At 47.4% G+C, this 70,344-nt stretch overlaps 4 protein-coding genes and 1 long non-coding RNA gene across 5 annotated transcripts; 1 reads left to right on the top strand and 4 right to left on the bottom strand.

Annotated features, from left to right (window-relative positions):
- Positions 1-1,382: 1,382 nt before the first annotated feature.
- LOC135817769 (uncharacterized) lies at positions 1,383-18,264 on the top strand. Its single transcript, XM_065331010.1, has 21 exons — positions 1,383-2,352; positions 3,735-3,928; positions 4,311-4,383; positions 5,341-5,468; positions 5,852-5,955; positions 6,217-6,379; positions 7,211-7,369; positions 7,576-7,643; positions 8,138-8,255; positions 8,693-8,763; positions 9,118-9,229; positions 9,596-9,670; positions 10,581-10,833; positions 11,368-11,509; positions 11,884-11,941; positions 12,309-12,807; positions 13,227-13,600; positions 14,629-14,712; positions 15,970-16,001; positions 16,667-16,707; positions 16,994-18,264. The coding sequence occupies exons 1-21, from the start codon at positions 1,818-1,820 to the stop codon at positions 17,137-17,139; spliced, it is 3,429 nt and encodes a 1,142-aa protein (XP_065187082.1). The 5' UTR covers positions 1,383-1,817; the 3' UTR covers positions 17,140-18,264.
- Positions 18,265-18,959: 695 nt separating this feature from the next.
- Positions 18,960-26,516, bottom strand: LOC135817770 (acidic mammalian chitinase-like). Its single transcript, XM_065331011.1, has 6 exons — positions 25,932-26,516; positions 22,989-23,526; positions 22,502-22,574; positions 21,476-21,537; positions 20,804-21,043; positions 18,960-19,670 (listed from the first exon to the last, which is right to left on the bottom strand). Exons 1-6 carry the CDS (start codon positions 26,199-26,201, stop codon positions 19,309-19,311), a joined length of 1,545 nt encoding a protein of 514 aa, XP_065187083.1. The 5' UTR covers positions 26,202-26,516; the 3' UTR covers positions 18,960-19,308.
- An 11,289-nt stretch (positions 26,517-37,805) lies between these two features.
- LOC135817768 (acidic mammalian chitinase-like) lies at positions 37,806-45,357 on the bottom strand. The gene is made up of 6 exons (XM_065331009.1): positions 44,777-45,357; positions 41,932-42,469; positions 41,445-41,517; positions 40,419-40,480; positions 39,649-39,888; positions 37,806-38,517 (listed from the first exon to the last, which is right to left on the bottom strand). The coding sequence occupies exons 1-6, from the start codon at positions 45,044-45,046 to the stop codon at positions 38,156-38,158; spliced, it is 1,545 nt and encodes a 514-aa protein (XP_065187081.1). The 5' UTR covers positions 45,047-45,357; the 3' UTR covers positions 37,806-38,155.
- Positions 45,358-52,622: 7,265 nt separating this feature from the next.
- On the bottom strand, positions 52,623-54,820 carry LOC135817767 (uncharacterized). The gene is made up of 2 exons (XR_010553581.1): positions 54,673-54,820; positions 52,623-53,542 (listed from the first exon to the last, which is right to left on the bottom strand). It is a non-coding gene; the product is annotated as an uncharacterized LOC135817767 (long non-coding RNA).
- A 1,599-nt stretch (positions 54,821-56,419) lies between these two features.
- LOC135817766 (acidic mammalian chitinase-like) lies at positions 56,420-63,955 on the bottom strand. Its single transcript, XM_065331007.1, has 6 exons — positions 63,375-63,955; positions 60,530-61,067; positions 60,043-60,115; positions 59,017-59,078; positions 58,242-58,481; positions 56,420-57,110 (listed from the first exon to the last, which is right to left on the bottom strand). Exons 1-6 carry the CDS (start codon positions 63,642-63,644, stop codon positions 56,749-56,751), a joined length of 1,545 nt encoding a protein of 514 aa, XP_065187079.1. The 5' UTR covers positions 63,645-63,955; the 3' UTR covers positions 56,420-56,748.
- Between the last annotated feature and the right edge of the window lie 6,389 nt (positions 63,956-70,344).

Here is a 70,344-nt window from a genome sequence, read left to right as displayed (position 1 = left end):
GTTCCTTCCAGGAGTACATTGAATACAAAGACTACTTTTCGTTCGACAACTGCAGTTCGTTTTGCAGACGGAATTGCCACTGCATTGACAACACCGGCCAGTGCCGGAGCCTGCGCTACCTCCGCTCGTTGCCATGAAAAACTAGCTCGAAATCAACGCATACCACGTCAAGAAATTCAAAAAACACAGGAGCTAGCAAAACTCTAACCACTCTCCAGTGTGTACGTCACCAAACAGTACTCGTACCCAAACGTTCCAAAAAATAAAAAAATCCACCAACTGCTGATCATGTGTGTCTGTGTGCTTCCAAATTCGGGGATGGGTATCAAAAGGTCAAAGGTCGAAGGTGTGTGTATTTGAAAGTACTGTTTTCACATGTCAAACTTGGTGATATACATGTACTCTCCAGACGGCCAAAATTCAATCCTGATGGGCCCAAAATTCAAAAAAATTCAAAGTGCGAAAATCCAACCAAAATTCAAAAAAAATTGAAAACATTTTGTGGACAAGCCTATGAGTCACTGACTCACTGAGCATGAGCATGATCATAATGACGTCAGCATCAGTTACGTCACTTCATACATAAATAATTTAATTATGTACTCTTGCTACATGATGGTGCTTTCGTGCACGTGTGCGATCGCGACCAAAACGGCCCTTCGCGACTGTAGTTCTTCACGTGTCTCTTCCTGGTTTGAAATGCAGCTCCCCGCTGATAAGAAGGCCGTGAGCCTTCAACTATCTTGTGTAACTATTACTTCAAGGCTTCAAGGAATAGTTCGGGAAATTTTATGTCCCATTTCACCAAATGTAAAGACTCGAAGATCAATTAAGAGCGGGTTTCAAACTTTGTGCTGGTGCCTGAGCTGAGAAAGTAGTTCGCATTCTGATTCACGAACGCTCTTGTTTTGGAAACAGCTCAATATCCTCACGACCTCAGTGCTGGGAGCTGAAGTCATCGGACCATGCCTTCGGTATGGTGGTGGTGGTGGATTCAGTGTTTCGGACGTCTTCACACTCACAGTGAACATTTGCAGCAACGGAAGACTGAAAGTGTCTTCCCTGGCTAGGTCAAAGTACTCAAAGCGTAGTTGACAGAAACCTGCCCAGGCTTGCCCCTATCGTCTGTATGTTACTATTATTTTTTTATGATCGTAGAGTCCTTTTGACAGCCGTGTGCATGTGTCGATCGAAGTCGACCGCGTCCTTCGACTGACTTATGAAGTTATGCATGAAGGTATCTTTGTGAGTATGATGACGCTTGCCTTCTGTTCGAAATGAATCATTTTTGTCAAGCGCGTTGATTTCCTGTACTACTACTAGGTCCTGTACTGCGTTGTACTGCGCCTTTTACGGCTTTGTCTTGTCACATCAATCTTGAAGGTTTGGCGGCTAGGCTTGGTAAATCACGTACTGGTAGTCATCGAAGCTAGCCAAGTATTTTTGGTTGAAGGTCATCCCGTGAGCAGACAGATACGATCTCGGATAAGCACAACTCCTGACCTTGTTGCGTCTGACCTCCTCCTGCATGTCGGAACATAGGTGCGTGCTGCGTCCAAGCGCTCGCGGAGTGACGAGAACAAGGACATCGCTCGCTCCAGCCTGTCCAGGTCAGATTCCCGCAGCAGACGTGACCCGATCGACCCCTTTCATAGCTGGAGCGCCGGTGGAGTACGGAGCGGTGAACAGAATGACTGGGTGAAGCCATGGCTTCTCGCTCGTGATCGCAAAACCCGGTAGATCCGTGTTCATTTCTCGCTAGTTGTATTTGCTATTCAGCGCAAGACCATCGCAGCCACCTACTAGTATTCCTCTGCATGTCTACCGCCTCAATGCGAAGGCAATCTCGCCACGGTCACACAGGCCTTCACTCCCCAACACCGGCTCACAATATGGACAGCTCTTCTACGTTGGACGGCCAGTCGATGGCGGGTTCTCCAAGCACACCGACGTCGTCGATGCCTGTGCATGGTGGCAGTCGAAGCAGCGACGCTCTGGAGGCTCTCTCCGTTGCCTTCTGGGGCAGCAAGCTTCGCATGAGCGGCTACACAGACGGGGACCAGCTGGTCGATTACGATTCGCTTTGGCCCAGTGGCTGTGACCTGCGTAACGCTGTGGAGGATTTCAGACAGTCCGAACTGGAATACGCCGTGCTGGACTGTTGCCGTTTGACGGTGCTGTGCGGCCCAGTTCGTGTGCTGAAAGCGCTGCTCACCGCTAAGATCGTCAGCGTGGATCAGATGTTCCAGCCACATGGGGTGACGCTGATGCACATGGCGTGTGTTGCTCAGCTGCCTGACGTGGTCACCATGCTCAAGGAGTTCAAGCCCGCAAACAAGCCAGATTTGCTCAGTAAGCGAAGAAGATGTTTGTTGCCACACACACACACACACACACACACACACACACACACACACACACACACACACACACACACACACACACACACACACACACACACACCACACACACACACCCCACACACACACACGCACTTAGTGACTACAACCACACAGCCATTATATTCATAGGGACTGCTGAGGTTCAGCAGGATCAATGTATCCCAGTTTTGAATGAAGTGAACAGCAAGCATACGTGACCAGTTGGCTGATTGAGTTTGCTACAATCAGTAGTGAAAACTGCATGCAGAAAGTTTGTAAAATGCTGTGCAGTCACCACATGCCCTGCCTCATCAAGTCGTTTAGGTGTTTTATTGAGCCAAGGGGAGGTGTGTGTGCGTTTTTGCTTGCCGCTGAGGGTATGTCACAGTCCTGCCTAATTGCTGCGCAAATAGCGTTGGTATGATTGGATTGGGCAGGCATAGGGGGATGTGGGGTTATGGCAAAGTTGTGCCGGGAGATGTGTGCCAGGCATGCATAGCAACACTGGACCCCAGCATACATAATATGGCATACCCTGCTTTAGAGAGCATGTCCTGAAAGTCCGATACACGAACATGACATGTATACCACGGTCCTGGATTGCTGCCTGTTGTGCAATGACTTCTAGGTTCAGGGACATCATCATGTACACAAGTCCAACCACAGAGCATGCTTCTGACACACGCAACCGCTTTGTGTAACACGTCATTCATCACAACCACTGAGGCAGTGAATGGGATGTTGACCACTACAATGGGATCTAGGTATGCTTCAAGGGGATTTCCCTTCAGAAGCAGGTAGTCCCAATGCTGTGCAGAGTGTGGAAACTGAAAGTTAGTTTCCCCGAGTACATGCACATGAAGAACACTTGATCCTGGGTAGCCACTGAATGGCACTGTTTCCTGAATGTACTGTGGCCCATACTATTATGCTGTGCGTTGATGTGTCTGTCTCTGTGTGTCTGTCTCTGTGTGTATGTCTCTGCGTGTCTGTGTCTGTCTCTGTGTGTCTGTGTCTGTCTCTTTGTCTGACTGTCTGTGTTCCTGACTGTCTGTCTACTGAAGTAAGAGGTAGTTGGTGACTATAACGATGACAAACCGGCAGGCACTTGATCCCGTCAAAAAGTAGCACTAAAGAGACAGTGACTAGACCGTTGCACAGAGGGGCAGAACTGATCAAGACTGTCAGTTGACGTTTCGACCATACTGGTCTTCTTCAGAAAGAAATGTCTGTCTGTTTGTGGCTGTGTGGGTGTTCGCTCCTTTTATTCTCGGCTTAGAAGGAGGAATTTTCTGTGTGTGTGTGTGTGCGTGTGTACGTGTCTGTTTGTGTTCACATGATCCTGCACAACAGATCGCACTGCGCAGGAGCTGTGTCTGGACAGAGCCACGCGAGAGCGCCTGTCTGCAGTACGGCGTGTGGGAGGAGCGCTACGCAGAGCTGGATCCCGCGCCAGCAGTGCTGTGGCCAAGAACCTGGCCAAGGGGGAAATCTTTCAAATGGCAGCAGAGCCCATGAAGTGTGTGGAGTTGCTTATTCAGATGCAGGTTAGTCTAGCCGAGGCTGATTGCTACAAGCGCATGCATGCACATACGCGCGTGAGCACATACACACACACATACATGTACATACGCACATGCGGACACGCACATATACCGGTACACATATACACGTATGAACACACATATACACACATACACAAGGACACACACACGCGCGCGCGCGCACACACAGTGCACCAGGCACTGTGCACGAGAATGATCCCTCGTTGGCAACTTTTGTGGAACACTTGCATACAGTGCTAGACAGTTTGTGGGATACCATGTCAAAGCAAAACATTAGGTCATTCCACTTGTGATAAACCGGTACATGTACACGGGTGGGTTGTGCTTCATGTTGACGCTGGCTGTTCTGTTGATGCTGCTGCAGAGACTTGACTTTGAGGTGGATGCAGAGAAGGACGACGATGGCAACTGTGTGGTGCACCTTGTCACGTCCTGTGGTAGGTACTGTACTGTACTGCACAGTGTACTGTTCTACCAGTGTGTGGTGAAAACCCCGCGGAGACGGTGCATGCCCTTTGGTGCTGGTAGCCGTGAAGAGCCTGGAGACTGACCCACATGATGATGGACCTGGGTCTCTCTGTTGTATGCGGTGTGTGTATGTATGTGTACGTGCCAGTTGCCGAGGCTGGTTGGTAGAATAACTCCAATTTCACTTCAAGGTACCAGTGCATCTAGTGTCTGCTTTTATCAAAGCAGCGTGCTGTCTATACTGGTTACCCCAGCAAGTGTAGGGTGTGCATAGGTAACTGTCTTGGCCGTCCTATTCCGATGTACTCCGTGTGGTGTACACCAGGTGTGCATTGGGGGGTCGATTCACATGGCTTCGCCAGTTGTGTGGATTAGACAGTTATCTGGCGCTTGTCTTGATCTGTTTCAATCAGAATCAGATCCGCTATCGTTGCTACAAGAGAAAATCTGTGGGTGCACATCCAGTGCATTTGCAGATTTGTGTGCTTCTCTTGCGACGGGCGTATACATGGTACATGGTACGTGTGTGTATCTACGTACATGTATGTGTACGTGTGTATGTATGTGTGTACAGGATCGGAAATAGAATAGAAGTCGTTTTTCAAGCACCCACGCTATAACAGACCCTCACTGTACGTGTGTATGTACGTGTGTATGTACGTGTGTATGTACGTGTGTATGTACGTGTGTATGTACGTGTGTATGTACGTGTGTATGTACGTGTGTATGTACGTGTGTATGTACGTACTGGTATACATGTGTGTATTGTACAAGGAGGAAAACTTCCTTCTGCCAGCGGAGAGGGCTCGACACGATAATGTGGAGCACTATTGATTGCATTGAGCAAGAAACTCCGAGTTGCGACAACTCTGTAAAACTCCATTGTGCCTTTCGTGTGTGTGTATTGTATGTGTGTACATGTGTAGGGATATCGCAGGTGGGGACACTGCTGTGCCTGCAGCGCTTGTTCAAGGCTGACTTTGATCTATACAACGAGGATGGAATGACACCACTGTGCATCGCGGCACATGATGGATGTCTACCGCTGTGTGAGGTAACATTATGTGCAGTCCTATATTCTCAAGTTTGGGAATCTGCTATGGTTGTTTGGTATGGTGAAGAGACTGGAGAGTACATACCGATAACCAACCAGTGTGTCCAACTCTCGCGTACATATCAAGTTGAGTCATTCAATATTATGCTCCTTGCATGAGTTATTTATGACGTGTTGTAACTGATGTCGTACTAACGAGGGCGAGGGTAGACCTGTAGTGAGTACTCTTGGCATGGTGTATGTATGTCCCAGCTCTTCTAGTCTGCCATGACGTGCTGCTCGCACTTTTAAAAGTTGACATTTAAACTGTTCTTTAGAAACATGGGGGAAGTCTTTGACAGTTTGAAGTGTCTCTCTTCCCGATTTCCCATTGTTCGTTGCAGCTTCTGATGTGTGTACTGGGTGCATCGCCTAACAAGCCTAACAACTTGACAGGCTGGACTCCGCTGCACTTTGCCGCCTCGCAGTGTCACATAGACGTCGTTCTGTAAGTGGCTAAATCCTCCGTCCCGGCATGTACGCTGGCATGGTGTGATATCCTCCTAACAGTGTGTGTGTGTGCATGTGTGTGTGTGTGTGCATGTGTGTGTGTGTGTGTGTGCATGTGTGTGTGTGTGTGTGTGTGTGTGTGTGTGTGTGCGTGCGCGCGCATGTGTGTGTGTGCATGTGTGTGTGTGTGTGTATGACTGTATGACGGTAAGACTGTGTCCATGTCTGTATTTACGTGCTGCCTCTGCTCACTCCACAGGTCTTTCATCCGCCGTGGTGCCTTAGTCAACCTTGAGTGCAAGATGGGCAGTCTACCTGATGACGTCATACCCAGGGGAAACCCCACATTTCAGGAAGCTCAGCAGCTGTTGGTCAATGAGCGCATGGATCGAATGAACAGGCTGACATCGAAGGCCAAAAGTGTACGAAGCACCCATTCTATGTATCGTATTGCCATCGCCCTAGAACAAAGGGGTACAAGTGTGCATGTGTGTACATGTATGTGTGGGTGTGGATGTGTGTACCCAGTGCATGTATGGATGTGTGGGTGGTTGGATGCATGGATGTGTGTACATGTATGGATGTGTGGGTGGGTGGATGCATGGATTTATGTACATGTATGGATGTGTGGGTGGGTGGATGTATGGATTTATGTACATGTATGGATGTGTGGGTGGGTGGATGTATGGATTTATGTACATGTATGGATGTGTGGGTGGGTGGATGTATGGATTTATGTACATGCACATGACATGTGTGGTTGGATGTGTGTATTACTTTAGAAAATGCTAATTGCAAGGGGCTTGAAACTTGTTCTTTTCTTTTAAAAAGTGTGATTGCATTTTGCCCACAATAAAACTACCAAATCTCCTCTCGCCTTTTTTAACCCCAAAAGGCTCTCTCTCTCTCTCTCTCTCTCTCTCACACACACACACACACACACACACACACACACACACACACACCATGTACCACCATGTATACGCCCGTCGCAAAAGAAGCACGCAAATCTGCAAATGCACTGGATGTGCACCCACAGATTTTCTCTTATAGCAACGATAGCGAACAAGATCTGAATGAGACAGATCAAGACTTGCGCCAGATAACTGCACACACACACACACACACACACACACACACACACACACACACACACACACACACACACACACACACACACACACACACACACACAGCCTCCCCGCCCCTTCTTTCATTTGCCTTTCTGTTTCGCTTGTGTTGTATCATGGCAGGGCTCACTGCATTGGAATGACGTTCACCCGTCAGATCAGTTTGTTATCAACTCCTCCGGCAACACTCTGCTCATGGAGGCAGCGGAGAACAATCGCAGTGGTGTCGTCAACGAGCTATGCAACTTGGAGAACGCACCCATCAATGCACAGCACTTCAAGGTCAGTCAGTATTAATTTTGTGTGTGTGCGGGGGGGGGGTCTATGGGTGTGTACATGTGGCAATGTGCAGATGAAGAACAATCATTTAAAAAAATTGAGGTCAGGACACGATTATGGTTTTCCCGAGCTAGACAAAACCCTTGTCTGCCGGTGATGGCCTCCTTCTAACTCTCCTTTCCCTCCTTCTCTGGCCGCCGTGTTCACAGACTGGCTTGACTGCAGTAGCAATGTGTGCCACCGGAGGCTGTGTTGGAAGTCTGCAGCAACTTCTCAAGTGAGTACTGTAGTTAGAACGTACAACCCTAGTCCTATTTATTTCATCATGAACCATGACGTTATAACAGCTATGGTCGCTACGTGCATGTGTGTGTGTGTGGGGGGGGAGGGGGGGGGGGGTGTACGTGTGGGTGTGGACTGTGGGTGGGTGTGGGGGGGGGGGGGGGGGGTGTACGTGTGGGTGTGGACTGTGGGTGTGTGTGGGGGGGGGGGGGGTACGTGTGGCTGTGGACTGTGGGTGTGGGGGGGGGGGTACGTGTGGGTGTGGGGGGGGTGTACGTGTGGGTGTGTGTGGGTGGGGGGGGGGGGTGTACGTGTGGGTGTGGACTGTGGGTGTGGACTGTGGGTGTGTGTGGGGGGGGGGGGGGTGTACGTGTGGGTGTAGTAGTAGTGTGTCACTTCACTTCATGAAATGTGTGTGTATTTGTGTGTGTGTATTTGTGTACACACACATTGTTCTTGCCCTGTGTGTGTTTTCTGACATGCATGCAGGCATGGTGCAGACCCGCGCATTGTGGACATGGATGGGATGTTGGCACTGCATCATGCGTGTCGCTGGAGAAACATCGACTGTGTCGTGGAACTGGTCAAGCCTGCAAAGGGCCTACACGTACGTACAGTTGCTGATGCTGCTGTTATTGCTGCTACTGCTGCTGCTGCTGCTCTGACAACTCTCAACTACCTGCATTGTACATGTATGTATTGCATTTTTCACGCTTCTAGAATAGTTTGTTGAGCACTTTGTCCATGTCAACGTTTTTTTCTTCACTTCAGTGCAATTCTATACTAGTATCTTACTGCTGGTACAAGAGTTTGGCCTGCGCCCATCAGCACCCACCCTCGAGATCACGTCATCAGATACACTCTCACAAATGCCCCTCGGTGACTCTTTTTAGAAAGTTTTAGTCACTCCATATGTTTGTTTATCGTTTCCCTGGAAGAGGACCACGGGGCATGACGTGGTGGAATATTCCATGAATGCATGTACGCTCGCACACACTGGGGTGTTTCTAAATAACGGTTCTTGGCATTGTTGCTCCACTGCAGGGCCTGGCAGCAGCCAGAAAGTACACGAATGACAGTCAAATACTGGCCATCCTCGACGACGCACGCAAGCGGTAAGCATAGCTGACACCGTATGCACTCTCACATACTGTTCATATCGTGTTGTGATCATGTCTATCGACTGGAATGACACGCATGCAGAGCTGTAGTACAGTACTACTAGTTGCGACACACTCAGTCTCTGTTCTTGCGTCTGGCCTTTAGGTAGAGATGTGTTCTAATGTTATTTTGATACTTCACTTCACAACTCACTCATCACAATTCTGACTTTGTAGTGTTTGCAGGGGATGGATTCGATTTGCTCAGTGCTGCACCCTACCAGTTCTTTCTCGGTCCTACCTATTCCAGCTCACCCGTGTTGATTGGTTTTGTTTGTTCACCTGTCACTTGTTCAATGGACATTGCAGACGCCAAGAAGAAGTGATCAAGCCATTGTTGTTCGACTCTGTGGCAAAGGGAGACCTGGAGGCCATCGGTGCTTTCCCCTGGGAAGAAGGAGAGGATGACGTGAATGTCCGGGTATGGTTTTTTCTTAGGTTATGTTCCTATATCACCATGCTACTGCTGCGTTGGCTCATTTTCCTTTCCCAAGGAGGTGGGGGGCTTATCGTCTAACACCGTACATTGCATAATACATAGATCTATTGTGGGGGGGGGGGGGGGGCTGCAAGTGCTAATAATTGAGAGATATTGCTTATTTGGAGCAGTGGCCACTAATAAGGACAGACTCAAGTTTGGTACGTTGGTTTTTTTATTGTAACGGTGAGAGTGCTACGTACTTTGCTACAAGGCAGATGTGTTTGTTTGTGCGTGTGTGCGCGTGTGTGTGTGTGCGTGTGAATTCCTGCCCGTCTTGTCTTTCGTCTTGTGTTCTACACGGTACAGAACAGCTACAATGAATGGCCATTGCTACTGGCCGCGCAGAACGGTCATGCGGACATTGTCAGAATGCTGCACAAGGTAACGATCAATCGCGGCATGGAGTGTATATGTAGAGTATTGAATGCTGCACAAGGTAACGATCAATCGCGGCATGGAGTGTACATGTAGAGTATTGAATGCTGCACAAGGTAACGATCAATCGCGGCATGGAGTGTATATGTAGAGTATTGAATGCTGCACAAGGTAACGATCAATCGCGGCATGGAGTGTATATGTAGAGTATTGAATGCTGCACAAGGTAACGATCAATCGCGGCATGGAGTGTATATGTAGAGTATTGAATGCTGCACAAGGTAACGATCAATCGCGGCATGGAGTGTATATGTAGAGTATTGAATGCTGCACACGCACATAAACATCTAGTATTCAGTATGCACTATGCATATACTCGCACGCCAACATTTAGATAGAGAGTGGCTTCACGTATATTATTTGATGTGACTATTGATGTAGAAACGTCACTACAGTGTGTTTCAAAAATATAGGCGCATGATTTCAAAAAACCGTTAGGCCGGCATCTATACAACATAAAATCTGTGATCACTTTATGCATAAAAATTCCGAAATTGGGCGTTTGCTATCCGATCGCTTAAAAATCTATATGACAGTAATTGCGTGAAGGACCTGAGCAATATTCCGAAACAAATTCTCAAAAAGCTCCAGCCAAATTTGAAATATGTATTTCGAAAATACCATGCGTCTGTATTTTTGAAATGGACTGTAGAAAGTGATCATGGCATGTGGACAGTGGAACCAACATGGCCGACGTCATGTGACCCATAGATGCAGGGATTGAGACCAACATGGGTGCCCTGTATGGTCATGTGATAGTAGATATGTAACAACTCTTTCTGGCTGTGATACCAACGTGTAAATGTGACATTAACGGTGTGTTGTGCTATTGTCCTTTTTTGTGTGATTTGTCTAGCTGGGAGGACGGGTAAACCAGTATCAAGAGGATTCCGGCAACACACCCCTGCATGCCGCGTGTCGCGGTGGACACTTTGCCGTCGTCGAATTCCTGCTTAACTTCACGGCCAGCCGATCGCAGCTGTCACCGACCTCGTCCACGGGCTCAGTGCCAGTATCGCCGCTAGCGCTGACCAAGCCTGAACCACTGCTGGACATTAACCAGCGTAACACGTCGGGTCACACGTCACTGGAACTAGCCGTCTCGCAAGGTTAGCATCATGCCTGCCCGGAGTCCTGACAATCACCTCGGAAATTGTCTTTGCTGTAGAAGGACAACAGTTGCTTTTTTTGCATGTAACCGAGGCAAATGTTCCTTTGTTTCATTCTAGTCCGTTCAGCTGTAATTGCTGCAAGATAATGACATTAGAGAGTTTCTGCCACACGGTAGAACGTACCAAAGTACGTATGAAAACCTCGTCGCGGTACTGGATCAAGTTTCACACAGATTTTCATACCGTTTTCCGTGTGAAGCGCGTATGAAGCACGCTTCACACAGACTGGTCTCTGTGTGAAAACTGACCGCACAGGGTGCTTCTTCTCTTGCAACGGTTATTCAGTGCATGTTCAGGTCGGTTCATAGTGGGTGGGTGTGTATGTGTGCGTGTGGGGTGGGTGTGTGTGTGCGTGCGCGCACATTTGCGTGTGTGCATGCACGTGTGCGTGGGGGGGGGGGGTGCTGATCATGCCTGGCACACAGCACCACATCATGATGGATTGTGTTTTGCCTTCCTGCTGTGGTTCAGGTCATGCTAGAATCATCGAGAGCCTGTGTGAGAGAGGTGCCAGCTGTACTTTACCAGACAGCAGTGGTCACCTGCTGGAGAGTCGGCAGTTTATGGGCGTACAGGTCATGCTCAAGAAGTTTCGCCAGCAACACATGGACCAGTAAGACACCATCACTCCTTTATTGCATTCTCTGTGTGTGTGTGTGGGTGGGTGGGTGTATGTGTGTGTGTGTGTGTGTGTGTGTGTGTGTGTGTGTGTGTGTGTGTGTGTGTGTGTGTGTGTGTGTGTGTGTGTGCCTCTCTCTCTCTCTCTCTCTCTCTCTCTCTCTCTCTCTCTCTCTCTCTCTCTCTCTCTCTCTCTCTCTATCCACTCGGTTACACAGATGGCTGCATCAGTCTCTGCAGCTTTTCACCACAGCCGTGCCTCGTCCAAGTTTTCTACTGACGTGCACTTGTCATCACTATAATCATTGCCCATGAATCATTGTGAAGTATGCCATTGGCTCTTTCTGGTTGTGTTGGTGCTCTGTGCAGGATTGTGGCTACGTTCATGAGGAAGAAAGACCTGGCTGTTCTAAAGGGCCTGTGGGTGGTAAGGAGATCATGATAATTATTATGGCAAAGTCACTTCTGTTAGGACAGCACATAGCCACGTACTGTGATCTATATCAACACTTGGGTCATTCTAAGTATAAGACTGAACTTCGTATGGGACGGGGGACGAAATCATCCATTTGATTATTCTCTGGATTAGTGCCGGAAGTGTATCGGGGTGGAATTTGGTGGAGATTTTAGTCTGGCGGTGGCTGTCTGGATTCTCACTCATGCTGGTATTTGAAGTCACTGCAGATCCAAAGACTACCAGCACTTAAGCGCATTGCTCTTTGTCCTACACGTGTGTGTCTGTGTGTGTGTGTGTGTGTGTGTGTGTGTGTGTACACGTGCCCGCATATGTCCAGAGCCCACACGACCATTCACTACGCAACGAGATTGAAGAATCCCCTCTGATGGTTGCCTGTAGCAATATGGCGCGCATGGAGATTCTCCACTTCCTTCTCAGCGACATTCGGCCAGCGACAACACCAGAGACGCAGGAAGCCGAACGCCCATTCTCACCCCAGCGTCGCCCGGCATCAACAACATCGGGTATGGAAACGCCAGATCAGGGTAACGGCCGAGGGCGAAAGATGTCCACGCCGATTCCCCGCTCCTTCGCCATCGGCGACACTGCGGACATGAGTGCAACGCCGAATAGCAAGCATTACAGACGGGGAACCACCTCGGCAGATTCGGTCTTCATGTTGCCACGGCAAAGCCATAGCATGGCTACCATTCCAGACACCAATGACGACGAGGTCGACGGACCAAACGTTCGCAAGCAGCTGGCCTTCCACAGCTCAAGTAATTCCCAAGACTCCAGTACCGGATCGCGCAGGGACTTGTCCGGATTTGGTCGAGGTGAGCACAAATCATGGCTCACTGCTCGGCGCTATGTCCGGATATAATGAGGCTATCCCCCCCCCCCCCCCTCTCTCTCTCTCTCTTTGTCCCTCTCTCTTTCTCTCTCTCTCTCTCTCCCCTGGTCTCTCTCCCTCTCTCTGTACCTCTCTGTCTTTCTCTCTCTCTGTCTCTCTCTGCCTCTCTCTCTCTCCCTCTCTCTCTTTCGTTCTCTTTCTTTCCCTTGCTCTCTTTCGCTCGACAACCTGCGAAAAATAGACGAGAAACTAAACTGCGTGTACCAAGCACTTGAGCATGTTGAAGGAGTGAGAACTGAGAATACTTTGTGGACCTCATTTGCCACCATAACACAGCGCAACGTGACCTGCTATCGTATGCATGGTGTTGCTTAGCTGTTCTTTCCGATGTCTCTGATGCAGATGACATGCTGAACGGGGGATTTGACCCATTTGCGGCGGAACGGCCTCCGTCGCCGATGGACTCCAGCCTGCCAGGACTGGATGAGACACACCAGCTGGTGGCGCAGATGTCGCTGAGCGAGTCCGACATCTCGCTGAGCGGCGGCAGCATGCACACGTTGCCGTGGAGAGAGCCGCAGAACGACATGCTGCTGGCGCAGGCACGCGACGGCGGCACGGCGCTGCACCGGGCCGTCAAGGCGGCGTTTGTCAAGGCCGTTCCGGCACTCATCGCTGCCGACGCGCGTATCGTCAACGTCGCCGATCACAACGGCAACACACCGTTGCACTTAGCGTGTCTCTTGAAGCAGAACAAGATTGTCAAGATTCTCCTGGTGAGTGCAGCCAAGTTACCGATGGGAGTGGTACGAATGCCACTGCATGTACAATGCTGGCAAGTGAAATCCAACCCCAGCACGGTGCACTCACGTTGCAAAAACCCAGCACACGCTTGTAACACTACCGTATAGAGACCACTAGATTTGGTGCTGCACTCTAGCATGAATATCCGGGGTTGGATTTCAGTTGCCACCGGCTGTAGTTGGAAGTACATTACGTCCATGTGTACAAATACTGTGATGCAATCAGAACTCCAAGGCTGATGCCGGCTTCATACTTTGGGTTGGATTTCATCTAACGCAGCTATACTATGACCTGTAGGCTGTAGCTACGTGTTTCTGGATACAAAATGGCTGTAGCTAGAGGTTTGACCATGGAGTATTTCATGTGTGTTTGAATGGGATGTGTTTGTGTGTTGCGCTCCGGCAGAAATGTCCTGAAACACACGCGCACACACACACACACGTGCGCGCACACACACACACACACACACACATACATTGACCTTTGACCTTGACCTTTGACGCCCATCGCCGGAGGCGATGATGGCAATGCTACGGCAGAAGCCATAGCAACTTGTGCTGGGATTGCACCATTCAACAGCTTGCAAGGCTGAAGAATTGACCGTCACTATTCAGCCTGGTCTACACCATACAGCTATTTGAAGTGACTTTTCTGGCCAGTGAATCCCTATTTTTGGTCTTTTTCATTTTTTTCCCCGCACACACATCACACCACATACTCCGGCATGCACTGGCTGTTGGTAACCACCCAGGAGAATGAAAGAAAAGTCAGGAAGAGTCTGAGAAAGAGAAGAAAGACGTACACACACCATACACACACACACACACACACACACACACACACACACACACACACACACACACACACACACATACATACATACATACATACACACATGCGCGCGCGCGCGCGCGCACACACACACACACACACACACCAGAGGTAAAGATCTGTTGACCGTGGAACGTTTCATGTGTCTTTGTGTGCTGTGCTCTGGCAGAAATGTCCTGAGAGCAAACTGAACATGCAAAACTGTGACCTGCAGTTACCGGAAGACATTGCACCGCGTAGTATGTCCAAGGAGGTAAGCAGTACCCTATGGCTATGGCTATGGCTATGGCTATGAGTGGCGTGTTAAGCCTCTTGTACGGGCAAACACAGTGTCACCAGTGAATACTCTAAACCCAACACAATTAACGAGAACCGTGAAAAAAATGAATTTATGTATTAGAGTCAAATACCGAACACGCCTCAATACGGTAATATTTAGTATTTACCCTATCTACCGTATTGGCAATATATGTTGCCGCGTAACGCGTAACGCAGGGGGGTGCGGCGTAACGCGCGACTAGGCTAGTGCGACAAATTTTCGTTGAGTTCGTAACGCGCGTCCGGCGGGGTGCGGCGATCTTTTCATTGCAGTTTGCACTGCAAAAAAAGGCTGAAAACTGTGAAAGCACGTGTACCGCGTGGTGAAAAGTAGTTTTTGGAGGAAGCGCTCTTCCCCTATGTCACTTTCCTTTTGATGATCTTTTTGTGAACAGATCACTCTGATAATTAAAATATACATGTACAGTCTTCTATTGATATCGTTGTCGCCCTTTGCCGTCGGGTTTGTAACAGTTGGATAGCAACTGAATTTCTGTGCCTTCAATGTGGATGAAAAGAAAAAAATGATGCGGCAAAAGCAAAAAAATGATGCGGCAATAGCAAAAAAGTGATGCGGCAATAGCAAAAAAAGGACTGCGGCAATATAGAAACCTGTGTAACGGCTCCTGTGCGACTTTGCATGTAACGCCCTGCGTGCGGCAAACATGTGCCAATGTAACGCTTCATGGCCTCACTGCGGCAACATATATTGCCAGTACGGTATTCATAATGTCAGAACCCTGTGAGCGCACTACGACGGACTGGCTGTGCTATTGGAGGCGGCACGCCATCTCAGTCATTCTCCTTTCACTTGGCCTTTTTTTCCTTTCTTTGAGTGAGTCCTGGTCGGCGGCATGTTTAGTAGAATATGTATGTGTGGAATGGAAGTACATGTGCATGTGCCGTACTTTCCGGAGTAGAAGCCGCACTGGAGTATATGCCGCGCCCAGATTTTTTTGTAACAAAATACAGACATCTACCCTATTTATTACTGATAATTCAGCCATCGTAGTAAAAGCGGCACCGAATTTTCGTGGGTGAATCACGGGTGTTTAAAGTGCGGCTTATACTCCGGAAAATACGGTGCTCACTATAATGCAGTCACTTGACCTTTTGTACATGTGTGTGTGTGTGTCTGTGTGCGTGTGTGTGTGTGTCTGTCTGTGTGTGTCTGTCTGTCTGTGTTTTGCAGATGGCAAACCGGCGCCTGAAGATGGCTGATGGGTAAGTGTGTAGGATTGAGTTAGACCATCGTTATCAGTCCAACGGACATCCACACATCACCACTACATAATAGATGATATGCCCAGTATCGTGCAACTAGCCTTGGGAGAGCATTGCATACCAGTTGCATACAATTTACACTACGATGTGTACACGATAGGCCCTGAGCTCTGCAGGAGCACAAGTCACAGGTAACCGTACAACTTTGAACTTTGTATGCAACTACTAGTACTCTGCAATGCCCTCCCACGTCTAGTTGGACGTTATTTGCCATATCATCTATTGTATTCTCAATGCACCATGCTGCTGTCTATCCTGTTGCTGGGCAGGGGTATGTCATCATGGTCATTTGTTCAGCTCAACGCCGCGCGCACAGTATATACTAGATAGACAACTGCAGTCCACCACAACGTTGTGCACTGTACACCGCCCCCGTAGAGTAGCATGGGCATTCTAAGAACCCTTGTAAAAAGTCGTCACACCACCTGACCGTATAGGATCTGGTTACAACTTACGATAGTGGACCGCTCGTCGTAACTCATACCAAACTGTCCTTCCTCGTACCTACGAAGAGAAAAGTATGCTTGAGCATACCTTCTAGTGAAGATTGCTCTAGTGCGTTATGATCAAGACTGTTTGTTGATCTGCGTTATATTCTGCTTTAGTGCAACTAAAGTTCCACCGCCTCGCCGTCGACCTCCCTCAGGTAAGCTACAGTCGCATGCTAGAAGCAATGTTCCTTGCAGCCTTTTTTAAAAGGTTTTGCACTGCCAATAACTAGGTGCCGTAAGAAATTAAGTCACCGGTATTTAGCCGGTGTTGTTAGCCATGGTGAATGGACCTTGGAGGCTGGGCTGCGCTCCAATAGCTCTGAACTGTTTTTCCCTCTGTGTGTGTGTTTTTGTCTGTCTGTCTGTGCCTGTGCACATGCATGTGCATTTCTGTCCGTGTGTCTGTCTGTGCACGTGCATGCGTGTTTCTGGTGTATGCAGCACTGGACCTGCCCGCTCCACCAGAGCATCAGCCAATCATCCGTCACAACGAGTTGTCGCCGATACTGGATGGCACCGGCGGAGCGTCACTGGACTTTGATGAAGTAGAGGAACAGTTGCTGAGGCTCAAGGCTGGCAGAACGTGAGCACCGCCGACACACCACACACACACAGCATCACAACTCCCGAATACGGCGCCAAGAAAGCTCATCCTGGACTCGGTAGAGGACAGTTTCACCTATGGTACGGTCCGAAATCCTCCACGGAACAGCCGCGTTGCGCAATGAATGCAAATAACTGTCCTGATGCATTGCATATGTCCGATACCAACTGTGGATCTTCTCAGAGAATGAAAAGGTCAGTGCTTTACCAGGTCAGTTATACTAGCCTAACTCTTTTAGTGTTATTTTCCTACCCACCGTACTGGACTATTACCACCAAATGCATACACTGGAAACAGTCACTTGTACCAGTGACTCTTTCACTGGGATTGTTCTCCCGTCCACGACGGGACTTTCCCCACCAAACACGCACATCACCGTAGTATACTGCACAGTAGAGCTAAGTGCATTTCAAAACTTAGTTTTTTTGTCTCTGTCTATTTGCACCGACTTGCATGCTATCCATGACCCCTTGTCTTGAGCCACCGTGAGAGCGTAAAGAGAAATGGCACATGTTTTAACTGCCAGTACTTGAAGTCGTGTTATTTTTGAAGTAGTATTTTGTTTTATTCATAATATGGTGCTAAATACACCTGGCAATATGGCGGTGACTACACGCCTGCCCACACACGCTCTATTTTTTAAACTAATATTGTTACGGCTAGCCTTTAGTCAGCTAGAAACTTTTCCTGTGTGAAAATTGCAGCTTACAGCGGGCTTCACTATCTGCCACCTTATTATTATAATCATAATAAATTTATTTTTAACGTATAATATTTTTAACCGTCTCAAACATTCTGATGAAATATTATGCTAGGACACTGTTGCATCCCCTTGATGTTTTTCTCATAAAGCGGAGAATTTCGTTTCTCTATTTTTTTTGGAGAGCCCTGCCGAACTAACTTTAATAGGCTGTGTTATTTTTTATATACATCTACTAGTAGTAGACAGCCCCCCCCCCCCCCCCCCCCCCCGCTAGGACCCGCACATGCACTTGCATTGCTGGGTCCCTCACATGCACTTGTATCTTAGGCATTCTGCTGTGGCTGGCCCTTTTGCAGTTGCTGCTGATGTTGTCTACAGTATAGATAATAATCATAGTGTACTGGAGCTATGAAGACAATTCCCTCAGACGAATGTATATTATTCGTTCTACTGAACTGCGACCTGGTGCTTAGTGTATGCTCACTATCACACTGCGTCACACAATCTACATTTCTGCAAGCAGAGGAAGCGAAAATAACGGGCAACAAACAGCCATGGGTTGTGTGCGGCATTCTGTCCAGCAAACAGATACGGTCAGATTTTTCCACGGACCTTTAATAAAACGTTTTCAATTTTTGTCCCAAAGTAAAAATAAAACTACATGTATAGGAAGCTAGAGAAGGCTATTCTCCAGAGATTCACCGAAAAACATTTTCAAATTTCATCTCCACCCTGCCAATAAACTCAAGAATGAAGTCAAAATTCTCCCGAAAAAATGTACCGCCCCAGCCACCTTGACCGCACACATCCGTTTTCCACCAGAATATCCGGATAGGCAAGGGAACCGGATAACCGAACACCGGTTATGTTGGATGCACCACGTATGCTGTGAATCTGTAACCAGCTATTTTCTTCCGCATTGCGAGGGATCCGGATAAAAGAGGACAGGAAAAGCAAGGTCTGACTGTAGTCTGATTGTGTGCCGACTTGCTGAGAAGCTGACACCACTGGCATTCAGCTCTCATACTCTACAGACTAAGAATGCATGCCTTCCCCTGGCCTCTCAGAATAACAGCTACTGAACAGTTAACCTACACATCTACAACTGCTGCACGCTGCACTTCGAATGAGGCACCACACACTTCAAATATGCTCGAAGTGCCGAAAGACTGACCGATGCAGAAAGATGCAGAGCTACCTATCAATTGAATGCAGTGAGATAATCAGACGTGAAAAAAGCGTGTGAACTGATAGCGTAGAGATCAGGGGCAGCCATTGCAAAGAGAAGTTCTACGCGTGCTCTGCCCCCACCCCCCCCCCCCCCTCACACACACACAGAGCGTAGTTCTAATATGGCAAGAATGTATATGGGTGCCTGGAGCGCAGTGACACCTGGCTGCAAGCACTGTGTACGAGTACTATAGTTTTACAGCGCGGGATGCTGCAAGGCTAGGTGCACTCAGACTTGACGCAGGCGTCGCAATCGTTCTGCGTTTTCAAGTAGCTCTTGCAGCAGGCGGCGCACACGGTACACGAGCCGCTCGGCTGGCACACGTTCGTCTTGGGGCACGCCTGCGCCACGCACGCATCGCAGTCGCTCTGCGTCTTCAGGTAGGTCTTGCAGCAGGCGGCGCAGACGTTGCACTGCGCTGCTGGCGTGCAGACATGGCTACCGGGCGACGGGCCGGGACCACCGCCGTTCAGGACGCTGCGAACCGTCTTGCTGACCTTGTAGGTGAACGTGCCCGAGCCGAAGTCCATGGTGTCCATTGACGTGTCGAACACGAACACTCCGGCCAGTTTATTGTCCACTGTGTGCGACACAGAAGCAGAGAAGTGGCTAAGCAATTAGTTGTTGCCGTACTGTTCAGTGATCGCTTCGGGATGCCATGCGACAGAACCGGCGGAACCAGTCAGCTTTGATTGGTCCCGCCATACCCTAGCCATTCATACAGTTTGTGTATGATACGGAGGGTATACAGGAACCCCTCAGCAGTAAACACATGTTGGTGACCAAAACGTTGGTCCGGTCATGGCCTGACCGACCGGACTGTTTCTGCCGGTCCCGTGCGATTATCGCAGACAGCTACAAGGGCATTTTATAGCGGGATGTACCGCATTTTCCGCCTGCATGAAGCCATGACGTTATAAGGGAACAAACAGACCATTGGAAAAGGTGATGTACATGTGCGATGCGACTGGCTGCACAACAGTAGTTCATAATCGACTGATAGGTTTGCAGTAGCGCGTTTCTGTCTCACCGCCATCGCTTAAAAAACACTGAGGCTATTTTCTCCAAATTTGTTTGGTCGCCTCACCTACACCTCCATAGTTTGTATACGCATGCAATTTCGGTGTGAATGATCACATGTCATGATGATCTTATGACAGTGCATATACATGTGCATTTAGTGCATCACCTGGTGTGCATGCTATGTCAGCATTGCCGCAGCCATACAGTACACAGTGCACCCTGGCCGTCCGCTGAGCACCACCCAGAACGGCACAGTCATGCACAATTCAGGTTAAAAGCCGGGCAAGACGGAGCTCTTCCGGCACACGGCGCAACAGTCTTTCGTCCATTCGTTTGTCTGTTTAAAACTGTCGTTTGTAGCAATACTCTGCCTCTCGGGCCTTGATGTTGTGCCTCGTGCTAGCTATTGGTCTGGTTTTTTTCTTGACCCTTGTCGTGTTGTCTATTGTTGGCTGTCCCCTTCCCGTATCCATCCAGCATATGCGAATCTGTGGGCATTTATCATGTAGAAATTGCTGACATTGACGCGGAAATGCGATTAATAATAATACTATGACTGAGCTGCATACAACCATGCAGTACACCCTGGTCACACCCCCCCCCCCCCCCCTCCCCAGAACTACCCAGAACTACCCAGAACCTCCCTGAGAACCACATGCACAATTCACTGAGCTATAAGTCATGACCAACCTGCATATTTCGTTATGGCGGCCGCCGATGTCTCTTCATTGTAAGTGATCCACGTCCCTGCCTTGGTCCAGCCGTCAGAGCTGTCCTCTGGTAGGTAAGCGATCATTGTCTCGGTTTTCTTGTCGTAGAAGGTCTGCGGTCCCGATGCATCAATCTCGCTGACCATCATTGTGCCGCACAGCTGACAACCTTTACCGTACTTTGCACCGTATGTCTGCTTGAACGGACCACAGCACAGACCTGCAATGTGGCAGAGGAGAGGGAGAGAGAGAGAGAGAGAGAGAGAGAGAGAGAGAGAGAGTGAATGAGTGTGTGTGTGTGTGTGTGTGTGTGTGTGTGTGTGTGTGTGTGTGTGTGTGTGTGTGTGTGTGCGTGTGTGTGTGCGCGCGTGTGTGTATATGTGTGTGAGAGAGAGAGAGAGAGAGAGAGAGAGAGAGAGAGAGAGAGAGAGAGAGAGAGAGAGAGAGAGAGAGAGAGAGAGAGAGAGAGAGAGAGAGAGAGAGAGAGAGGAGAGAGGGAGAGAGAGAGGGAGAGAGAGTAAACTGATTCACCATGTGACCATACACACACACACACACACACACACACACACACACACACACAAGGCTCGCATGGGTAGCAGGGCAGCTGCAACGGCTTCAACCACTGCTTGGAGATGGCTTTTGATCTTACCCTGAATTTCGCCCTTCAGACCATACGTTTTCCAGGCATCACCCGTTAGACCTGGCGCAAACCTGTGTGTACAGCATTACAGGAGAGGCAGCACAAACGGCACACAGCACGATCAAGCAGCAGCAGCATGCAGGAATCGGGACTAACGCTATACTGTAGTGCGATGCCTACGGAGAGCTGGTACTGGTACCATAAGCTTACAAGTCCTCTTCTTTCCTCAATGTTCACCCTGCAGGCGGCTGCTACTTGCACCGAGAGGCGCACTAGAGGGCAATCATTCTCTTCACTTTCTTTGCCCGCTGCCACCACTAGATATGGCATGTTCTCTATTTCCTTCCTTGGCGCTGATAGGTGGAATTCTCTCAGCCTGTCTCGTGTCGTCAGGTTGAGCATCTATCCGTTTTTGTTTCACTCTGTAAAGAGCACTTGGGAAGTTAGGGTTCCCTCTAACAAGACGTCTGTAGGGCCTTCCCTATCAAAATAATAAATTCTACTGCTATTCTACTACTACTACTGGGCCATGGGAGTCACATGCGCGGTCAGACTGGTCAGACTGGTCACATACAGCAGGAGTGCACAATACAAATTACATAAACTGTAACATCAAAAGTGGCTTAGATCTTGATTTGATCTTGATCGGATCTTGGTTTGATCTTGATTTGATCCTGATTTGATCCTGATTTGATCTTGATTTGATCTTGATTTCAAAATTACTCCAGGTCGGCGAAATGGCGGTCAACACGTGAAGAACATCACACGCTCCACGGCTAGCTGTGCACAATGGTTCGTCACACCCTGTGATGTTGGGCGTGTGCTGACCGCCATTTTACAGACTACATGTATCTAGTAAAATTTATCAAAACTAGAATTTTGACTGGTCGGACGGATAAGGGTTAAATTTGAGCCATAAAGGGTTTGAGAAAGATTTGCCCAGCCATAAGTGGCATAGCTACTCAGAGCATATTGTGCAAAGTTCAGATGCAGTAGTAACATACAGTAGTAAACGCACACTGATCACCAGTTTACCATGTGTGTCCATATAGGGGTATTCCAATGATGATCTTGCTGGCTGGAACTCCTGCGGCTAGGTACCCTTGCACTGGATGGATGCACGCGAGAAAACATACACACACATACACACACACACACACACATTCAAACACATACGCACACACACACTCAAACACACACATAAACACACACACACACACACACACACATCAGGGGCATTCACAACGGCGGGCGTCTGCAAGACCACGACGCGATCATGTTCAGTCCTGAATACAAAAAGCACCGTGGCTGCAAGGTACAGTGCTGCTCGATGAAATCCGATCGCATGTGTCAAGTTTGTACTCTGCACCTGTTCACACGTCTAGGGCTGCACAGCACCCAGTGTTTACAGGACTCACACGATCAGATTACATTGCCCGATAGACCGAAGTGCCCGTAAGTTCAGGATCCGGATAACCGAGGTATGAGTGTACTTGCAAAAGCTAGAAACTTGCCGTCTTACCAGTGTAGTTAAGGCTCCACTGGACTACGCTGGACTCGGGCGGTGAGTACAGCGGGCAGTTGGGCGACGTTACCGACGAGTTAGCAATGTCCGACACCGTGTAGTCGTAGGTCATGACGTGCCAGTAGTCGATGTAGTTGTCCATGGTCTTGAAGTCAAACTTGTCCCAGTTCTTGTGCGCCGACTGGCTGGCCACGGTGATCATGTAGGTACTGCCGAACGCGGCGCGCATCTCCTGCAGCAGCGCTGAGAAGTTCGGAGTGTCCTGGGGGCAGGTACCGCCAGCGTCCGTGCTGCTCTTGAACTGCGCACAGCTGTACTTGATGTGGTCGGTGCGCTGTGGACTGCACGGGTACTCCCAGTCAATGTCAATGCCGTCAAAGCCCGTCGTCTTAATGGCCGTCACGCAGCTGCTGATGAACGCAGCGCGGTTGGTCTTGGTGCTGACCATCTTGCTGAAAATCGACGAGGGCATGTTCCAGCCGCCCACCGACAGCAGCACCTTCATGTTCGGATTGGTCTTCTTGTAGGCCATGACCTGCACGGGTTGTGTTGCGCCATGCCGCACAACAGCACACCAGCAGTGAACATTAGGATGAAAAACGCAAGCGGATTGGTCTTCTTGTAGGCCATGACCTGCACGGGTTGTGTTGCGCCATGCCGCACAACAGCACACCAGCAGTGAACATTAGGATGAAAAACGCAAGTACAGTAAAACCTGTCAAGGCGACCACTCGGATAAGGCGACCACCTGTCCCAGAAGACCACTGCAATCAGGACCAAGGGATGCAATTTCCAGTCAAATGACCCTGGATAAGGAGACCACCTGGTTACAGAGACCACGTTTTGAAGGTCCCATGGGCGGTCGTCTTACACAGGGTTCACTGTACAGTGTACACACAATCATCCAGGCCATGCAGCATGCACGGTCGGCGGGAGCAGTTCTCGATTGGTCCGGCCGTACCATAGACTTTCATACAGTTTGCGCATGATACGGAGCAGGAGTCGTAAAATACCGACTCCCTGAGGGTATACAGCAACCCCTCTAAAGCAGTAAACACACGTTGGTGGGCAAAACGTTAGTCCGGCCATGGCCTGGCCAACCGCACCGGGCTGGCCATGCCAACAACAGCTCATGTGGACATGCTGTTCAGGCACATAATCTTTTTTCTCTTTGTTTTCTACGTTCAGATCGTTGGAACTCTCTACCTGCTGACATTCGCCTTTGCACTTGTGACATCTGTTTCTCGCTTCCGTTACCTTGTATTGGCACATTTAGGGTACCCTGTAAGAAGGCCTTAGGCCTGTGGGGATTGCCCAATCAAAAATTTAATAATAATACAGTGGAATGAAGTGACCACTCCAATGCCAGCATCACATAATATAGTATAGAAATGGTGGTAGAATCTACTACTTCAAGAAGTACTTTTTAAACTGCGACACACCTGAGGAAATGGCAGTAAAGGCACACCTGCCCACATAATGCTCTCTAAATCTAAGCTGCAAAGTTCTGGCGAAGAGCACACCTTCTCTCACCACATCATAAGTTGTGGCACGGCGCCTAGAGAAGCCGCGACTCTTTGCCTGAACTTTGCAGCTTAGAGAGCGTTGTGTGGGCAAGCAGGCATGCATTTGCCGCCACTTTGCCAGGTGTACATGTACCACCATTATTGTACTGTACCACTATGATTTGTGTGTAAACTTCTGATACATGTAGTCCATACCACCCAGTCCAGGGCTTACATGTACCGTGGCAATGCGGTGCCTGGATATTATCAGTTTAGTTCAGTCAGCAAACCGTGACTTGACCCGTTCTTATGTGGGGCGCCTTGGGACCAAACAGTGTTTGTAGCTCAATCGGACAGAGCATGCGCAGCCGAATGCGATTATCGACAGTCACAGCACAACGAATGACAACGCGATGCACGAGTAGAGTCCCTAGCCTCCCAGTCCCAGTACAAATTTCAAATCACACTCACTTCAAGTTGTGCACTTTCTCCTTTTTACTATGTTCCTAGTACATACTTCAGTATAAAAATAGGAGATCCCCCAGATAGGCGGTAGCCTTTGAGTAATCCTGAAATAACAATTTAATATTGACTGAGTATGAGCTCAATATAGGAAATGTTAGCCGAGAAAATGTCTAGAGGCAAAGCCTCGGTCTTTAACGAGGTTTTATTTCCTATACTGACCAAGTACGACGTCAATATACCGTAGTTATTGTCGCATATAAAAGCAGGTGCTTACGGCCATATCAGCTGGGGTTCAAACTATGCTTCTATTCAAAACATGCTTCTACGTCCACATCTTCAGTCTAACACTGTGCCGTGCATACTGCCACACATGCTCTGTGCAAGTACTTGTACTTGCTCGTGTAGAGAGCGTCTTCTATTCAAACCATGCTTCTGTGTCACAGCGCACTTCGACTCAACCGGCTTCTATTCCAGTCATGCTGGGATTTATCATGACCAGCCAAAGCCTGTGTTTAATTCCTAAACAGGAGTCAAATATAGGGGTGTCGGAACCGGTGTGACAGGTGCGGCCAAATCCGCACCAATAATTTCATCTTCGGATTTTTGAACCAATCGAATATGGGCTATTTGGGCCCAATTTCCCTAAACATGTTCCCGGGGGAGGACCCGTACCCCCTGGACCCTCTGCTCATCAATGGCCGCACCAATGCCGAATACCTTCCGACATGCCTGAAGTAACTAACGCTTTAGAGTCAGTCAATAGCCCTAAGGAGTGAAAATAAGCAGGAGTATTGGACTGCTTAGGTGTCACAAATCTATGGGAGTCAATACTAACTTGGCCAGTAAGGGAGGGATAACACATTATTATTATCACATGTAAAACGTAAAGCCAAAACTTTAATGCCTCTGCCGGCACTGGTTGTTGTGGTGATGAGGTCGTTCATACACTGGACAATCTATGCGAACTCACCTCGCCGTAAAACTGCGGGTCTTTCGGCTCGACCTTGGTCACCGCGAAGCTACTCGGATCGATGTAGGCGAAGGCGTACATGAGATGATCCAGCGAGCCGACGATCGGTGCAAGATTCTCCGGCGTGTACGTGTATGGCGCTGTGTGATACTGCGCCCAGTTGGCGAAGTAGGCTCCCATGATGGGCGTGCTAGTCACGGACACAAATCCGCTGCTTGCCACCATCAGCAGCACCAGAATGAACGGCAGAGGGACAACACGAGGCGCCATCTTGTAATCTCACCTTCCAACAAAGCGCACGAGGCAGCCCCTTCTTTCTCAACAAATATGAATGGTACTTCGTCACAAGTAAAACTCAGACAAACTGTCCTTGCACTAACTAGGCAAGGAAAACGGAACAGCAGCTGGAAAAACACCTGCCCGGTTCTCGTCTTCGGCTTCAGGCATCGCGAGCTCCGCTATGACAGCAGTTTGCGCCTGTGCACGTAGACGCCGATTCGATCGGCGGTCCGTCAGGCCGGTCCAGAAGCAGAGCAGCTCAGCCCAATCCGATTTGCGCTGACAAGTGACATTGACAATATCGTTCCATGCCATAAGCCATAGGAGATATCGAGACAGCGGTAGAAAACTGCCTGGCCATCTCAAGCAAGGACTTTGTCTTAGGTGTAGACCGTGGTAGACTCCTTTTATGCAGTGGATGCACTAACACTGACAGCTTCACATCTTGATGGACAGCATGCTCCAAATGCTACGACAAGCGATTTTTGGATGGCCTTTCTTGGTCATTGCGGCAACGTCGCATCGACACGACGACAGCCTGATTTTAATGCTTCAAGTTCAACTGTCCGGGTGTGCCTGTACTGCTGTGCGCACAGCTCAGCACACCCCCTACCCACCCGTACCCATCCCTCGCCCTCCACAAGCGCTAGCAAAGCGCCCGCGTCCGGTCGTGTTCTCGTCTCGACCTCTCTCTACTCGTGCCGCGGCTTGGATGATGGGGCCATGGGCCACAAACAGGCCAGTGGCAGTGCAGTAGATCTACGTAGATCTAGATCTACAGTGTAGATCTACGTGGGCCAGCTGGATGTGGACATGCCCTGACCTCAGAGTCAGATGGGGGCATTGCACTTCTTGCTCAAGCTGACTCAAGAGTCAAGTAACCATGGTAACAGGTAGCGTTCTCAACGGTTACGTATCGGCTCAGGTCAGGGACTCAGCTCAGGCAGTCAGGGCTAGCCGGCTGGCGAGGCGAGCCACTCATATCAGCCCAGCTACAAAACTTCAACAGCCTAAGTACTTCGCTAATAACGACTGCGGATATAACGACAATTCGCGAATAACGACATAATTTCCATGCTCAGACCAGAGCAAAGTCCCATCCCACTGAAATACAATAATAATATAATGAGACTTCGGGTATAACGACACTTCACGGGTAAGGACACCGTTTGATACCCCGCCGAGTGTCGTTATACATGTAACATAAGCGAAGTTGACTGTACATGTAATGATTATGTTGTTGTTGTTGTTGTTGTTGTTGTTGTTGTTGTTGTTGTTGTTGTTGTTGTTGTTGTTGTTGTTGTTGTTGTTGTTGTTGTTGTTGTTGTTGTTGTTGTTGTTGTTGTTGTTGTTGTTGTTGTTGTTGTTGTTGTTGTTGTTGTTGTTGTTGTTGTTGTTGTTGTTGTTGTTGTTGTTGTTGTTGTTGTTGTTGTTGTTGTTGTTGTTGTTGTTGTTGTTGTTGTTGTTGTTGTTGTTGTTGTTGTTGTTGTTGTTGTTGTTGTTGTTGTTGTTGTTGTTGTTGTTGTTGTTGTTGTTGTTGTTGTTGTTGTTGTTGTTGTTGTTGTTGTTGTTGTTGTTGTTGTTGTTGTTGTTGTTGTTGTTGTTGTTGTTGTTGTTGTTGTTGTTGTTGTTGTTGTTGTTGTTGTTGTTGTTGTTGTTGTTGTTGTTGTTGTTGTTGTTGTTGTTGTTGTTGTTGTTGTTGTTGTTGTTGTTGTTGTTGTTGTTGTTGTTGTTGTTGTTGTTGTTGTTGTTGTTGTTGTTGTTGTTGTTGTTGTTGTTGTTGTTGTTGTTGTTGTTGTTGTTGTTGTTGTTGTTGTTGTTGTTGTTGTTGTTGTTGTTGTTGTTGTTGTTGTTGTTGTTGTTGTTGTTGTTGTTGTTGTTGTTGTTGTTGTTGTTGTTGTTGTTGTTGTTGTTGTTGTTGTTGTTGTTGTTGTTGTTGTTGTTGTTGTTGTTGTTGTTGTTGTTGTTGTTGTTGTTGTTGTTGTTGTTGTTGTTGTTGTTGTTGTTGTTGTTGTTGTTGTTGTTGTTGTTGTTGTTGTTGTTGTTGTTGTTGTTGTTGTTGTTGTTGTTGTTGTTGTTGTTGTTGTTGTTGTTGTTGTTGTTGTTGTTGTTGTTGTTGTTGTTGTTGTTGTTGTTGTTGTTGTTGTTGTTGTTGTTGTTGTTGTTGTTGTTGTTGTTGTTGTTGTTGTTGTTGTTGTTGTTGTTGTTGTTGTTGTTGTTGTTGTTGTTGTTGTTGTTGTTGTTGTTGTTGTTGTTGTTGTTGTTGTTGTTGTTGTTGTTGTTGTTGTTGTTGTTGTTGTTGTTGTTGTTGTTGTTGTTGTTGTTGTTGTTGTTGTTGTTGTTGTTGTTGTTGTTGTTGTTGTTGTTGTTGTTGTTGTTGTTGTTGTTGTTGTTGTTGTTGTTGTTGTTGTTGTTGTTGTTGTTGTTGTTGTTGTTGTTGTTGTTGTTGTTGTTGTTGTTGTTGTTGTTGTTGTTGTTGTTGTTGTTGTTGTTGTTGTTGTTGTTGTTGTTGTTGTTGTTGTTGTTGTTGTTGTTGTTGTTGTTGTTGTTGTTGTTGTTGTTGTTGTTGTTGTTGTTGTTGTTGTTGTTGTTGTTGTTGTTGTTGTTGTTGTTGTTGTTGTTGTTGTTGTTGTTGTTGTTGTTGTTGTTGTTGTTGTTGTTGTTGTTGTTGTTGTTGTTGTTGTTGTTGTTGTTGTTGTTGTTGTTGTTGTTGTTGTTGTTGTTGTTGTTGTTGTTGTTGTTGTTGTTGTTGTTGTTGTTGTTGTTGTTGTTGTTGTTGTTGTTGTTGTTGTTGTTGTTGTTGTTGTTGTTGTTGTTGTTGTTGTTGTTGTTGTTGTTGTTGTTGTTGTTGTTGTTGTTGTTGTTGTTGTTGTTGTTGTTGTTGTTGTTGTTGTTGTTGTTGTTGTTGTTGTTGTTGTTGTTGTTGTTGTTGTTGTTGTTGTTGTTGTTGTTGTTGTTGTTGTTGTTGTTGTTGTTGTTGTTGTTGTTGTTGTTGTTGTTGTTGTTGTTGTTGTTGTTGTTGTTGTTGTTGTTGATGTTGTTGTTCTCTTCCATTCTATGTAGGCATGTGCACTCTTTCATAAAAAAATAAAAGAAATAAAAAAAGTGCTGATGTGTAGATAGCTACTTTGGTGCTATTTTTCAAAATGCTGGTGTGGGCGCCTCCCTTGTTGGTGAATCGGAGGCAACAACTTTTATTACTGATAATTCAGCCAACCGTGGAACGTTTCATGTGTCTTTGTGTGCTGTGCTCTGGCAGAAATGTCCTGAGAGCAAACTGAACATGCAAAACGTGCTCTGGCAGAAATGTCCTGAGAGCAAACTGAACATGCAAAACTGTGACCTGCAGTTACCGGAAGACATTGCACCGCGTAGTATGTCCAAGGAGGTAAGCAGTACCCTATGGCTATGGCTATGGCTATGGCTATGAGTGGCGTGTTAAGCCTCTTGTACGGGCAAACACAGTGTCACCAGTGAATACTCTAAACCCAACACAATTAACGAGAACCGTGAAAAAAATGAATTTATGTATTAGAGTCAAATACCGAACACGCCTCAATACGGTAATATTTAGTATTTACCCTATCTACCGTATTGGCAATATATGTTGCCGCGTAACGCGTAACGCAGGGGGGTGCGGCGTAACGCGCGACTAGGCTAGTGCGACAAATTTTCGTTGAGTTCGTAACGCGCGTCCGGCGGGGTGCGGCGATCTTTTCATTGCAGTTTGCACTGCAAAAAAAGGCTGAAAACTGTGAAAGCACGTGTACCGCGTGGTGAAAAGTAGTTTTTGGAGGAAGCGCTCTTCCCCTATGTCACTTTCCTTTTGATGATCTTTTTGTGAACAGATCACTCTGATAATTAAAATATACATGTACAGTCTTCTATTGATATCGTTGTCGCCCTTTGCCGTCGGGTTTGTAACAGTTGGATAGCAACTGAATTTCTGTGCCTTCAATGTGGATGAAAAGAAAAAAATGATGCGGCAAAAGCAAAAAAATGATGCGGCAATAGCAAAAAAGTGATGCGGCAATAGCAAAAAAAGGACTGCGGCAATATAGAAACCTGTGTAACGGCTCCTGTGCGACTTTGCATGTAACGCCCTGCGTGCGGCAAACATGTGCCAATGTAACGCTTCATGGCCTCACTGCGGCAACATATATTGCCAGTACGGTATTCATAATGTCAGAACCCTGTGAGCGCACTACGACGGACTGGCTGTGCTATTGGAGGCGGCACGCCATCTCAGTCATTCTCCTTTCACTTGGCCTTTTTTTCCTTTCTTTGAGTGAGTCCTGGTCGGCGGCATGTTTAGTAGAATATGTATGTGTGGAATGGAAGTACATGTGCATGTGCCGTACTTTCCGGAGTAGAAGCCGCACTGGAGTATATGCCGCGCCCAGATTTTTTTGTAACAAAATACAGACATCTACCCTATTTATTACTGATAATTCAGCCATCGTAGTAAAAGCGGCACCGAATTTTCGTGGGTGAATCACGGGTGTTTAAAGTGCGGCTTATACTCCGGAAAATACGGTGCTCACTATAATGCAGTCACTTGACCTTTTGTACATGTGTGTGTGTGTGTCTGTGTGCGTGTGTGTGTGTGTCTGTCTGTGTGTGTCTGTCTGTCTGTGTTTTGCAGATGGCAAACCGGCGCCTGAAGATGGCTGATGGGTAAGTGTGTAGGATTGAGTTAGACCATCGTTATCAGTCCAACGGACATCCACACATCACCACTACATAATAGATGATATGCCCAGTATCGTGCAACTAGCCTTGGGAGAGCATTGCATACCAGTTGCATACAATTTACACTACGATGTGTACACGATAGGCCCTGAGCTCTGCAGGAGCACAAGTCACAGGTAACCGTACAACTTTGAACTTTGTATGCAACTACTAGTACTCTGCAATGCCCTCCCACGTCTAGTTGGACGTTATTTGCCATATCATCTATTGTATTCTCAATGCACCATGCTGCTGTCTATCCTGTTGCTGGGCAGGGGTATGTCATCATGGTCATTTGTTCAGCTCAACGCCGCGCGCACAGTATATACTAGATAGACAACTGCAGTCCACCACAACGTTGTGCACTGTACACCGCCCCCGTAGAGTAGCATGGGCATTCTAAGAACCCTTGTAAAAAGTCGTCACACCACCTGACCGTATAGGATCTGGTTACAACTTACGATAGTGGACCGCTCGTCGTAACTCATACCAAACTGTCCTTCCTCGTACCTACGAAGAGAAAAGTATGCTTGAGCATACCTTCTAGTGAAGATTGCTCTAGTGCGTTATGATCAAGACTGTTTGTTGATCTGCGTTATATTCTGCTTTAGTGCAACTAAAGTTCCACCGCCTCGCCGTCGACCTCCCTCAGGTAAGCTACAGTCGCATGCTAGAAGCAATGTTCCTTGCAGCCTTTTTTAAAAGGTTTTGCACTGCCAATAACTAGGTGCCGTAAGAAATTAAGTCACCGGTATTTAGCCGGTGTTGTTAGCCATGGTGAATGGACCTTGGAGGCTGGGCTGCGCTCCAATAGCTCTGAACTGTTTTTCCCTCTGTGTGTGTGTTTTTGTCTGTCTGTCTGTGCCTGTGCACATGCATGTGCATTTCTGTCCGTGTGTCTGTCTGTGCACGTGCATGCGTGTTTCTGGTGTATGCAGCACTGGACCTGCCCGCTCCACCAGAGCATCAGCCAATCATCCGTCACAACGAGTTGTCGCCGATACTGGATGGCACCGGCGGAGCGTCACTGGACTTTGATGAAGTAGAGGAACAGTTGCTGAGGCTCAAGGCTGGCAGAACGTGAGCACCGCCGACACACCACACACACACAGCATCACAACTCCCGAATACGGCGCCAAGAAAGCTCATCCTGGACTCGGTAGAGGACAGTTTCACCTATGGTACGGTCCGAAATCCTCCACGGAACAGCCGCGTTGCGCAATGAATGCAAATAACTGTCCTGATGCATTGCATATGTCCGATACCAACTGTGGATCTTCTCAGAGAATGAAAAGGTCAGTGCTTTACCAGGTCAGTTATACTAGCCTAACTCTTTTAGTGTTATTTTCCTACCCACCGTACTGGACTATTACCACCAAATGCATACACTGGAAACAGTCACTTGTACCAGTGACTCTTTCACTGGGATTGTTCTCCCGTCCACGACGGGACTTTCCCCACCAAACACGCACATCACCGTAGTATACTGCACAGTAGAGCTAAGTGCATTTCAAAGTTTTTTTGTCTCTGTCTATTTGCACCGACTTGCATGCTATCCATGACCCCTTGTCTTGAGCCACCGTGAGAGCGTAAAGAGAAATGGCACATGTTTTAACTGCCAGTACTTGAAGTCGTGTTATTTTTGAAGTAGTATTTTGTTTTATTCATAATATGGTGCTAAATACACCTGGCAATATGGCGGTGACTACACGCCTGCCCACACACGCTCTATTTTTTAAACTAATATTGTTACGGCTAGCCTTTAGTCAGCTAGAAACTTTTCCTGTGTGAAAATTGCAGCTTACAGCGGGCTTCACTATCTGCCACCTTATTATTATAATCATAATAAATTTATTTTTAACGTATAATATTTTTAACCGTCTCAAACATTCTGATGAAATATTATGCTAGGACACTGTTGCATCCCCTTGATGTTTTTCTCATAAAGCGGAGAATTTCGTTTCTCTATTTTTTTTGGAGAGCCCTGCCGAACTAACTTTAATAGGCTGTGTTATTTTTTATATACATCTACTAGTAGTAGACAGCCCCCCCCCCCCCCGCTAGGACCCGCACATGCACTTGCATTGCTGGGTCCCTCACATGCACTTGTATCTTAGGCATTCTGCTGTGGCTGGCCCTTTTGCAGTTGCTGCTGATGTTGTCTACAGTATAGATAATAATCATAGTGTACTGGAGCTATGAAGACAATTCCCTCAGACGAATGTATATTATTCGTTCTACTGAACTGCGACCTGGTGCTTAGTGTATGCTCACTATCACACTGCGTCACACAATCTACATTTCTGCAAGCAGAGGAAGCGAAAATAACGGGCAACAAACAGCCATGGGTTGTGTGCGGCATTCTGTCCAGCAAACAGATACGGTCAGATTTTTCCACGGACCTTTAATAAAACGTTTTCAATTTTTGTCCCAAAGTAAAAATTAGGGCTGAAACGATCGTGGATTTTCACCTATCGATTACTCTTTAGCTTAACGATCGAGTAATCGATTATAATCTTTAGCAAATAGCATCAGAATTTTGTGCAAAAATTATCCTGTTTCCAAAAGCTAGGCCTTCATAATACCAAAAATCTGCATTAGTGACAGGGTAGCTCCAAAACAAGCGGAAACTGATTCAAACTTCACAAAACGAGGGTTTTCAGTACTTTTTGGACTCAAAATTCCTAACGAGTAATCTATAACGTAACGATTACTTGATTTATAAGGAATTATCGATCGTTTACCGAGTAATTGGTATAATCGTTTCAGCCCTAGTAAAAATAAAACTACATGTATAGGAAGCTAGAGAAGGCTATTCTCCAGAGATTCACCGAAAAACATTTTCAAATTTCATCTCCACCCTGCCAATAAACTCAAGAATGAAGTCAAAATTCTCCCGAAAAAATGTACCGCCCCAGCCACCTTGACCGCACACATCCGTTTTCCACCAGAATATCCGGATAGGCAAGGGAACCGGATAACCGAACACCGGTTATGTTGGATGCACCACGTATGCTGTGAATCTGTAACCAGCTATTTTCTTCCGCATTGCGAGGGATCCGGATAAAAGAGGACAGGAAAAGCAAGGTCTGACTGTAGTCTGATTGTGTGCCGACTTGCTGAGAAGCTGACACCACTGGCATTCAGCTCTCATACTCTACAGACTAAGAATGCATGCCTTCCCCTGGCCTCTCAGAATAACAGCTACTGAACAGTTAACCTACACATCTACAACTGCTGCACGCTGCACTTCGAATGAGGCACCACACACTTCAAATATGCTCGAAGTGCCGAAAGACTGACCGATGCAGAAAGATGCAGAGCTACCTATCAATTGAATGCAGTGAGATAATCAGACGTGAAAAAAGCGTGTGAACTGATAGCGTAGAGATCAGGGGCAGCCATTGCAAAGAGAAGTTCTACGCGTGCTCTGCCCCCACCCCCCCCCCCCCCTCACACACACAGAGCGTAGTTCTAATATGGCAAGAATGTATATGGGTGCCTGGAGCGCAGTGACACCTGGCTGCAAGCACTGTGTACGAGTACTATAGTTTTACAGCGCGGGATGCTGCAAGGCTAGGTGCACTCAGACTTGACGCAGGCTGTGTACGAGTACTATAGTTTTACAGCGCGGGATGCTGCAAGGCTAGGTGCACTCAGACTTGACGCAGGCGTCGCAATCGTTCTGCGTTTTCAAGTAGCTCTTGCAGCAGGCGGCGCACACGGTACACGAGCCGCTCGGCTGGCACACGTTCGTCTTGGGGCACGCCTGCGCCACGCACGCATCGCAGTCGCTCTGCGTCTTCAGGTAGGTCTTGCAGCAGGCGGCGCAGACGTTGCACTGCGCTGCTGGCGTGCAGACATGGCTACCGGGCGACGGGCCGGGACCACCGCCGTTCAGGACGCTGCGAACCGTCTTGCTGACCTTGTAGGTGAACGTGCCCGAGCCGAAGTCCATGGTGTCCATTGACGTGTCGAACACGAACACTCCGGCCAGTTTATTGTCCACTGTGTGCGACACAGAAGCAGAGAAGTGGCTAAGCAATTAGTTGTTGCCGTACTGTTCAGTGATCGCTTCGGGATGCCATGCGACAGAACCGGCGGAACCAGTCAGCTTTGATTGGTCCCGCCATACCCTAGCCATTCATACAGTTTGTGTATGATACGGAGGGTATACAGGAACCCCTCAGCAGTAAACACATGTTGGTGACCAAAACGTTGGTCCGGTCATGGCCTGACCGACCGGACTGTTTCTGCCGGTCCCGTGCGATTATCGCAGACAGCTACAAGGGCATTTTATAGCGGGATGTACCGCATTTTCCGCCTGCATGAAGCCATGACGTTATAAGGGAACAAACAGACCATTGGAAAAGGTGATGTACATGTGCGATGCGACTGGCTGCACAACAGTAGTTCATAATCGACTGATAGGTTTGCAGTAGCGCGTTTCTGTCTCACCGCCATCGCTTAAAAAACACTGAGGCTATTTTCTCCAAATTTGTTTGGTCGCCTCACCTACACCTCCATAGTTTGTATACGCATGCAATTTCGGTGTGAATGATCACATGTCATGATGATCTTATGACAGTGCATATACATGTGCATTTAGTGCATCACCTGGTGTGCATGCTATGTCAGCATTGCCGCAGCCATACAGTACACAGTGCACCCTGGCCGTCCGCTGAGCACCACCCAGAACGGCACAGTCATGCACAATTCAGGTTAAAAGCCGGGCAAGACGGAGCTCTTCCGGCACACGGCGCAACAGTCTTTCGTCCATTCGTTTGTCTGTTTAAAACTGTCGTTTGTAGCAATACTCTGCCTCTCGGGCCTTGATGTTGTGCCTCGTGCTAGCTATTGGTCTGGTTTTTTTCTTGACCCTTGTCGTGTTGTCTATTGTTGGCTGTCCCCTTCCCGTATCCATCCAGCATATGCGAATCTGTGGGCATTTATCATGTAGAAATTGCTGACATTGACGCGGAAATGCGATTAATAATAATACTATGACTGAGCTGCATACAACCATGCAGTACACCCTGGTCACACCCCCCCCCCCCCTCCCCAGAACTACCCAGAACTACCCAGAACCTCCCTGAGAACCACATGCACAATTCACTGAGCTATAAGTCATGACCAACCTGCATATTTCGTTATGGCGGCCGCCGATGTCTCTTCATTGTAAGTGATCCACGTCCCTGCCTTGGTCCAGCCGTCAGAGCTGTCCGATACCAACTGTGGATCTTCTCAGAGAATGAAAAGGTCAGTGCTTTACCAGGTCAGTTACTAGCCTAACTCTTTTAGTGTTATTTTCCTACCCACCGTACTGGACTATTACCACCAAATGCATACACTGGAAACAGTCACTTGTACCAGTGACTCTTTCACTGGGATTGTTCTCCCGTCCACGACGGGACTTTCCCCACCAAACACGCACATCACCGTAGTATACTGCACAGTAGAGCTAAGTGCATTTCAAAACTTAGTTTTTTTGTCTCTGTCTATTTGCACCGACTTGCATGCTATCCATGACCCCTTGTCTTGAGCCACCGTGAGAGCGTAAAGAGAAATGGCACATGTTTTAACTGCCAGTACTTGAAGTCGTGTTATTTTTGAAGTAGTATTTTGTTTTATTCATAATATGGTGCTAAATACACCTGGCAATATGGCGGTGACTACACGCCTGCCCACACACGCTCTATTTTTTAAACTAATATTGTTACGGCTAGCCTTTAGTCAGCTAGAAACTTTTCCTGTGTGAAAATTGCAGCTTACAGCGGGCTTCACTATCTGCCACCTTATTATTATAATCATAATAAATTTATTTTTAACGTATAATATTTTTAACCGTCTCAAACATTCTGATGAAATATTATGCTAGGACACTGTTGCATCCCCTTGATGTTTTTCTCATAAAGCGGAGAATTTCGTTTCTCTATTTTTTTTGGAGAGCCCTGCCGAACTAACTTTAATAGGCTGTGTTATTTTTTATATACATCTACTAGTAGTAGACAGCCCCCCCCCCCCCCCCCCCCCGCTAGGACCCGCACATGCACTTGCATTGCTGGGTCCCTCACATGCACTTGTATCTTAGGCATTCTGCTGTGGCTGGCCCTTTTGCAGTTGCTGCTGATGTTGTCTACAGTATAGATAATAATCATAGTGTACTGGAGCTATGAAGACAATTCCCTCAGACGAATGTATATTATTCGTTCTACTGAACTGCGACCTGGTGCTTAGTGTATGCTCACTATCACACTGCGTCACACAATCTACATTTCTGCAAGCAGAGGAAGCGAAAATAACGGGCAACAAACAGCCATGGGTTGTGTGCGGCATTCTGTCCAGCAAACAGATACGGTCAGATTTTTCCACGGACCTTTAATAAAACGTTTTCAATTTTTGTCCCAAAGTAAAAATAAAACTACATGTATAGGAAGCTAGAGAAGGCTATTCTCCAGAGATTCACCGAAAAACATTTTCAAATTTCATCTCCACCCTGCCAATAAACTCAAGAATGAAGTCAAAATTCTCCCGAAAAAATGTACCGCCCCAGCCACCTTGACCGCACACATCCGTTTTCCACCAGAATATCCGGATAGGCAAGGGAACCGGATAACCGAACACCGGTTATGTTGGATGCACCACGTATGCTGTGAATCTGTAACCAGCTATTTTCTTCCGCATTGCGAGGGATCCGGATAAAAGAGGACAGGAAAAGCAAGGTCTGACTGTAGTCTGATTGTGTGCCGACTTGCTGAGAAGCTGACACCACTGGCATTCAGCTCTCATACTCTACAGACTAAGAATGCATGCCTTCCCCTGGCCTCTCAGAATAACAGCTACTGAACAGTTAACCTACACATCTACAACTGCTGCACGCTGCACTTCGAATGAGGCACCACACACTTCAAATATGCTCGAAGTGCCGAAAGACTGACCGATGCAGAAAGATGCAGAGCTACCTATCAATTGAATGCAGTGAGATAATCAGACGTGAAAAAAGCGTGTGAACTGATAGCGTAGAGATCAGGGGCAGCCATTGCAAAGAGAAGTTCTACGCGTGCTCTGCCCCCACCCCCCCCCCCCCCCTCACACACACACAGAGCGTAGTTCTAATATGGCAAGAATGTATATGGGTGCCTGGAGCGCAGTGACACCTGGCTGCAAGCACTGTGTACGAGTACTATAGTTTTACAGCGCGGGATGCTGCAAGGCTAGGTGCACTCAGACTTGACGCAGGCGTCGCAATCGTTCTGCGTTTTCAAGTAGCTCTTGCAGCAGGCGGCGCACACGGTACACGAGCCGCTCGGCTGGCACACGTTCGTCTTGGGGCACGCCTGCGCCACGCACGCATCGCAGTCGCTCTGCGTCTTCAGGTAGGTCTTGCAGCAGGCGGCGCAGACGTTGCACTGCGCTGCTGGCGTGCAGACATGGCTACCGGGCGACGGGCCGGGACCACCGCCGTTCAGGACGCTGCGAACCGTCTTGCTGACCTTGTAGGTGAACGTGCCCGAGCCGAAGTCCATGGTGTCCATTGACGTGTCGAACACGAACACTCCGGCCAGTTTATTGTCCACTGTGTGCGACACAGAAGCAGAGAAGTGGCTAAGCAATTAGTTGTTGCCGTACTGTTCAGTGATCGCTTCGGGATGCCATGCGACAGAACCGGCGGAACCAGTCAGCTTTGATTGGTCCCGCCATACCCTAGCCATTCATACAGTTTGTGTATGATACGGAGGGTATACAGGAACCCCTCAGCAGTAAACACATGTTGGTGACCAAAACGTTGGTCCGGTCATGGCCTGACCGACCGGACTGTTTCTGCCGGTCCCGTGCGATTATCGCAGACAGCTACAAGGGCATTTTATAGCGGGATGTACCGCATTTTCCGCCTGCATGAAGCCATGACGTTATAAGGGAACAAACAGACCATTGGAAAAGGTGATGTACATGTGCGATGCGACTGGCTGCACAACAGTAGTTCATAATCGACTGATAGGTTTGCAGTAGCGCGTTTCTGTCTCACCGCCATCGCTTAAAAAACACTGAGGCTATTTTCTCCAAATTTGTTTGGTCGCCTCACCTACACCTCCATAGTTTGTATACGCATGCAATTTCGGTGTGAATGATCACATGTCATGATGATCTTATGACAGTGCATATACATGTGCATTTAGTGCATCACCTGGTGTGCATGCTATGTCAGCATTGCCGCAGCCATACAGTACACAGTGCACCCTGGCCGTCCGCTGAGCACCACCCAGAACGGCACAGTCATGCACAATTCAGGTTAAAAGCCGGGCAAGACGGAGCTCTTCCGGCACACGGCGCAACAGTCTTTCGTCCATTCGTTTGTCTGTTTAAAACTGTCGTTTGTAGCAATACTCTGCCTCTCGGGCCTTGATGTTGTGCCTCGTGCTAGCTATTGGTCTGGTTTTTTTCTTGACCCTTGTCGTGTTGTCTATTGTTGGCTGTCCCCTTCCCGTATCCATCCAGCATATGCGAATCTGTGGGCATTTATCATGTAGAAATTGCTGACATTGACGCGGAAATGCGATTAATAATAATACTATGACTGAGCTGCATACAACCATGCAGTACACCCTGGTCACACCCCCCCCCCCCCCTCCCCAGAACTACCCAGAACTACCCAGAACCTCCCTGAGAACCACATGCACAATTCACTGAGCTATAAGTCATGACCAACCTGCATATTTCGTTATGGCGGCCGCCGATGTCTCTTCATTGTAAGTGATCCACGTCCCTGCCTTGGTCCAGCCGTCAGAGCTGTCCTCTGGTAGGTAAGCGATCATTGTCTCGGTTTTCTTGTCGTAGAAGGTCTGCGGTCCCGATGCATCAATCTCGCTGACCATCATTGTGCCGCACAGCTGACAACCTTTACCGTACTTTGCACCGTATGTCTGCTTGAACGGACCACAGCACAGACCTGCAATGTGGCAGAGGAGAGGGAGGAGAGAGAGAGAGAGAGAGAGAGAGAGAGAGAGAGAGAGTGAATGAGTGTGTGTGTGTGTGTGTGTGTGTGTGTGTGTGTGTGTGTGTGTGTGTGTGTGTGTGTGTGTGCGTGTGTGTGTGCGCGCGTGTGTGTATATGTGTGTGAGAGAGAGAGAGAGAGAGAGAGAGAGAGAGAGAGAGAGAGAGAGAGAGAGAGAGAGAGAGAGAGAGAGAGAGAGAGAGAGAGAGAGAGAGAGAGAGAGAGAGAGAGAGAGAGAGAGAGAGAGAGAGAGAGAGAGAGAGAGAGAGAGAGAGAGAGAGTGAACGAGCAAACGAGTTAGTGAGAGAGTGTGGGAAAGAGAGAGAGAGAGCTACTTGCAAATGTTCAGGCTAAACTGATTCACCATGTGACCATACACACACACACACACACACACACACACACACACACACACAAGGCTCGCATGGGTAGCAGGGCAGCTGCAACGGCTTCAACCACTGCTTGGAGATGGCTTTTGATCTTACCCTGAATTTCGCCCTTCAGACCATACGTTTTCCAGGCATCACCCGTTAGACCTGGCGCAAACCTGTGTGTACAGCATTACAGGAGAGGCAGCACAAACGGCACACAGCACGATCAAGCAGCAGCAGCATGCAGGAATCGGGACTAACGCTATACTGTAGTGCGATGCCTACGGAGAGCTGGTACTGGTACCATAAGCTTACAAGTCCTCTTCTTTCCTCAATGTTCACCCTGCAGGCGGCTGCTACTTGCACCGAGAGGCGCACTAGAGGGCAATCATTCTCTTCACTTTCTTTGCCCGCTGCCACCACTAGATATGGCATGTTCTCTATTTCCTTCCTTGGCGCTGATAGGTGGAATTCTCTCAGCCTGTCTCGTGTCGTCAGGTTGAGCATCTATCCGTTTTTGTTTCACTCTGTAAAGAGCACTTGGGAAGTTAGGGTTCCCTCTAACAAGACGTCTGTAGGGCCTTCCCTATCAAAATAATAAATTCTACTGCTATTCTACTACTACTACTGGGCCATGGGAGTCACATGCGCGGTCAGACTGGTCAGACTGGTCACATACAGCAGGAGTGCACAATACAAATTACATAAACTGTAACATCAAAAGTGGCTTAGATCTTGATTTGATCTTGATCGGATCTTGGTTTGATCTTGATTTGATCCTGATTTGATCCTGATTTGATCTTGATTTGATCTTGATTTCAAAATTACTCCAGGTCGGCGAAATGGCGGTCAACACGTGAAGAACATCACACGCTCCACGGCTAGCTGTGCACAATGGTTCGTCACACCCTGTGATGTTGGGCGTGTGCTGACCGCCATTTTACAGACTACATGTATCTAGTAAAATTTATCAAAACTAGAATTTTGACTGGTCGGACGGATAAGGGTTAAATTTGAGCCATAAAGGGTTTGAGAAAGATTTGCCCAGCCATAAGTGGCATAGCTACTCAGAGCATATTGTGCAAAGTTCAGATGCAGTAGTAACATACAGTAGTAAACGCACACTGATCACCAGTTTACCATGTGTGTCCATATAGGGGTATTCCAATGATGATCTTGCTGGCTGGAACTCCTGCGGCTAGGTACCCTTGCACTGGATGGATGCACGCGAGAAAACATACACACACATACACACACACACACACACATTCAAACACATACGCACACACACACTCAAACACACACATAAACACACACACACACACACACACACATCAGGGGCATTCACAACGGCGGGCGTCTGCAAGACCACGACGCGATCATGTTCAGTCCTGAATACAAAAAGCACCGTGGCTGCAAGGTACAGTGCTGCTCGATGAAATCCGATCGCATGTGTCAAGTTTGTACTCTGCACCTGTTCACACGTCTAGGGCTGCACAGCACCCAGTGTTTACAGGACTCACACGATCAGATTACATTGCCCGATAGACCGAAGTGCCCGTAAGTTCAGGATCCGGATAACCGAGGTATGAGTGTACTTGCAAAAGCTAGAAACTTGCCGTCTTACCAGTGTAGTTAAGGCTCCACTGGACTACGCTGGACTCGGGCGGTGAGTACAGCGGGCAGTTGGGCGACGTTACCGACGAGTTAGCAATGTCCGACACCGTGTAGTCGTAGGTCATGACGTGCCAGTAGTCGATGTAGTTGTCCATGGTCTTGAAGTCAAACTTGTCCCAGTTCTTGTGCGCCGACTGGCTGGCCACGGTGATCATGTAGGTACTGCCGAACGCGGCGCGCATCTCCTGCAGCAGCGCTGAGAAGTTCGGAGTGTCCTGGGGGCAGGTACCGCCAGCGTCCGTGCTGCTCTTGAACTGCGCACAGCTGTACTTGATGTGGTCGGTGCGCTGTGGACTGCACGGGTACTCCCAGTCAATGTCAATGCCGTCAAAGCCCGTCGTCTTAATGGCCGTCACGCAGCTGCTGATGAACGCAGCGCGGTTGGTCTTGGTGCTGACCATCTTGCTGAAAATCGACGAGGGCATGTTCCAGCCGCCCACCGACAGCAGCACCTTCATGTTCGGATTGGTCTTCTTGTAGGCCATGACCTGCACGGGTTGTGTTGCGCCATGCCGCACAACAGCACACCAGCAGTGAACATTAGGATGAAAAACGCAAGTACAGTAAAACCTGTCAAGGCGACCACTCGGATAAGGCGACCACCTGTCCCAGAAGACCACTGCAATCAGGACCAAGGGATGCAATTTCCAGTCAAATGACCCTGGATAAGGAGACCACCTGGTTACAGAGACCACGTTTTGAAGGTCCCATGGGCGGTCGTCTTACACAGGGTTCACTGTACAGTGTACACACAATCATCCAGGCCATGCAGCATGCACGGTCGGCGGGAGCAGTTCTCGATTGGTCCGGCCGTACCATAGACTTTCATACAGTTTGCGCATGATACGGAGCAGGAGTCGTAAAATACCGACTCCCTGAGGGTATACAGCAACCCCTCTAAAGCAGTAAACACACGTTGGTGGGCAAAACGTTAGTCCGGCCATGGCCTGGCCAACCGCACCGGGCTGGCCATGCCAACAACAGCTCATGTGGACATGCTGTTCAGGCACATAATCTTTTTTCTCTTTGTTTTCTACGTTCAGATCGTTGGAACTCTCTACCTGCTGACATTCGCCTTTGCACTTGTGACATCTGTTTCTCGCTTCCGTTACCTTGTATTGGCACATTTAGGGTACCCTGTAAGAAGGCCTTAGGCCTGTGGGGATTGCCCAATCAAAAATTTAATAATAATACAGTGGAATGAAGTGACCACTCCAATGCCAGCATCACATAATATAGTATAGAAATGGTGGTAGAATCTACTACTTCAAGAAGTACTTTTTAAACTGCGACACACCTGAGGAAATGGCAGTAAAGGCACACCTGCCCACATAATGCTCTCTAAATCTAAGCTGCAAAGTTCTGGCGAAGAGCACACCTTCTCTCACCACATCATAAGTTGTGGCACGGCGCCTAGAGAAGCCGCGACTCTTTGCCTGAACTTTGCAGCTTAGAGAGCGTTGTGTGGGCAAGCAGGCATGCATTTGCCGCCACTTTGCCAGGTGTACATGTACCACCATTATTGTACTGTACCACTATGATTTGTGTGTAAACTTCTGATACATGTAGTCCATACCACCCAGTCCAGGGCTTACATGTACCGTGGCAATGCGGTGCCTGGATATTATCAGTTTAGTTCAGTCAGCAAACCGTGACTTGACCCGTTCTTATGTGGGGCGCCTTGGGACCAAACAGTGTTTGTAGCTCAATCGGACAGAGCATGCGCAGCCGAATGCGATTATCGACAGTCACAGCACAACGAATGACAACGCGATGCACGAGTAGAGTCCCTAGCCTCCCAGTCCCAGTACAAATTTCAAATCACACTCACTTCAAGTTGTGCACTTTCTCCTTTTTACTATGTTCCTAGTACATACTTCAGTATAAAAATAGGAGATCCCCCAGATAGGCGGTAGCCTTTGAGTAATCCTGAAATAACAATTTAATATTGACTGAGTATGAGCTCAATATAGGAAATGTTAGCCGAGAAAATGTCTAGAGGCAAAGCCTCGGTCTTTAACGAGGTTTTATTTCCTATACTGACCAAGTACGACGTCAATATACCGTAGTTATTGTCGCATATAAAAGCAGGTGCTTACGGCCATATCAGCTGGGGTTCAAACTATGCTTCTATTCAAAACATGCTTCTACGTCCACATCTTCAGTCTAACACTGTGCCGTGCATACTGCCACACATGCTCTGTGCAAGTACTTGTACTTGCTCGTGTAGAGAGCGTCTTCTATTCAAACCATGCTTCTGTGTCACAGCGCACTTCGACTCAACCGGCTTCTATTCCAGTCATGCTGGGATTTATCATGACCAGCCAAAGCCTGTGTTTAATTCCTAAACAGGAGTCAAATATAGGGGTGTCGGAACCGGTGTGACAGGTGCGGCCAAATCCGCACCAATAATTTCATCTTCGGATTTTTGAACCAATCGAATATGGGCTATTTGGGCCCAATTTCCCTAAACATGTTCCCGGGGGAGGACCCGTACCCCCTGGACCCTCTGCTCATCAATGGCCGCACCAATGCCGAATACCTTCCGACATGCCTGAAGTAACTAACGCTTTAGAGTCAGTCAATAGCCCTAAGGAGTGAAAATAAGCAGGAGTATTGGACTGCTTAGGTGTCACAAATCTATGGGAGTCAATACTAACTTGGCCAGTAAGGGAGGGATAACACATTATTATTATCACATGTAAAACGTAAAGCCAAAACTTTAATGCCTCTGCCGGCACTGGTTGTTGTGGTGATGAGGTCGTTCATACACTGGACAATCTATGCGAACTCACCTCGCCGTAAAACTGCGGGTCTTTCGGCTCGACCTTGGTCACCGCGAAGCTACTCGGATCGATGTAGGCGAAGGCGTACATGAGATGATCCAGCGAGCCGACGATCGGTGCAAGATTCTCCGGCGTGTACGTGTATGGCGCTGTGTGATACTGCGCCCAGTTGGCGAAGTAGGCTCCCATGATGGGCGTGCTAGTCACGGACACAAATCCGCTGCTTGCCACCATCAGCAGCACCAGAATGAACGGCAGAGGGACAACACGAGGCGCCATCTTGTAATCTCACCTTCCAACAAAGCGCACGAGGCAGCCCCTTCTTTCTCAACAAATATGAATGGTACTTCGTCACAAGTAAAACTCAGACAAACTGTCCTTGCACTAACTAGGCAAGGAAAACGGAACAGCAGCTGGAAAAACACCTGCCCGGTTCTCGTCTTCGGCTTCAGGCATCGCGAGCTCCGCTATGACAGCAGTTTGCGCCTGTGCACGTAGACGCCGATTCGATCGGCGGTCCGTCAGGCCGGTCCAGAAGCAGAGCAGCTCAGCCCAATCCGATTTGCGCTGACAAGTGACATTGACAATATCGTTCCATGCCATAAGCCATAGGAGATATCGAGACAGCGGTAGAAAACTGCCTGGCCATCTCAAGCAAGGACTTTGTCTTAGGTGTAGACCGTGGTAGACTCCTTTTATGCAGTGGATGCACTAACACTGACAGCTTCACATCTTGATGGACAGCATGCTCCAAATGCTACGACAAGCGATTTTTGGATGGCCTTTCTTGGTCATTGCGGCAACGTCGCATCGACACGACGACAGCCTGATTTTAATGCTTCAAGTTCAACTGTCCGGGTGTGCCTGTACTGCTGTGCGCACAGCTCAGCACACCCCCTACCCACCCGTACCCATCCCTCGCCCTCCACAAGCGCTAGCAAAGCGCCCGCGTCCGGTCGTGTTCTCGTCTCGACCTCTCTCTACTCGTGCCGCGGCTTGGATGATGGGGCCATGGGCCACAAACAGGCCAGTGGCAGTGCAGTAGATCTACGTAGATCTAGATCTACAGTGTAGATCTACGTGGGCCAGCTGGATGTGGACATGCCCTGACCTCAGAGTCAGATGGGGGCATTGCACTTCTTGCTCAAGCTGACTCAAGAGTCAAGTAACCATGGTAACAGGTAGCGTTCTCAACGGTTACGTATCGGCTCAGGTCAGGGACTCAGCTCAGGCAGTCAGGGCTAGCCGGCTGGCGAGGCGAGCCACTCATATCAGCCCAGCTACAAAACTTCAACAGCCTAAGTACTTCGCTAATAACGACTGCGGATATAACGACAATTCGCGAATAACGACATAATTTCCATGCTCAGACCAGAGCAAAGTCCCATCCCACTGAAATACAATAATAATATAATGAGACTTCGGGTATAACGACACTTCACGGGTAAGGACACCGTTTGATACCCCGCCGAGTGTCGTTATACATGTAACATAAGCGAAGTTGACTGTACATGTAATGATTATGTTGTTGTTGTTGTTGTTGTTGTTGTTGTTGTTGTTGTTGTTGTTGTTGTTGTTGTTGTTGTTGTTGTTGTTGTTGTTGTTGTTGTTGTTGTTGTTGTTGTTGTTGTTGTTGTTGTTGTTGTTGTTGTTGTTGTTGTTGTTGTTGTTGTTGTTGTTGTTGTTGTTGTTGTTGTTGTTGTTGTTGTTGTTGTTGTTGTTGTTGTTGTTGTTGTTGTTGTTGTTGTTGTTGTTGTTGTTGTTGTTGTTGTTGTTGTTGTTGTTGTTGTTGTTGTTGTTGTTGTTGTTGTTGTTGTTGTTGTTGTTGTTGTTGTTGTTGTTGTTGTTGTTGTTGTTGTTGTTGTTGTTGTTGTTGTTGTTGTTGTTGTTGTTGTTGTTGTTGTTGTTGTTGTTGTTGTTGTTGTTGTTGTTGTTGTTGTTGTTGTTGTTGTTGTTGTTGTTGTTGTTGTTGTTGTTGTTGTTGTTGTTGTTGTTGTTGTTGTTGTTGTTGTTGTTGTTGTTGTTGTTGTTGTTGTTGTTGTTGTTGTTGTTGTTGTTGTTGTTGTTGTTGTTGTTGTTGTTGTTGTTGTTGTTGTTGTTGTTGTTGTTGTTGTTGTTGTTGTTGTTGTTGTTGTTGTTGTTGTTGTTGTTGTTGTTGTTGTTGTTGTTGTTGTTGTTGTTGTTGTTGTTGTTGTTGTTGTTGTTGTTGTTGTTGTTGTTGTTGTTGTTGTTGTTGTTGTTGTTGTTGTTGTTGTTGTTGTTGTTGTTGTTGTTGTTGTTGTTGTTGTTGTTGTTGTTGTTGTTGTTGTTGTTGTTGTTGTTGTTGTTGTTGTTGTTGTTGTTGTTGTTGTTGTTGTTGTTGTTGTTGTTGTTGTTGTTGTTGTTGTTGTTGTTGTTGTTGTTGTTGTTGTTGTTGTTGTTGTTGTTGTTGTTGTTGTTGTTGTTGTTGTTGTTGTTGTTGTTGTTGTTGTTGTTGTTGTTGTTGTTGTTGTTGTTGTTGTTGTTGTTGTTGTTGTTGTTGTTGTTGTTGTTGTTGTTGTTGTTGTTGTTGTTGTTGTTGTTGTTGTTGTTGTTGTTGTTGTTGTTGTTGTTGTTGTTGTTGTTGTTGTTGTTGTTGTTGTTGTTGTTGTTGTTGTTGTTGTTGTTGTTGTTGTTGTTGTTGTTGTTGTTGTTGTTGTTGTTGTTGTTGTTGTTGTTGTTGTTGTTGTTGTTGTTGTTGTTGTTGTTGTTGTTGTTGTTGTTGTTGTTGTTGTTGTTGTTGTTGTTGTTGTTGTTGTTGTTGTTGTTGTTGTTGTTGTTGTTGTTGTTGTTGTTGTTGTTGTTGTTGTTGTTGTTGTTGTTGTTGTTGTTGTTGTTGTTGTTGTTGTTGTTGTTGTTGTTGTTGTTGTTGTTGTTGTTGTTGTTGTTGTTGTTGTTGTTGTTGTTGTTGTTGTTGTTGTTGTTGTTGTTGTTGTTGTTGTTGTTGTTGTTGTTGTTGTTGTTGTTGTTGTTGTTGTTGTTGTTGTTGTTGTTGTTGTTGTTGTTGTTGTTGTTGTTGTTGTTGTTGTTGTTGTTGTTGTTGTTGTTGTTGTTGTTGTTGTTGTTGTTGTTGTTGTTGTTGTTGTTGTTGTTGTTGTTGTTGATGTTGTTGTTCTCTTCCATTCTATGTAGGCATGTGCACTCTTTCATAAAAAAATAAAAGAAATAAAAAAAGTGCTGATGTGTAGATAGCTACTTTGGTGCTATTTTTCAAAATGCTGGTGTGGGCGCCTCCCTTGTTGGTGAATCGGAGGCAACAACTTTTATTACTGATAATTCAGCCAACCGTGGAACGTTTCATGTGTCTTTGTGTGCTGTGCTCTGGCAGAAATGTCCTGAGAGCAAACTGAACATGCAAAACTGTGACCTGCAGTTACCGGAAGACATTGCACCGCGTAGTATGTCCAAGGAGGTAAGCAGTACCCTATGGCTATGGCTATGGCTATGGCTATGAGTGGCGTGTTAAGCCTCTTGTACGGGCAAACACAGTGTCACCAGTGAATACTCTAAACCCAACACAATTAACGAGAACCGTGAAAAAAATGAATTTATGTATTAGAGTCAAATACCGAACACGCCTCAATACGGTAATATTTAGTATTTACCCTATCTACCGTATTGGCAATATATGTTGCCGCGTAACGCGTAACGCAGGGGGGTGCGGCGTAACGCGCGACTAGGCTAGTGCGACAAATTTTCGTTGAGTTCGTAACGCGCGTCCGGCGGGGTGCGGCGATCTTTTCATTGCAGTTTGCACTGCAAAAAAAGGCTGAAAACTGTGAAAGCACGTGTACCGCGTGGTGAAAAGTAGTTTTTGGAGGAAGCGCTCTTCCCCTATGTCACTTTCCTTTTGATGATCTTTTTGTGAACAGATCACTCTGATAATTAAAATATACATGTACAGTCTTCTATTGATATCGTTGTCGCCCTTTGCCGTCGGGTTTGTAACAGTTGGATAGCAACTGAATTTCTGTGCCTTCAATGTGGATGAAAAGAAAAAAATGATGCGGCAAAAGCAAAAAAATGATGCGGCAATAGCAAAAAAGTGATGCGGCAATAGCAAAAAAAGGACTGCGGCAATATAGAAACCTGTGTAACGGCTCCTGTGCGACTTTGCATGTAACGCCCTGCGTGCGGCAAACATGTGCCAATGTAACGCTTCATGGCCTCACTGCGGCAACATATATTGCCAGTACGGTATTCATAATGTCAGAACCCTGTGAGCGCACTACGACGGACTGGCTGTGCTATTGGAGGCGGCACGCCATCTCAGTCATTCTCCTTTCACTTGGCCTTTTTTTCCTTTCTTTGAGTGAGTCCTGGTCGGCGGCATGTTTAGTAGAATATGTATGTGTGGAATGGAAGTACATGTGCATGTGCCGTACTTTCCGGAGTAGAAGCCGCACTGGAGTATATGCCGCGCCCAGATTTTTTTGTAACAAAATACAGACATCTACCCTATTTATTACTGATAATTCAGCCATCGTAGTAAAAGCGGCACCGAATTTTCGTGGGTGAATCACGGGTGTTTAAAGTGCGGCTTATACTCCGGAAAATACGGTGCTCACTATAATGCAGTCACTTGACCTTTTGTACATGTGTGTGTGTGTGTCTGTGTGCGTGTGTGTGTGTGTCTGTCTGTGTGTGTCTGTCTGTCTGTGTTTTGCAGATGGCAAACCGGCGCCTGAAGATGGCTGATGGGTAAGTGTGTAGGATTGAGTTAGACCATCGTTATCAGTCCAACGGACATCCACACATCACCACTACATAATAGATGATATGCCCAGTATCGTGCAACTAGCCTTGGGAGAGCATTGCATACCAGTTGCATACAATTTACACTACGATGTGTACACGATAGGCCCTGAGCTCTGCAGGAGCACAAGTCACAGGTAACCGTACAACTTTGAACTTTGTATGCAACTACTAGTACTCTGCAATGCCCTCCCACGTCTAGTTGGACGTTATTTGCCATATCATCTATTGTATTCTCAATGCACCATGCTGCTGTCTATCCTGTTGCTGGGCAGGGGTATGTCATCATGGTCATTTGTTCAGCTCAACGCCGCGCGCACAGTATATACTAGATAGACAACTGCAGTCCACCACAACGTTGTGCACTGTACACCGCCCCCGTAGAGTAGCATGGGCATTCTAAGAACCCTTGTAAAAAGTCGTCACACCACCTGACCGTATAGGATCTGGTTACAACTTACGATAGTGGACCGCTCGTCGTAACTCATACCAAACTGTCCTTCCTCGTACCTACGAAGAGAAAAGTATGCTTGAGCATACCTTCTAGTGAAGATTGCTCTAGTGCGTTATGATCAAGACTGTTTGTTGATCTGCGTTATATTCTGCTTTAGTGCAACTAAAGTTCCACCGCCTCGCCGTCGACCTCCCTCAGGTAAGCTACAGTCGCATGCTAGAAGCAATGTTCCTTGCAGCCTTTTTTAAAAGGTTTTGCACTGCCAATAACTAGGTGCCGTAAGAAATTAAGTCACCGGTATTTAGCCGGTGTTGTTAGCCATGGTGAATGGACCTTGGAGGCTGGGCTGCGCTCCAATAGCTCTGAACTGTTTTTCCCTCTGTGTGTGTGTTTTTGTCTGTCTGTCTGTGCCTGTGCACATGCATGTGCATTTCTGTCCGTGTGTCTGTCTGTGCACGTGCATGCGTGTTTCTGGTGTATGCAGCACTGGACCTGCCCGCTCCACCAGAGCATCAGCCAATCATCCGTCACAACGAGTTGTCGCCGATACTGGATGGCACCGGCGGAGCGTCACTGGACTTTGATGAAGTAGAGGAACAGTTGCTGAGGCTCAAGGCTGGCAGAACGTGAGCACCGCCGACACACCACACACACACAGCATCACAACTCCCGAATACGGCGCCAAGAAAGCTCATCCTGGACTCGGTAGAGGACAGTTTCACCTATGGTACGGTCCGAAATCCTCCACGGAACAGCCGCGTTGCGCAATGAATGCAAATAACTGTCCTGATGCATTGCATATGTCCGATACCAACTGTGGATCTTCTCAGAGAATGAAAAGGTCAGTGCTTTACCAGGTCAGTTATACTAGCCTAACTCTTTTAGTGTTATTTTCCTACCCACCGTACTGGACTATTACCACCAAATGCATACACTGGAAACAGTCACTTGTACCAGTGACTCTTTCACTGGGATTGTTCTCCCGTCCACGACGGGACTTTCCCCACCAAACACGCACATCACCGTAGTATACTGCACAGTAGAGCTAAGTGCATTTCAAAGTTTTTTTGTCTCTGTCTATTTGCACCGACTTGCATGCTATCCATGACCCCTTGTCTTGAGCCACCGTGAGAGCGTAAAGAGAAATGGCACATGTTTTAACTGCCAGTACTTGAAGTCGTGTTATTTTTGAAGTAGTATTTTGTTTTATTCATAATATGGTGCTAAATACACCTGGCAATATGGCGGTGACTACACGCCTGCCCACACACGCTCTATTTTTTAAACTAATATTGTTACGGCTAGCCTTTAGTCAGCTAGAAACTTTTCCTGTGTGAAAATTGCAGCTTACAGCGGGCTTCACTATCTGCCACCTTATTATTATAATCATAATAAATTTATTTTTAACGTATAATATTTTTAACCGTCTCAAACATTCTGATGAAATATTATGCTAGGACACTGTTGCATCCCCTTGATGTTTTTCTCATAAAGCGGAGAATTTCGTTTCTCTATTTTTTTTGGAGAGCCCTGCCGAACTAACTTTAATAGGCTGTGTTATTTTTTATATACATCTACTAGTAGTAGACAGCCCCCCCCCCCCCCGCTAGGACCCGCACATGCACTTGCATTGCTGGGTCCCTCACATGCACTTGTATCTTAGGCATTCTGCTGTGGCTGGCCCTTTTGCAGTTGCTGCTGATGTTGTCTACAGTATAGATAATAATCATAGTGTACTGGAGCTATGAAGACAATTCCCTCAGACGAATGTATATTATTCGTTCTACTGAACTGCGACCTGGTGCTTAGTGTATGCTCACTATCACACTGCGTCACACAATCTACATTTCTGCAAGCAGAGGAAGCGAAAATAACGGGCAACAAACAGCCATGGGTTGTGTGCGGCATTCTGTCCAGCAAACAGATACGGTCAGATTTTTCCACGGACCTTTAATAAAACGTTTTCAATTTTTGTCCCAAAGTAAAAATTAGGGCTGAAACGATCGTGGATTTTCACCTATCGATTACTCTTTAGCTTAACGATCGAGTAATCGATTATAATCTTTAGCAAATAGCATCAGAATTTTGTGCAAAAATTATCCTGTTTCCAAAAGCTAGGCCTTCATAATACCAAAAATCTGCATTAGTGACAGGGTAGCTCCAAAACATGACAGTTTTGAAGTCAATTTAACCTCAGAATCTGCACGATGCCCCTGGCAACTGCATACACACAGCGGAAACTGATTCAAACTTCACAAAACGAGGGTTTTCAGTACTTTTTGGACTCAAAATTCCTAACGAGTAATCTATAACGTAACGATTACTTGATTTATAAGGAATTATCGATCGTTTACCGAGTAATTGGTATAATCGTTTCAGCCCTAGTAAAAATAAAACTACATGTATAGGAAGCTAGAGAAGGCTATTCTCCAGAGATTCACCGAAAAACATTTTCAAATTTCATCTCCACCCTGCCAATAAACTCAAGAATGAAGTCAAAATTCTCCCGAAAAAATGTACCGCCCCAGCCACCTTGACCGCACACATCCGTTTTCCACCAGAATATCCGGATAGGCAAGGGAACCGGATAACCGAACACCGGTTATGTTGGATGCACCACGTATGCTGTGAATCTGTAACCAGCTATTTTCTTCCGCATTGCGAGGGATCCGGATAAAAGAGGACAGGAAAAGCAAGGTCTGACTGTAGTCTGATTGTGTGCCGACTTGCTGAGAAGCTGACACCACTGGCATTCAGCTCTCATACTCTACAGACTAAGAATGCATGCCTTCCCCTGGCCTCTCAGAATAACAGCTACTGAACAGTTAACCTACACATCTACAACTGCTGCACGCTGCACTTCGAATGAGGCACCACACACTTCAAATATGCTCGAAGTGCCGAAAGACTGACCGATGCAGAAAGATGCAGAGCTACCTATCAATTGAATGCAGTGAGATAATCAGACGTGAAAAAAGCGTGTGAACTGATAGCGTAGAGATCAGGGGCAGCCATTGCAAAGAGAAGTTCTACGCGTGCTCTGCCCCCACCCCCCCCCCCCCCTCACACACACAGAGCGTAGTTCTAATATGGCAAGAATGTATATGGGTGCCTGGAGCGCAGTGACACCTGGCTGCAAGCACTGTGTACGAGTACTATAGTTTTACAGCGCGGGATGCTGCAAGGCTAGGTGCACTCAGACTTGACGCAGGCGTCGCAATCGTTCTGCGTTTTCAAGTAGCTCTTGCAGCAGGCGGCGCACACGGTACACGAGCCGCTCGGCTGGCACACGTTCGTCTTGGGGCACGCCTGCGCCACGCACGCATCGCAGTCGCTCTGCGTCTTCAGGTAGGTCTTGCAGCAGGCGGCGCAGACGTTGCACTGCGCTGCTGGCGTGCAGACATGGCTACCGGGCGACGGGCCGGGACCACCGCCGTTCAGGACGCTGCGAACCGTCTTGCTGACCTTGTAGGTGAACGTGCCCGAGCCGAAGTCCATGGTGTCCATTGACGTGTCGAACACGAACACTCCGGCCAGTTTATTGTCCACTGTGTGCGACACAGAAGCAGAGAAGTGGCTAAGCAATTAGTTGTTGCCGTACTGTTCAGTGATCGCTTCGGGATGCCATGCGACAGAACCGGCGGAACCAGTCAGCTTTGATTGGTCCCGCCATACCCTAGCCATTCATACAGTTTGTGTATGATACGGAGGGTATACAGGAACCCCTCAGCAGTAAACACATGTTGGTGACCAAAACGTTGGTCCGGTCATGGCCTGACCGACCGGACTGTTTCTGCCGGTCCCGTGCGATTATCGCAGACAGCTACAAGGGCATTTTATAGCGGGATGTACCGCATTTTCCGCCTGCATGAAGCCATGACGTTATAAGGGAACAAACAGACCATTGGAAAAGGTGATGTACATGTGCGATGCGACTGGCTGCACAACAGTAGTTCATAATCGACTGATAGGTTTGCAGTAGCGCGTTTCTGTCTCACCGCCATCGCTTAAAAAACACTGAGGCTATTTTCTCCAAATTTGTTTGGTCGCCTCACCTACACCTCCATAGTTTGTATACGCATGCAATTTCGGTGTGAATGATCACATGTCATGATGATCTTATGACAGTGCATATACATGTGCATTTAGTGCATCACCTGGTGTGCATGCTATGTCAGCATTGCCGCAGCCATACAGTACACAGTGCACCCTGGCCGTCCGCTGAGCACCACCCAGAACGGCACAGTCATGCACAATTCAGGTTAAAAGCCGGGCAAGACGGAGCTCTTCCGGCACACGGCGCAACAGTCTTTCGTCCATTCGTTTGTCTGTTTAAAACTGTCGTTTGTAGCAATACTCTGCCTCTCGGGCCTTGATGTTGTGCCTCGTGCTAGCTATTGGTCTGGTTTTTTTCTTGACCCTTGTCGTGTTGTCTATTGTTGGCTGTCCCCTTCCCGTATCCATCCAGCATATGCGAATCTGTGGGCATTTATCATGTAGAAATTGCTGACATTGACGCGGAAATGCGATTAATAATAATACTATGACTGAGCTGCATACAACCATGCAGTACACCCTGGTCACACCCCCCCCCCCCCTCCCCAGAACTACCCAGAACTACCCAGAACCTCCCTGAGAACCACATGCACAATTCACTGAGCTATAAGTCATGACCAACCTGCATATTTCGTTATGGCGGCCGCCGATGTCTCTTCATTGTAAGTGATCCACGTCCCTGCCTTGGTCCAGCCGTCAGAGCTGTCCGATACCAACTGTGGATCTTCTCAGAGAATGAAAAGGTCAGTGCTTTACCAGGTCAGTTACTAGCCTAACTCTTTTAGTGTTATTTTCCTACCCACCGTACTGGACTATTACCACCAAATGCATACACTGGAAACAGTCACTTGTACCAGTGACTCTTTCACTGGGATTGTTCTCCCGTCCACGACGGGACTTTCCCCACCAAACACGCACATCACCGTAGTATACTGCACAGTAGAGCTAAGTGCATTTCAAAACTTAGTTTTTTTGTCTCTGTCTATTTGCACCGACTTGCATGCTATCCATGACCCCTTGTCTTGAGCCACCGTGAGAGCGTAAAGAGAAATGGCACATGTTTTAACTGCCAGTACTTGAAGTCGTGTTATTTTTGAAGTAGTATTTTGTTTTATTCATAATATGGTGCTAAATACACCTGGCAATATGGCGGTGACTACACGCCTGCCCACACACGCTCTATTTTTTAAACTAATATTGTTACGGCTAGCCTTTAGTCAGCTAGAAACTTTTCCTGTGTGAAAATTGCAGCTTACAGCGGGCTTCACTATCTGCCACCTTATTATTATAATCATAATAAATTTATTTTTAACGTATAATATTTTTAACCGTCTCAAACATTCTGATGAAATATTATGCTAGGACACTGTTGCATCCCCTTGATGTTTTTCTCATAAAGCGGAGAATTTCGTTTCTCTATTTTTTTTGGAGAGCCCTGCCGAACTAACTTTAATAGGCTGTGTTATTTTTTATATACATCTACTAGTAGTAGACAGCCCCCCCCCCCCCCCCCCCCCGCTAGGACCCGCACATGCACTTGCATTGCTGGGTCCCTCACATGCACTTGTATCTTAGGCATTCTGCTGTGGCTGGCCCTTTTGCAGTTGCTGCTGATGTTGTCTACAGTATAGATAATAATCATAGTGTACTGGAGCTATGAAGACAATTCCCTCAGACGAATGTATATTATTCGTTCTACTGAACTGCGACCTGGTGCTTAGTGTATGCTCACTATCACACTGCGTCACACAATCTACATTTCTGCAAGCAGAGGAAGCGAAAATAACGGGCAACAAACAGCCATGGGTTGTGTGCGGCATTCTGTCCAGCAAACAGATACGGTCAGATTTTTCCACGGACCTTTAATAAAACGTTTTCAATTTTTGTCCCAAAGTAAAAATAAAACTACATGTATAGGAAGCTAGAGAAGGCTATTCTCCAGAGATTCACCGAAAAACATTTTCAAATTTCATCTCCACCCTGCCAATAAACTCAAGAATGAAGTCAAAATTCTCCCGAAAAAATGTACCGCCCCAGCCACCTTGACCGCACACATCCGTTTTCCACCAGAATATCCGGATAGGCAAGGGAACCGGATAACCGAACACCGGTTATGTTGGATGCACCACGTATGCTGTGAATCTGTAACCAGCTATTTTCTTCCGCATTGCGAGGGATCCGGATAAAAGAGGACAGGAAAAGCAAGGTCTGACTGTAGTCTGATTGTGTGCCGACTTGCTGAGAAGCTGACACCACTGGCATTCAGCTCTCATACTCTACAGACTAAGAATGCATGCCTTCCCCTGGCCTCTCAGAATAACAGCTACTGAACAGTTAACCTACACATCTACAACTGCTGCACGCTGCACTTCGAATGAGGCACCACACACTTCAAATATGCTCGAAGTGCCGAAAGACTGACCGATGCAGAAAGATGCAGAGCTACCTATCAATTGAATGCAGTGAGATAATCAGACGTGAAAAAAGCGTGTGAACTGATAGCGTAGAGATCAGGGGCAGCCATTGCAAAGAGAAGTTCTACGCGTGCTCTGCCCCCACCCCCCCCCCCCCCCTCACACACACACAGAGCGTAGTTCTAATATGGCAAGAATGTATATGGGTGCCTGGAGCGCAGTGACACCTGGCTGCAAGCACTGTGTACGAGTACTATAGTTTTACAGCGCGGGATGCTGCAAGGCTAGGTGCACTCAGACTTGACGCAGGCGTCGCAATCGTTCTGCGTTTTCAAGTAGCTCTTGCAGCAGGCGGCGCACACGGTACACGAGCCGCTCGGCTGGCACACGTTCGTCTTGGGGCACGCCTGCGCCACGCACGCATCGCAGTCGCTCTGCGTCTTCAGGTAGGTCTTGCAGCAGGCGGCGCAGACGTTGCACTGCGCTGCTGGCGTGCAGACATGGCTACCGGGCGACGGGCCGGGACCACCGCCGTTCAGGACGCTGCGAACCGTCTTGCTGACCTTGTAGGTGAACGTGCCCGAGCCGAAGTCCATGGTGTCCATTGACGTGTCGAACACGAACACTCCGGCCAGTTTATTGTCCACTGTGTGCGACACAGAAGCAGAGAAGTGGCTAAGCAATTAGTTGTTGCCGTACTGTTCAGTGATCGCTTCGGGATGCCATGCGACAGAACCGGCGGAACCAGTCAGCTTTGATTGGTCCCGCCATACCCTAGCCATTCATACAGTTTGTGTATGATACGGAGGGTATACAGGAACCCCTCAGCAGTAAACACATGTTGGTGACCAAAACGTTGGTCCGGTCATGGCCTGACCGACCGGACTGTTTCTGCCGGTCCCGTGCGATTATCGCAGACAGCTACAAGGGCATTTTATAGCGGGATGTACCGCATTTTCCGCCTGCATGAAGCCATGACGTTATAAGGGAACAAACAGACCATTGGAAAAGGTGATGTACATGTGCGATGCGACTGGCTGCACAACAGTAGTTCATAATCGACTGATAGGTTTGCAGTAGCGCGTTTCTGTCTCACCGCCATCGCTTAAAAAACACTGAGGCTATTTTCTCCAAATTTGTTTGGTCGCCTCACCTACACCTCCATAGTTTGTATACGCATGCAATTTCGGTGTGAATGATCACATGTCATGATGATCTTATGACAGTGCATATACATGTGCATTTAGTGCATCACCTGGTGTGCATGCTATGTCAGCATTGCCGCAGCCATACAGTACACAGTGCACCCTGGCCGTCCGCTGAGCACCACCCAGAACGGCACAGTCATGCACAATTCAGGTTAAAAGCCGGGCAAGACGGAGCTCTTCCGGCACACGGCGCAACAGTCTTTCGTCCATTCGTTTGTCTGTTTAAAACTGTCGTTTGTAGCAATACTCTGCCTCTCGGGCCTTGATGTTGTGCCTCGTGCTAGCTATTGGTCTGGTTTTTTTCTTGACCCTTGTCGTGTTGTCTATTGTTGGCTGTCCCCTTCCCGTATCCATCCAGCATATGCGAATCTGTGGGCATTTATCATGTAGAAATTGCTGACATTGACGCGGAAATGCGATTAATAATAATACTATGACTGAGCTGCATACAACCATGCAGTACACCCTGGTCACACCCCCCCCCCCCCCTCCCCAGAACTACCCAGAACTACCCAGAACCTCCCTGAGAACCACATGCACAATTCACTGAGCTATAAGTCATGACCAACCTGCATATTTCGTTATGGCGGCCGCCGATGTCTCTTCATTGTAAGTGATCCACGTCCCTGCCTTGGTCCAGCCGTCAGAGCTGTCCTCTGGTAGGTAAGCGATCATTGTCTCGGTTTTCTTGTCGTAGAAGGTCTGCGGTCCCGATGCATCAATCTCGCTGACCATCATTGTGCCGCACAGCTGACAACCTTTACCGTACTTTGCACCGTATGTCTGCTTGAACGGACCACAGCACAGACCTGCAATGTGGCAGAGGAGAGGGAGAGAGAGAGAGAGAGAGAGAGAGAGAGAGAGAGAGAGAGAGTGAATGAGTGTGTGTGTGTGTGTGTGTGTGTGTGTGTGTGTGTGTGTGTGTGTGTGTGTGTGTGTGTGTGCGTGTGTGTGTGCGCGCGTGTGTGTATATGTGTGTGAGAGAGAGAGAGAGAGAGAGAGAGAGAGAGAGAGAGAGAGAGAGAGAGAGAGAGAGAGAGAGAGAGAGAGAGAGAGAGAGAGAGAGAGAGAGAGAGAGAGAGAGAGAGAGAGAGAGAGGGAGAGAGAGAGGGAGAGAGAGAGAGGGAGAGAGAGAGAGTGAACGAGCAAACGAGTTAGTGAGAGAGTGTGGGAAAGAGAGAGAGAGAGCTACTTGCAAATGTTCAGGCTAAACTGATTCACCATGTGACCATACACACACACACACACACACACACACACACACACACACACACAAGGCTCGCATGGGTAGCAGGGCAGCTGCAACGGCTTCAACCACTGCTTGGAGATGGCTTTTGATCTTACCCTGAATTTCGCCCTTCAGACCATACGTTTTCCAGGCATCACCCGTTAGACCTGGCGCAAACCTGTGTGTACAGCATTACAGGAGAGGCAGCACAAACGGCACACAGCACGATCAAGCAGCAGCAGCATGCAGGAATCGGGACTAACGCTATACTGTAGTGCGATGCCTACGGAGAGCTGGTACTGGTACCATAAGCTTACAAGTCCTCTTCTTTCCTCAATGTTCACCCTGCAGGCGGCTGCTACTTGCACCGAGAGGCGCACTAGAGGGCAATCATTCTCTTCACTTTCTTTGCCCGCTGCCACCACTAGATATGGCATGTTCTCTATTTCCTTCCTTGGCGCTGATAGGTGGAATTCTCTCAGCCTGTCTCGTGTCGTCAGGTTGAGCATCTATCCGTTTTTGTTTCACTCTGTAAAGAGCACTTGGGAAGTTAGGGTTCCCTCTAACAAGACGTCTGTAGGGCCTTCCCTATCAAAATAATAAATTCTACTGCTATTCTACTACTACTACTGGGCCATGGGAGTCACATGCGCGGTCAGACTGGTCAGACTGGTCACATACAGCAGGAGTGCACAATACAAATTACATAAACTGTAACATCAAAAGTGGCTTAGATCTTGATTTGATCTTGATCGGATCTTGGTTTGATCTTGATTTGATCCTGATTTGATCCTGATTTGATCTTGATTTGATCTTGATTTCAAAATTACTCCAGGTCGGCGAAATGGCGGTCAACACGTGAAGAACATCACACGCTCCACGGCTAGCTGTGCACAATGGTTCGTCACACCCTGTGATGTTGGGCGTGTGCTGACCGCCATTTTACAGACTACATGTATCTAGTAAAATTTATCAAAACTAGAATTTTGACTGGTCGGACGGATAAGGGTTAAATTTGAGCCATAAAGGGTTTGAGAAAGATTTGCCCAGCCATAAGTGGCATAGCTACTCAGAGCATATTGTGCAAAGTTCAGATGCAGTAGTAACATACAGTAGTAAACGCACACTGATCACCAGTTTACCATGTGTGTCCATATAGGGGTATTCCAATGATGATCTTGCTGGCTGGAACTCCTGCGGCTAGGTACCCTTGCACTGGATGGATGCACGCGAGAAAACATACACACACATACACACACACACACACACATTCAAACACATACGCACACACACACTCAAACACACACATAAACACACACACACACACACACACACATCAGGGGCATTCACAACGGCGGGCGTCTGCAAGACCACGACGCGATCATGTTCAGTCCTGAATACAAAAAGCACCGTGGCTGCAAGGTACAGTGCTGCTCGATGAAATCCGATCGCATGTGTCAAGTTTGTACTCTGCACCTGTTCACACGTCTAGGGCTGCACAGCACCCAGTGTTTACAGGACTCACACGATCAGATTACATTGCCCGATAGACCGAAGTGCCCGTAAGTTCAGGATCCGGATAACCGAGGTATGAGTGTACTTGCAAAAGCTAGAAACTTGCCGTCTTACCAGTGTAGTTAAGGCTCCACTGGACTACGCTGGACTCGGGCGGTGAGTACAGCGGGCAGTTGGGCGACGTTACCGACGAGTTAGCAATGTCCGACACCGTGTAGTCGTAGGTCATGACGTGCCAGTAGTCGATGTAGTTGTCCATGGTCTTGAAGTCAAACTTGTCCCAGTTCTTGTGCGCCGACTGGCTGGCCACGGTGATCATGTAGGTACTGCCGAACGCGGCGCGCATCTCCTGCAGCAGCGCTGAGAAGTTCGGAGTGTCCTGGGGGCAGGTACCGCCAGCGTCCGTGCTGCTCTTGAACTGCGCACAGCTGTACTTGATGTGGTCGGTGCGCTGTGGACTGCACGGGTACTCCCAGTCAATGTCAATGCCGTCAAAGCCCGTCGTCTTAATGGCCGTCACGCAGCTGCTGATGAACGCAGCGCGGTTGGTCTTGGTGCTGACCATCTTGCTGAAAATCGACGAGGGCATGTTCCAGCCGCCCACCGACAGCAGCACCTTCATGTTCGGATTGGTCTTCTTGTAGGCCATGACCTGCACGGGTTGTGTTGCGCCATGCCGCACAACAGCACACCAGCAGTGAACATTAGGATGAAAAACGCAAGTACAGTAAAACCTGTCAAGGCGACCACTCGGATAAGGCGACCACCTGTCCCAGAAGACCACTGCAATCAGGACCAAGGGATGCAATTTCCAGTCAAATGACCCTGGATAAGGAGACCACCTGGTTACAGAGACCACGTTTTGAAGGTCCCATGGGCGGTCGTCTTACACAGGGTTCACTGTACAGTGTACACACAATCATCCAGGCCATGCAGCATGCACGGTCGGCGGGAGCAGTTCTCGATTGGTCCGGCCGTACCATAGACTTTCATACAGTTTGCGCATGATACGGAGCAGGAGTCGTAAAATACCGACTCCCTGAGGGTATACAGCAACCCCTCTAAAGCAGTAAACACACGTTGGTGGGCAAAACGTTAGTCCGGCCATGGCCTGGCCAACCGCACCGGGCTGGCCATGCCAACAACAGCTCATGTGGACATGCTGTTCAGGCACATAATCTTTTTTCTCTTTGTTTTCTACGTTCAGATCGTTGGAACTCTCTACCTGCTGACATTCGCCTTTGCACTTGTGACATCTGTTTCTCGCTTCCGTTACCTTGTATTGGCACATTTAGGGTACCCTGTAAGAAGGCCTTAGGCCTGTGGGGATTGCCCAATCAAAAATTTAATAATAATACAGTGGAATGAAGTGACCACTCCAATGCCAGCATCACATAATATAGTATAGAAATGGTGGTAGAATCTACTACTTCAAGAAGTACTTTTTAAACTGCGACACACCTGAGGAAATGGCAGTAAAGGCACACCTGCCCACATAATGCTCTCTAAATCTAAGCTGCAAAGTTCTGGCGAAGAGCACACCTTCTCTCACCACATCATAAGTTGTGGCACGGCGCCTAGAGAAGCCGCGACTCTTTGCCTGAACTTTGCAGCTTAGAGAGCGTTGTGTGGGCAAGCAGGCATGCATTTGCCGCCACTTTGCCAGGTGTACATGTACCACCATTATTGTACTGTACCACTATGATTTGTGTGTAAACTTCTGATACATGTAGTCCATACCACCCAGTCCAGGGCTTACATGTACCGTGGCAATGCGGTGCCTGGATATTATCAGTTTAGTTCAGTCAGCAAACCGTGACTTGACCCGTTCTTATGTGGGGCGCCTTGGGACCAAACAGTGTTTGTAGCTCAATCGGACAGAGCATGCGCAGCCGAATGCGATTATCGACAGTCACAGCACAACGAATGACAACGCGATGCACGAGTAGAGTCCCTAGCCTCCCAGTCCCAGTACAAATTTCAAATCACACTCACTTCAAGTTGTGCACTTTCTCCTTTTTACTATGTTCCTAGTACATACTTCAGTATAAAAATAGGAGATCCCCCAGATAGGCGGTAGCCTTTGAGTAATCCTGAAATAACAATTTAATATTGACTGAGTATGAGCTCAATATAGGAAATGTTAGCCGAGAAAATGTCTAGAGGCAAAGCCTCGGTCTTTAACGAGGTTTTATTTCCTATACTGACCAAGTACGACGTCAATATACCGTAGTTATTGTCGCATATAAAAGCAGGTGCTTACGGCCATATCAGCTGGGGTTCAAACTATGCTTCTATTCAAAACATGCTTCTACGTCCACATCTTCAGTCTAACACTGTGCCGTGCATACTGCCACACATGCTCTGTGCAAGTACTTGTACTTGCTCGTGTAGAGAGCGTCTTCTATTCAAACCATGCTTCTGTGTCACAGCGCACTTCGACTCAACCGGCTTCTATTCCAGTCATGCTGGGATTTATCATGACCAGCCAAAGCCTGTGTTTAATTCCTAAACAGGAGTCAAATATAGGGGTGTCGGAACCGGTGTGACAGGTGCGGCCAAATCCGCACCAATAATTTCATCTTCGGATTTTTGAACCAATCGAATATGGGCTATTTGGGCCCAATTTCCCTAAACATGTTCCCGGGGGAGGACCCGTACCCCCTGGACCCTCTGCTCATCAATGGCCGCACCAATGCCGAATACCTTCCGACATGCCTGAAGTAACTAACGCTTTAGAGTCAGTCAATAGCCCTAAGGAGTGAAAATAAGCAGGAGTATTGGACTGCTTAGGTGTCACAAATCTATGGGAGTCAATACTAACTTGGCCAGTAAGGGAGGGATAACACATTATTATTATCACATGTAAAACGTAAAGCCAAAACTTTAATGCCTCTGCCGGCACTGGTTGTTGTGGTGATGAGGTCGTTCATACACTGGACAATCTATGCGAACTCACCTCGCCGTAAAACTGCGGGTCTTTCGGCTCGACCTTGGTCACCGCGAAGCTACTCGGATCGATGTAGGCGAAGGCGTACATGAGATGATCCAGCGAGCCGACGATCGGTGCAAGATTCTCCGGCGTGTACGTGTATGGCGCTGTGTGATACTGCGCCCAGTTGGCGAAGTAGGCTCCCATGATGGGCGTGCTAGTCACGGACACAAATCCGCTGCTTGCCACCATCAGCAGCACCAGAATGAACGGCAGAGGGACAACACGAGGCGCCATCTTGTAATCTCACCTTCCAACAAAGCGCACGAGGCAGCCCCTTCTTTCTCAACAAATATGAATGGTACTTCGTCACAAGTAAAACTCAGACAAACTGTCCTTGCACTAACTAGGCAAGGAAAACGGAACAGCAGCTGGAAAAACACCTGCCCGGTTCTCGTCTTCGGCTTCAGGCATCGCGAGCTCCGCTATGACAGCAGTTTGCGCCTGTGCACGTAGACGCCGATTCGATCGGCGGTCCGTCAGGCCGGTCCAGAAGCAGAGCAGCTCAGCCCAATCCGATTTGCGCTGACAAGTGACATTGACAATATCGTTCCATGCCATAAGCCATAGGAGATATCGAGACAGCGGTAGAAAACTGCCTGGCCATCTCAAGCAAGGACTTTGTCTTAGGTGTAGACCGTGGTAGACTCCTTTTATGCAGTGGATGCACTAACACTGACAGCTTCACATCTTGATGGACAGCATGCTCCAAATGCTACGACAAGCGATTTTTGGATGGCCTTTCTTGGTCATTGCGGCAACGTCGCATCGACACGACGACAGCCTGATTTTAATGCTTCAAGTTCAACTGTCCGGGTGTGCCTGTACTGCTGTGCGCACAGCTCAGCACACCCCCTACCCACCCGTACCCATCCCTCGCCCTCCACAAGCGCTAGCAAAGCGCCCGCGTCCGGTCGTGTTCTCGTCTCGACCTCTCTCTACTCGTGCCGCGGCTTGGATGATGGGGCCATGGGCCACAAACAGGCCAGTGGCAGTGCAGTAGATCTACGTAGATCTAGATCTACAGTGTAGATCTACGTGGGCCAGCTGGATGTGGACATGCCCTGACCTCAGAGTCAGATGGGGGCATTGCACTTCTTGCTCAAGCTGACTCAAGAGTCAAGTAACCATGGTAACAGGTAGCGTTCTCAACGGTTACGTATCGGCTCAGGTCAGGGACTCAGCTCAGGCAGTCAGGGCTAGCCGGCTGGCGAGGCGAGCCACTCATATCAGCCCAGCTACAAAACTTCAACAGCCTAAGTACTTCGCTAATAACGACTGCGGATATAACGACAATTCGCGAATAACGACATAATTTCCATGCTCAGACCAGAGCAAAGTCCCATCCCACTGAAATACAATAATAATATAATGAGACTTCGGGTATAACGACACTTCACGGGTAAGGACACCGTTTGATACCCCGCCGAGTGTCGTTATACATGTAACATAAGCGAAGTTGACTGTACATGTAATGATTATGTTGTTGTTGTTGTTGTTGTTGTTGTTGTTGTTGTTGTTGTTGTTGTTGTTGTTGTTGTTGTTGTTGTTGTTGTTGTTGTTGTTGTTGTTGTTGTTGTTGTTGTTGTTGTTGTTGTTGTTGTTGTTGTTGTTGTTGTTGTTGTTGTTGTTGTTGTTGTTGTTGTTGTTGTTGTTGTTGTTGTTGTTGTTGTTGTTGTTGTTGTTGTTGTTGTTGTTGTTGTTGTTGTTGTTGTTGTTGTTGTTGTTGTTGTTGTTGTTGTTGTTGTTGTTGTTGTTGTTGTTGTTGTTGTTGTTGTTGTTGTTGTTGTTGTTGTTGTTGTTGTTGTTGTTGTTGTTGTTGTTGTTGTTGTTGTTGTTGTTGTTGTTGTTGTTGTTGTTGTTGTTGTTGTTGTTGTTGTTGTTGTTGTTGTTGTTGTTGTTGTTGTTGTTGTTGTTGTTGTTGTTGTTGTTGTTGTTGTTGTTGTTGTTGTTGTTGTTGTTGTTGTTGTTGTTGTTGTTGTTGTTGTTGTTGTTGTTGTTGTTGTTGTTGTTGTTGTTGTTGTTGTTGTTGTTGTTGTTGTTGTTGTTGTTGTTGTTGTTGTTGTTGTTGTTGTTGTTGTTGTTGTTGTTGTTGTTGTTGTTGTTGTTGTTGTTGTTGTTGTTGTTGTTGTTGTTGTTGTTGTTGTTGTTGTTGTTGTTGTTGTTGTTGTTGTTGTTGTTGTTGTTGTTGTTGTTGTTGTTGTTGTTGTTGTTGTTGTTGTTGTTGTTGTTGTTGTTGTTGTTGTTGTTGTTGTTGTTGTTGTTGTTGTTGTTGTTGTTGTTGTTGTTGTTGTTGTTGTTGTTGTTGTTGTTGTTGTTGTTGTTGTTGTTGTTGTTGTTGTTGTTGTTGTTGTTGTTGTTGTTGTTGTTGTTGTTGTTGTTGTTGTTGTTGTTGTTGTTGTTGTTGTTGTTGTTGTTGTTGTTGTTGTTGTTGTTGTTGTTGTTGTTGTTGTTGTTGTTGTTGTTGTTGTTGTTGTTGTTGTTGTTGTTGTTGTTGTTGTTGTTGTTGTTGTTGTTGTTGTTGTTGTTGTTGTTGTTGTTGTTGTTGTTGTTGTTGTTGTTGTTGTTGTTGTTGTTGTTGTTGTTGTTGTTGTTGTTGTTGTTGTTGTTGTTGTTGTTGTTGTTGTTGTTGTTGTTGTTGTTGTTGTTGTTGTTGTTGTTGTTGTTGTTGTTGTTGTTGTTGTTGTTGTTGTTGTTGTTGTTGTTTATTTTACTTCGCAGATTCTAACGGGCAAGTTGCCCAATAACAAGAAAGCGAAGGCAAAGAAAATAATAATACTAATAAAAGAAATAACCGGGGGCAGCAGAAAATGAATAATAGCTTTAAGAACTCAGATGGTGAGCCAAGGAACAAATTTCCATGTTACAAATAATCGCTTTTAAAAGTAAAATGAAAAGAGCGGGTGGTACAGCAGATTTCCTATTCTGCCCTGAACGAAGCAGAGACATTAGCTGGTTACATGTCACTATTACACAGTAGCAAGAGAGCTACCTCGGTCGACATCAGTGGACGTGGACTACGAGTACGAGTGGATGCGACATACGAGTGGATGCGACAGCAACAGTGAGTGGAATAATGGGTGATACGTTTCATGGAGCGAGCGTATGTGGTAAGGCTTGGCGGATAATGCCGGCAGAAAAATTGGCAGAATTCGGTACTTTTCTGGTAAGTTTCATGCATGTTTGGTATGTGGATAAAGAAATGGAGCAGAATTCGAGGAATTGCCCGCCATAAGGTTTGTATGGTTCTGCCAATTTCGGTGCAAAAAAAGCAGAATCTGCCACCTTTTCGAGCATTATCCGCCAAGGCCTAGTATGTGGGATGACTGACATCTTGAACACACTGCGTTGGGGGATGGTGCGGATGTACATGTATACCTCATATTGTCGCGGACATGGAAATCCAGTCGATTGACCGGGGCCGGCGCCCTCAGACTCAGTGCGTACAGAACGTAAGTCGCTGCATACAGTGCACATCCTGGCCTATGCGACCAGCAGCTAGCAGCTAGCACAGCGCATACATGTAGATCCCTGTGGCCGCTAGACGTGCGACCGGATTTCCATGTCCACGACAGTACATGCAGCAGATATTGGTGCCCTTCTGATTTTTCACATTATTTTTATCACTATAACCGGTATATCACTACATGCGATTTTCAACTGCGCGCATCATACATACACATTATACACGTGTGGGTACTCGATCGCGCTAATGTAGCGTACTGATACATGATGCATGCTGCTGCGCTGCACCTTCCCCAGTCTAAAGTGAAGAACTTCTTGGCCCCAAGGCATCATTCAGGAAGCATCAGACTAGAATACACTATGAAAACACACATGTGGCTCCAAGTTGAGACATCAATGCCTCACACTCGTGTAGGCATCGGCGGCTAATGCTCGTTTTTTTCACAGTATAATGCTTTTGGCAGTGCTCGATATTTCACGGCATAATGCCTGTTATAATGCTCCATTCACACTATAATGCTAGAGTGATATGATGATGATTGTACATTTTCGAGCTATCTTGGGCAAATATGCACATGGAAAAGAAATGTATCCACAATTGGCTCATACTGAGATAAGGAAGTGTAGTTGTATATGCATGACCACACTAGACAGATACATCATACATGTACCTGCTGCAAGAGTGTCGGTACACTGTCTAAGCCTCTTGTCATGTGAAAAGACGTGTAAAAAGTCTTGTATTGTACCAAAATAGAACTGATAATGCTTTCTCCAGCCAAAAACATGCCACCTAATGCCGAGCACTGCTACTTCTTCAAAACACCCATATAATGCTAGTTAATGCCTACACTCGTGTGCTGCTATCATTATAGACGATATTTTTTCTGTACAAAGAGGTGTTTTGAATTGTGATTCTGTATCCTTATAGCCGATTTATCGCTATATCCGATATATTGGTTATACTGATAATTTGACTGGCTTTTTCTGGTTTTGCTTTTGATATTTTCATTTTGTATCAATATAGCCGGTTTATCACTATGTCCGATGACTTTATAACCGATATCCACTGTACATGACTATGATGACTCCTAGGCCTGTGGGACTGCCCAAAATTTAATAATAATAATGATTCAACGTGTTTGTCTACAACTTGCAGCTGTTTGTTTTTGAGTTTTTAACACTTTAATCATTTTAACACCTATGTTGAAGTGTTGACTTTTTCTTTCTTTCATTCTCTATATAGTTATGTGTTTTTCTAATTACCAACATTCCCTGTACTATCCTGAAGAGAAGGGAAAGAAAACGTTTGATAGAAAAAGTGTCTACTGAATTGTGTGGATTTGCGTCGTTGCATGCGAATACGTATTACGAAACTGTTTTTCCCACCGCCTCCAAAATACTGTTTGAATAATGGTATTAATAATAATAATAGGGCTTGAAAGTGCTACGTCACAGCATAGCAACAATTAAATTCAACACAAATTCAAAAATTGGATCCACTTGGATCCAGTTTTTGTATGGATCCAAGCACATTTCAAGCCATCTTACTCACAGCAAGGTGATGTAACCAGTGAAACTGACTGATTTGGCTACTGGGGGCGGGGTTACAACTGGTGGCGAAGTAAAAGTCACCCCAGGGCCCTGCATAAGACATGAGTGGGTTGCTATGTAGTATGTACCCACATACTGAGGCAATAGAAACTCAGTGACGTGGTAGATAATTTGCCAAATAAGGTTGACCTCGCTACATTGGTTCAGGAAACGACCTCTTCGCGCACACAGCAAGTTCATGTCATGCGTGACGTCATGGCAGAGGAGGTGGCGAAGCGGGACCGCAGCAACAACGCGGTTCTCCGTGGCCTAGTGGAGGCTGACGGGGAACAACTCCAGTCCATTGTACAGGGTCTCGTTCCAGGTCTCGATGCTGGTGATATCCTAAGCGCAGAGCGCATTACACCAAAGAAGCCGGGTGAGGCAACTGGGAACGCCCGTGCTGGCCCAAGACTGGTAAAAGTCAAGCTCACAGAGAAGGGAAAGCGAGTGTTAATGAATGGAAAGCGTGCTGCTAAATATGGCGCACGTGATGTTTTTGTCAACCACGATCTGACACCACAAGAGCAGGCCAGACGTCGTGAGTTGATTCCAAAGTTTAAGGCCCTCCGAGAGAAGAATTTCCCCTGCACCCTACCTCGGGACGTGATCCTGAGTAAAGGCCGTCCTATGAGCACGGATGAAATTGCTCGCATTCTGCAATAGGATGCACGTGGGAACCCTTCTGTTGATGTCACATGTCCTATACCAGATTCCGAATTGAATATTGCTCATATCAACATTTCTAGTATACGAAACAAAGTGCATGATGTTCACAAAATATTACATGACCATAACATACACGTTCTATCCGTCAATGAGACATGGCTAGATGACTCCATCACTGACGCAGCCATCCACATTCCACAGTACTCCGTCTTTCGCAATGACCGTAATCGGCATGGCGGTGGTGTTGCACTCTACATCCAAAGTCACTTGGACGCAAGATTATTTCAACTCCCATCGTCAATTACCACGGCACTAGTACGTCCTGAGGTGCTCTTCGCTGAAATCAATGTGCCACATGCAAAACGAGACCAACTGATCACTGTTGGCACCGCTTACAGACCACCAGGACAGCCTGTCGCATTTTGGGAGACCTTCTCCTCCGCTGTAGACCACGTTATAGCGCGGAATGACAAGACCATCATTCTAGGAGATTTTAATGTTGATGTCCTAAAGAAGACATCACCACAATACGGACACCTACGTCAACACTGCCAAGAATTTTGTCTGCGGAATGTCGTGACCCAACCGACCAGGCTGCCCTCGGGTACCTGTCTCGATATAGCGCTATGCTCTGACGACCTCAAAACTTCCGCATGTCATGCCATTGCCCTGCATGGCATTACTGACCATCAGCTGGTCTTAGTAAAGACTGTCTTGCCTATGACTAAACCTACGAGAGTTGTGCGGCAGTTACGGAAGCCGCCATTGTGGAAACTGCCTGCAGACGAATGCACCGATTCCATGCTTGATGCACTCACTGATTCCGCCTTCCGCAGAGTACCCCCAGATGGCTCACCAGACGTTAACACAATGGCAACTAGCTTCTCTATTGTATGCAAAAGAGTTCTGAACGAAAAGTCGCCTGTGAAAAAAATTACCATCAGTGCTAGGGCTAAGCCTAAACCACAGCCTTGGGTAAGCAATCAACTCCGAAGGTTGTTGGAAAGGCGCAAGCACCTCCACGCGAAGGTTTTGAAACATCCCGGAAATGAATCTGTGAAACAACAGTACAGGGCAACAAGGAGGGAAGGCACACTGTTAAATAGAAAGCTGAGACGAGAGTATTACAACAGGGAGTTTCGAGATGTGAAGAATAAGCCAAGGCAACAGTGGGCGCTTCTAAACTCGCTCACAGGGCGCAACTTTGTCCGTG

The sequence above is a fragment of the Sycon ciliatum genome, chromosome 5 (genome assembly GCF_964019385.1).
Source record: "Sycon ciliatum chromosome 5, ocSycCili1.1, whole genome shotgun sequence".
In the NCBI taxonomy this organism is placed as follows: domain Eukaryota; kingdom Metazoa; phylum Porifera; class Calcarea; order Leucosolenida; family Sycettidae; genus Sycon; species Sycon ciliatum.
The sequence above is the reverse complement of the archived record's forward strand: the minus strand, read 5'-3'. Positions and strand labels throughout refer to the sequence as shown.

What these genes read in the sequence shown, in the direction of transcription:
- LOC135817769 (XM_065331010.1), top strand. Translation starts at nt 1,818, where the DNA reads ATGTCTACCGCCTCAATGCGAAGGCAATCTCGCCACGGTCACACAGGC. An exon ending in GCACCTTGTCACGTCCTGTG is followed by an intron (nt 4,384 to 5,340) that starts GTAGGTACTGTA and finishes GTACATGTGTAG; the next exon opens with GGATATCGCAGGTGGGGACA. An exon ending in CTCGACGACGCACGCAAGCG is followed by an intron (nt 8,764 to 9,117) that starts GTAAGCATAGCT and finishes TGGACATTGCAG; the next exon opens with ACGCCAAGAAGAAGTGATCA.
- LOC135817770 (XM_065331011.1), bottom strand. Translation starts at nt 26,201, where the DNA reads ATGGCGCCTCGTGTTGTCCCTCTGCCGTTCATTCTGGTGCTGCTGATG. An exon ending in GTGGAGCCTTAACTACACTG is followed by an intron (nt 22,575 to 22,988) that starts GTAAGACGGCAA and finishes GCATCCATCCAG; the next exon opens with TGCAAGGGTACCTAGCCGCA. An exon ending in TCTGAAGGGCGAAATTCAGG is followed by an intron (nt 21,044 to 21,475) that starts GTAAGATCAAAA and finishes GCCACATTGCAG; the next exon opens with GTCTGTGCTGTGGTCCGTTC.
- LOC135817768 (XM_065331009.1), bottom strand. Translation starts at nt 45,046, where the DNA reads ATGGCGCCTCGTGTTGTCCCTCTGCCGTTCATTCTGGTGCTGCTGATG. An exon ending in GTGGAGCCTTAACTACACTG is followed by an intron (nt 41,518 to 41,931) that starts GTAAGACGGCAA and finishes GCATCCATCCAG; the next exon opens with TGCAAGGGTACCTAGCCGCA. An exon ending in CGCCATAACGAAATATGCAG is followed by an intron (nt 38,518 to 39,648) that starts GTTGGTCATGAC and finishes TGTCGCACACAG; the next exon opens with TGGACAATAAACTGGCCGGA.
- LOC135817766 (XM_065331007.1), bottom strand. Translation starts at nt 63,644, where the DNA reads ATGGCGCCTCGTGTTGTCCCTCTGCCGTTCATTCTGGTGCTGCTGATG. An exon ending in GTGGAGCCTTAACTACACTG is followed by an intron (nt 60,116 to 60,529) that starts GTAAGACGGCAA and finishes GCATCCATCCAG; the next exon opens with TGCAAGGGTACCTAGCCGCA. An exon ending in TCTGAAGGGCGAAATTCAGG is followed by an intron (nt 58,482 to 59,016) that starts GTAAGATCAAAA and finishes GCCACATTGCAG; the next exon opens with GTCTGTGCTGTGGTCCGTTC.